This window comes from Mya arenaria, chromosome 11 (assembly GCF_026914265.1).
Source record: "Mya arenaria isolate MELC-2E11 chromosome 11, ASM2691426v1".
Taxonomy (NCBI): Eukaryota; Metazoa; Mollusca; class Bivalvia; order Myida; family Myidae; genus Mya; species Mya arenaria.
Genome location: NC_069132.1, coordinates 26189899 through 26252613, shown reverse-complemented (window position 1 = coordinate 26252613; position 62715 = coordinate 26189899). Strand labels below are relative to the sequence as shown.

Genomic DNA, 62715 nt, shown 5'->3' with positions numbered 1-62715 from the left:
ATAGTGAAGATTTAGTAATCAATAATGTAACAACTTTGTGTAACTTTGTGAAAGAAATTATACTCTATTTCTCTATGTGTAAAACTGTGTGCTTTACTTTGTGTGCATCTTAAACTATGTGAACATTCTAAGTGACTCGATTTAATTGAGCGAGCTAATAATTAGACTTCTATATTTAAGTTAAACTATTCATAATACTCTGAAAACAAAATGGCGCTGCACGTTCCTTTTTGTCGGAATAATTTGTATGTGGCAGACATACGCAATCTCGGGTTGCCGCGCACCCAAACTGCCGCATAAAATGTATATAAAGTTTCAAGTCCATTACTATACCCCCTTTCGGCGACTAATAAGGGCTTTATCTCTGATGTGACTAGGTTTGGCGACATGGCTGGTTATCGAACTTTCCAATACACATATTATTCAACTTTGGTGTTGATAGGACAAAGAATTATTGAGTAAGAATCTGGAAAACTTATATAATACAAGTGTTTAAAATAGAGAAAACTACTTCTGAAAAAAGGTCTAAAAGGTCAGAATACTTGTTTTAGGCATAGCAAGCATGTGGTCATATTTTAAAAACACAGATTAAAGTACTGTTGGTGTGCATCGGATTCCAACGGTTATATAAAAAACCAGAATCATCTGGTGTTGGCAGACATAAGATGCCTTTGGTTATTTCTGAAAAGGCTGAGTTATAGTTGATGGTAGACATATGGTGTCAGTGGTAATGTCTATTGGTTGTCAGGAATAGGGTTCCAGTGGTTTTATCTCGAGGACCAGAGCAAATATTGTTGACAGGTATTAAGTTTAAGTAATATGTAATTACAGCTTGAGAATATTCTGTATTAAAATGCTGGTTACATGTCAAACAGGGTTGTTTCCAGTCTCTAGGAGGATATGGCCTGAGACTTGCCGAATGGGGATTTACGCCAGCAAAAGGGAAATTTGAATAAATACAAATAACAGACTAATTTAAATAATATCCTATACTAATACTAATATACTACTAGTATTACAATGAAGATCAAATTCGTTATCAATTTTAGACTATTCAAACTACCAATAAAAAAAGAGATTTCATTTAAAATATTTTAATTTTATATTATTTTAGAACACTATTTCCTATAACCCAATATTTTGGGCAAAAATGATTTCAAAACCTTATTTTTAAGCACTGATGAAAGGCAGAGTTTGGCCAAATAACACCAACTTGTTATTATACTTTTGTCTAAATTAACAAAATTGGTCTACTTCATTTTCAGGTTGTATATTTGTTGAAATAGAATTTGTCAATAAATTCCTCACATACTGTTTATTACCAACGACTATCATATGTTTCTTAAGTTAATTATTTACTTCCATACATTTGATGACTCAGCCCATAGTTCATGCTGATCCAAGTGGCGTCCGTTCTCTGGTCAGTTTCATGTGATTGGCCTGGCTCATTTTGTCCGGATCATGTCCTGGTTGTGCGCACACTTGACTTAATATTGTTTTAGAGGTGTTCCATACCACATCAATAGCTTCATTATTGTTGACTTAAGATGTTATCTGTAAATGGGGATGGTTAGTGTCAGCTCATATTCTGTCCCATTTGTGCATTCTTGGAAAGAGGGTTTTTTCTCGGAATTTGCTTGTGTCAATTTCCATCAGGGTTGAGATCAGAGATTCCAGGTATTATGCAAGTGCGTAACACCTTACTAGGAAGGTAAGTGATGAGGAGATCGAGGGTGTTGTTATTTCGTGTTGGATCCTCTACAAGTAGTGTTAATCCATTGTCGTTTAAGCAATTTACTAATTTGGAATGAAGATGGGTGTGTGTGGCGAGATGTTTTCATCTACTTCAATATATTACTTTTTTGTCTAGAAATGTTTGTTTTGTCGTCATTCTCAATTCAACACATCTTTTTACTACTTTCGAATGTATGTGCTTTCGTTTAAATTGTATTTATTGAAATATTCATAAACAGCTAATTAAATGTAACAGTCATTTCGAACATGATTAAAGACGATAAACACAACATACTTTTAAACCAGTAATTTACCTTTATGCAAGAATACCTTTTAATTAAAACGATTTTGCTATCTTGTCAGTTTCTTGCCAACAGTTGCTGCCATTTTTTTTCAATTCAATTTTACTAATTGACTGTTCGTAAACGTAATCTCATAAATTTTCTTCGCGGTGATCTCCCTTAACAAAATTTACTGTACAGAAACGAGTAGTATAATAATTGGTATTTCGCGGCCATTTTGTTTGGTGGTTTGGTGGTTTTGTCGGTGGTTTCATTGTTTGCGCATGCGCAAGTTTGAAATTGACTTTCGCGGCCATTTTGTTTGGTGGTGCGGTGGTTCTGTCGGTGGTTCCATTGTTTACGCATGCGCAAGTTTGAAATTGACTTTCGCGGCCATATTTAGCGATTTCGCGCGTTAGCGGTCATATTTGGCGATTTCCCGCTTTTAGCGGTTATGTTTAACCATTGTTTAAAATCCAAGACAAAGGGTCATTGTTAACAGTGAAAGACATTCAAATTTAATGAACGGTGATATGAACTTTTCACCTTGCAAAACCATACTCATTTTTCCGTTAACATAACATTAGCCAAGATGAGTTCCGTTATCACCATCAATACAATATTTTTATATATCAATTCAACTCCCAAAAGGAGCGATAGGGAGAACAATCTTAACATGTTAACAATAACATTTATCATAGAAATGGTCACGATTGTTATAATGATTGTACTTGATACCTTTTAAAAGGGGCTCATGATCATTTTACATAAAATATTGATAAAGGTTATATTGAGCTGACCTAACAGTTGAGAGGTTATGATAACAACTATTGTTTTCTACAATCATCAAATTTTTCAAAAGTTTTTTTTCAATCCCTTTTACAAGTAATAAACAAAATTTGATCTCACTAGTTAGGAAAATTACAACGTTTTTTTCCCTTTAATGATTTTATATGATTTCTTTGTTTCAAAGAATAACGATTCATACACGAATGTTTTGGAAGAAAGTTTAAGACAAAGGTTTCAAAATGTTCATTTTAAAACTTTGAAAAGACGTTTGTTGTCCTTGTTCATCAGCAGATACAGTTTTTTCATTACCACAAAGATTTATAATGTCTCTGTTCAAAAAAATAATAATGTTTTCCATTTTTACAAAGGAAAAAACCCATAGTTATCACTAGGTTATAGGGTAAAAGAAGGTAACTCGCGGTCATCTTTGACGAATCTGGCGGGTCCCATCACAGGCAGGTCCGCGGAATGTTGACGGGTGCATTGTTTGATTGAGAGTATTCATTTCAATGTAGTTTATGGTACGACACGAAGATAGCACTATCGTCTTTATCAGATCAGGGTTATGTATGCCAAAGGACAACGCTCCAAAGTTTCTAACAATGATTAACGCATCATTTGTTTAATAGTATTGCCTTTAATTGTTATCCCCTTATCACACGATGTACTAATTATAACCCTCTCTATCTTTTTAAGTGATCAAACTTCTGATTATTTAAGGTGAAAAAGCACATGTCATTGACGCATTGTAATACCATTAAAGTGAAAAGTCGGTTAAATGATGTGTTGAAAGTCCAAAAGACGGGACTGTCACTATTATCGTTATCATACATTTAGTTTATCATCCAGGCTAACTAAATCTAGTACAATGAGGTGATCTATCACAGAAGGTCACTAATTAAACCGTTGTCCAACGCTCGATTTATTACACACTCCTTTGTGTGAGAAGATAATGATAATTTTCCTCTTTAAAAATCTCTTTTTGAGATCAATATTAGTCATTACTGTGTTGTTTTAATCTTTGGTTAGAATCAGAAAGCCCCATGCGATATTTTGTTTTGTATGTTATTAAACTAGTTTGTAATTAATCATTGTTATTGTATATAGTTTAATTAACTGTCACCAAGCAATCCTGTACATATTGATATTAAACAGATTTATAACATCATCTTTTTCACAGGTTTGATTTCATGAAACTTTTGCAGTATTATATACTTTATATTAAATGTTTACTTGTAATCATGATTGGTTGATCCAATAATTTACAAAGAGGTACCTTAATAACCTTCGTATTACTAGTACTTGATTTTGTACCCTGGTTTTGACAGATTTATGACGAATGATATATTGGCTAAAGAGGAGAAAGGGGGAAATGACTTTCCTTCAGCAGGTGTTCAAATTGTTCCATGTAATATTTGCTTCTTGAGAAAAACATTTAACAACTATGTTATTGTAATGTGAGTACCTATAGTCTTGTGCATTCAACGAACATTGAAAATTGTACTTATGCCCGTTCTAGAAAAAAAAGCAATTATTCACTTGCAAATGATTTTATCCGCGATGGCATTAATGACAAATTCTAGTCCCTGAAATAGGTATAGCAAGACATACTCTAATTTAAAACATACAGCAGATATTTGATATGAAAGCTATACTTTCAGCAATTACAAGTCAAACTCATCTAATTTAACAACATTGTTATACATTTTAGCAAGTGTGGTGATAAAATTCAGTATTGCTACTGTACATTAGGTGGATAGGACAATTGGATCCTGTCAGATGTACGCTCCAGACAGACAAGGAGGTGGAGGACGAACTGATCACACATTAATATACATCATTAAACTTATAAATTTAGCATGTGTCTTTTAATTGGATGTGCGTTTGAAATTGACTCTCGCGGCCATCTTTGGCGGTTTCCCGCGTTAGCGGCCATATTTAACCATTGTTTGAAATCCAAGACAAAGGGTCATTGTTTAACTGGGTCTCCATTGATTAACAGTATTCATTTCAATAGAAGGGATATAAACAATAGCATTGTCACACTAACCACATCAGTGTATTGTATGTCAAAGGACAACTCATCCAACGTTTCTAACATAGGGTCATCGACCTAGGATCTATTTAATGGTATTGTTTTCCCTCATCAGACGATGGACTTATCATAACCTCCACCATCTTTATATGTGATCAAACGGATTCTTTTATATGTAAGATCACAGGTCATTGACAAACAAAAGTTCATCAGAACCCAGCCATCGCGTGATCGAAAGTGATTTCAAGAAATTGAATGACTAAAACCTGACCGTTTAGTGTCAATTCGTACAACAACACCATATCTAATAGCCACTCAATTACTCTCCGACGTACCCATTGTAATAACTTAAAAGTGAAGACAGTTAAATGAGCTGCTGATGGCTCAAAAGACGAGATTGTCGTTATCATATATCTAGTTTATCATTCAGGGTGACTAAAGCTCTTCCACTGTGGTGAGCTATCACAATAAATCACTTATTAAACCATTGTCAAATGCCAGCGCTCGATTCACTGGACTCTGTTTATCATTATGAACACCTCCGTTGAACCTTACAATGACATGAAAGTTTTTCAAACAACTTACTAAATAATCTTTTATTTTGACCACCAAAAGTAGGTTTTGAAGATATAACAGTTTTGTCCTCTCTTAGCTTCTTTTGAGTTTCACTATTTTTATTAAATCGGTAAAGGATTCACACAATTTCTTTATCAAATAACCTCATACCTTAAAGGTATGATGTATCGTTTACATTTCATTAAATCAACCCTACAGAAATGTTAAAATGTGTTCGATCTTATTGTAATGAAAACGTGAATGTTTTTTATTATTTATTTTTGTGTATAACTATTTCATTCCATTAATACAATATTTTAAAATTTAACAAGACCAAATTGAGATTTATAAGTTGAGGACATGTCTGACAAGCTATTTTATACCATTCCGGTATGTTGTATCAATAAATAAAATATCAGACAAGATTTTAATATTTATTTTCTTATAAATACAATACGATGCAAATACAAATAAAGTTGATTATAATTGAATTCAAACAATTTGTTTAACAAAGATCATACATTTTTATTTATTTTTTTTTTATTTATTTTAGGTTACATTTCAACAGTAGAGCAGTAGATAACATCACATGAAATTACATGAAATTAGATGTAATTTGGTATAAAACATAGAAATTATATCTCTTGTATCTTATAATGTCCATAAGCATATGATTTAATTCCATCTTCTAATTAAAATCTTTTGTCATCAAAACTAGATAATCCTACTTTGCTGATTGTTTCCAGATAAATGTTATGGTTATGACTTAATGAATGCATTGTTGAGTGCATTTGAGAATTATTAAATAATACATGTTTATAATCATTAAGAGTCAATGATTTTTTAACAACCGCTTTTGATATCCCTTTTGCTCTTTTCTCGTCTATATCATCACACTTAAATGCATACATTTTCGATCGCAAACCGCAATATTCACTAATACATTTCTCATTTGTTTCACTTTTCATTTTTCCCATTACTTTTTTGTTGAAGTCACTATATAAAAAATGATCTTTAGGGAAATCTGAAGTGTCAAACAAATGTGAATAGGCCAACATATCTTGGAAAATGTCCGGTGTTGTACATGATACTAAAAATGAATCTGTGTCCGTTAATTCTAGCTCAACGTTGCTACCATACACATTTTTCAAATGATTATAATAAAAATCGTACATGGTATATTTTGACAAATCAAGGATACTCATTCCAACAAAAATTGGTTTATTTAATTTAATTTTTTTGCGACTTAATTCAACACCAACATGGTCTTCAGAAAAAATCCGGTGCATCTTATAAGTGGGTTTGGATGACACCTTCTGTAGTCGTTTTTCTGTATGAACAAGTTCTACGGACCGATGCTTCCGAAGATTTTCCATGTTTTTTCCTGAAAGTAAACAAAATTTTTGGTAAGTAACTTTTCATCATGTTAATCTTTACTCTGAACTGCTCAATATATGTTTTTATGATGGTATCCGTCGTTATCTTAGATACCTGTGTTTTGGATGAGGGATATGAAAATGGGACCGAAAAATACACTTTTTACTTGCCGGTAGTTAGTTTTGGTCAGTTTTACTTTAGGTTCCTAATTGTACATGAGCACTTGTAAGCGTCTGATTGAAGATGAATGAAATACCAAAAAGTGAAACTACGCCTGACAATTATTGAACAGTTGTTTTTGTAGATAAGTATTAGTGGTATGGAAGTGACAATAAATAAATTGTATAAATTACATACGGGCAGATCATACAAAAATGATAACAATGTTATAAATTAACACGAACCCCAAAAAAAACAAACAACAACAACCTTACCGAAGACCGAGTTGTTCATGAGTTTGAAGAAGTTCTTCTCGTAAGCAGTCTTGGCTTGTTGTCGCATTTTGGTGTTGAACTCAACGTAGGGTTTCATGAAAGCCTCTTGTTGGAACTCTAATACTTTATGTATTTTTTCAATTTTAGACCGAGTTGGAGATACAGTTGCAGGTTGCGATAGTGAAGTACATAATTCTGTTTGTTTTCTAAAGTGGTGAGTAATTTTTCCACCTTTGCTCTGGGTTGAAGTTCCTCACTGTTGTGTAAATGTTTCAACACATGTTGAGCATAAGGAGATAATTTTTCATTGGGTGTGAATTTACGTTCCGGAGCTAATGGGTAGTCGTTATGACTGTCATGTAAATGTTTTGGATATTCTAGATCTACTTCTAGAATATACCCCTTAGATCCATCCTCTGGTATTTTTTCAGGTTCAAAAGTATCAATTTCTTCCTTCTGTAAAAACTTAAAGAATGTTACTAACTCGGAAACTCAATAGTAAATGAACTAGTTTGTCAAATGTTTTGGTGGGAAAATATTCCACCAAAATGTGAATTTGGCGGTAAAAAAGTTCGCCAAACATTTGAATTTTAAACATTTGAATTTCAAATACTATAGGGAATCCATTTCAATTTGTTAATTATCTTTGTTTTTCCCCTTTTGTTTTGTTTTGACTTTATTTCTTTGAGATTCTCATTTTTTTTCTTATTTTTTTTAGGTTTTTCAAAAAACTTGTTTAAACGTTTCACGACTAGTCTTTTCTGTAAATTTCCGTCATTTTGAATTGATTTTTTCTGTATCTTCCCGCCATTTTGAGTCAACCTTTTCTGTGAATTCTTACCATTTTGTTGTAATACCATGTTATTGTTTTTAGAAGGTTGACTGTTTTGTAAACTTCCATCACATTTAGAGAGTAAGTATTCACACTTTGATTTAGGAATTAACACTAATTCTTGAGCCATGATTCACTGGGTTTAATTAACGCTAAAAACTGTTTGAAATATTTTAACAGAATGGCTTTCCTCCTTTTTTGAGAGAGTCTTTTGGATATTACTTTACGTATGACATGTCTATATCGTTTCAAGTTCTTTTTATCCTTTTCTGGAATGACAAGATTTCCCCTGATAGCATTGTAAATCACCTCTATAAGTGCAGCCAATTGAGATTTTGTTAAGTTTTTTATCAACATTTTTTGTTGTTTTTCATTGGTGTTGATCATAAATTTTAAAAAATGTCTCTCCTTCTGTAGTTTATCTTCCATTTTTCTCCTTTTCAGGTAGAAATACAATGGGGGTTTGATGTGGAAAGATGTCTGTACGAAGTTTATATAACGGGTTAGAATGTGGACTTACATCCACCAGAAGGTAACTATATTTCTTGTTTGTGGCTTTTCTATAGGCATCCATAAAATAATGCGTTTCACCGGGAAACATTTGTTTGGCTAATGCTTGAATTTGTAATTTATCTCTCTGATTGTTAAACAACACAAAATAATGACTGTTTAGACTAATAGTTCGAAAATATTTTCCTCCTGTAAATAAATTTTGCACTACGAAAAAGACTGAAAAATTATGGTGATGACTATAAATGGTGAATAAGTTGACAATATCTACACTTTGTGAAGCTTTTTGTGCTAAATCATCAATCACTAATATTTTGAAGTCAGTTTCCATAGTCCACATGTCCATATCGTCTTTAGTTGGTAAACCTTCAAAAAATTCAATATTTTCCACATGTTCTTTCATATCATCAAATAAGGATTGATAGGTAGAATAACAATATATAATCTTTTTCGGAATCATGGTAAACATAGAGTTTGCATTTTTAAACAACTCAAATAGAAAGGTTGACTTTCCACTTCCACTTGTTCCTGCCACAATACAAGTGGCAGGGCATTCAAATTTAATTAATGCATCCAACATGATCTACACTTGTTGATAACAGAGAACACAATAAATAGAATACAAACAAAAACCATTTAAATACACTACTTTATTAGTGATCTACATGTTTGGTTTTTGAAACAACCATTTTGCGAACAATATGGAAACATATTTCTAACGAAGTTATATACAAGTAAATCATTACAGTCATAATCATTGAAAAAACTATGTACAATGTCATAAAAAGATACACCATTTGTTCGTTGTAGTAAGAAAAACAAACAATACATCCCACAAACATCACTGTAATTACTTTGTAGCTGTCTCGAATTTGTGATAACAGTTGAAAAATAAGAAGCATATTTCAGAAAATAAGTGTTAAAATAGTCAATTGGTTTCCCATAACTGTCAAAATATTCGATAGTGGTTGAATTTGGGAAGTAAAATGTACACCAATGTCTTCCTTCCATGAAATGATTGTCTGTATTGGCAATAAAACCACATGGAAATACCAAGTCGTTTGGTAGTTGATCAGCCGCAAACACCCCCAAAATTGTTTTTTGCAACATTGGATCACAGTCTATACAACACTGAAGCTGTGATGTATTCATTCTGTTATTATGTCTCTCTGAGCGTTAATTTGAAAAAATCCAGGAGAACTATTATACACAATACAGCTTGTTGCGGTAGATAAAGCCGTTCCAAATTGAACCTCTAATCGCACATTTCCTGTTTTTATTAGAGATAGAAATGCTTCATCAGAAAACTTTGGCTCTAATTGAAATGTAAAAATACAGGATGTGCGTGCAAAGTCTTCTCTGTTTATATCAAGTCCAGCATCTTTATTCCACATTCCATTTGTTAGAAACATATTTGCGTATACTCTCATAAAACTTTCTCCATTTAAATTATTAAAATTTGTTTTTAGTGGATTACCCCACACTGGAACCCCATCAGCATAAAGGCAAATACTCCTAATGTCACAGTTTAGGAAATGAAATGGATTTGATTTATAATCTCCCGAAATTGCTGCTGATCTGACAAAGGCTACGACAATTGTATTTGGTTTTTGTCCTTGAAATAAGTTATCCCACGTAAACACCGTACTACCTGCAGCAATGGTTTGTAACCGACATTCAAGTCTATCAAATGGATACTTTGCTGTGTTGATCTTTAACATCTCAGAGTGAGCAACAATGAGAGCTGGATTGACTCTAACTTTTTTTACTAAAAGATAACTATCTGTAATGTTTACTTTATAGCTTGGGGATGTCTCGCCAGAACTTAGACAGAATGCTGGAGAACTACGATACAACTTCACATTAACATCCACTTGGTTTAACAGGTACCGTTTAATAGTAAATAAACTGTGATATATAGGCCCTTGCAACTCTAAAGTTTTTGATTTTGTTATATATTTTGCCCGTAAAAACAATCCATTGTTTGCTCCACTAGGATCACAGTCTTCTGGGTGATCATTGTCATCTTTTATGAATAGTTGAGAAGACAATTGAGAAAATGAAGCATCTTTTCCATTACATAGTAAAGTATTAAACATGGCTATATATGGATTGTAATTAGATGATATAACCGCCTTGTTTTGTAGAGTCACTTCTATAATTGAAAATAATGCCTGCAAGAACAAATTCACAGGTCCCACCTTCTCACCCGATTTTAAGTTAGATCCATCTGGATTAGTTACTTTTAGTTTCACACATAACTGTGTATCTTTCAGATCGAGATAGTCCATCGAATTCTGACCACTGATTTGAAACTCAATGGGAGTATCATCCGACACTTGGGATATTGGACGAATCTCTTGATAATGGACATCATTCACCGCAACTTGTGTAGGAGGTAAGTCAAATAGTAGTAATTCATTCGGAACACCTTCAGAAAATCCGTCTTTTGTGAAATAAGACATTTTATGAACCAAATATATCCCACGTTGTTATAGATTTCTTCGAATTATTTCTCGCTTTCTTATCAATTTTCCATTTATTGTCCACTTTTTTGCTTGCTTTTACACCTTTTCTTGATTTTTGATTGTTTTTTACAGGTTTATTTTCAGTTTGTTTATTTTTTCTTGTAGACTTCTGTCCTTTTTTCGGTTTAGTTTGTTTACTCCTGTTTCTGAACTGTTTTTTTCTCGCGCTGTTTACACGATGTGTTACTTCTGAAGGTTTGGATAATTTATGAACAAGGGTTGACATTTCTGAAGTATTTAAACCATCTCGTTTCAGCTCACTTTTCGCCTGGTTTACTGTCTGTTCCGATGGGGAAACTGTGCTGATTGTCATACCATTACTTCCCATCTTCGACTTGTGTGGAATGGCAAATCCCCTCCCAACTTGAGGTTTGTTATTTTTGAAATAGTCTATCCACATTTGTGGGTTCGGTACATACAACTTAGATTGATTCATATTTGGGGTAAAATGGATATCGCTTAAAATGAAGTGTGAGATGCACTGGTGAACTTACGAATGAAGCATACTCGTTTTCCACAGTTTTTATACTGAAATCAATCTCTTGGAATTCTGATCGGTTTAAGGGTAAATAAAAAGGAGATTCTAACACATAATTCCAACCATTTTCTTCGTTTTTCTCTATTCTTCTCAATAAGGGACGTTCACCTCCGTCAACAACGCTTTCTTTGCAAACGTTTGAGTAAATAAATAAGGTATTATCTACAGTTTTTCTTCTTGCTTTAGGATCAGTTTTTATACTTATTTCACACAAAGCAACCTTCCAGTAACCATTAAAAGATAGAGGTAATTTTAACTGCACTTTGAAGTTATAGGGTTTGTTCTCGGTGAAGATGTGATTACTTTCACTGTCTCTCACAAACACATATCGTTCCATTATTATTGTTCTTGAACTTGATCTGCATCAATCCAGCTATCAAATGATTTTGGAAATCCTTCCCATCGAACAAAATACTCTAATTTCCCTTTGACTTTTCTCTTTTTTAAAACTTTATCAACATACCAAAGACTGTCTGCATCTTTATCAACAGGAATTATTTCATTTTGATTCACATAACCTGATATTGGTTCTTTATTCAAGTCTATGATCTTATATAATGGAAAACCTTGTTTGAAAATCTTGCTCTTTATTTTAAAAACTTCTGTAGTATATTGTTGTTGATAAGCTCTTCTAAAGGGATGTTTCGTGTAACTTAATCTAACCAAATCACCAATTTTATATTTAAAGCGAGGAGGCGTTTTGGGGAATTTTTTAGGTTTTAGATACATTTTACTCCAAAGTTGTGTCTCGTTTTTCTTTGTAACATCACTTGGTGCTAATCCATCCAAACTCCGATGAGGGGAATTATTGTAACTATTTACAATATCTTGAAGGTGATCTATATATCTATAATTTCGCTGATATCTTAACATTCTAAATATCATACCACGAAGGGTACGAATGACTCGCTCTGCATAGTTTGCTTTAGCGGTGCTTTGTGTATTAAACAAGTAAACTCTCTTCTTTTGCATAAACGCTTTTAATTCACGATTGATAAATTCAGAACCTCGGTCCGTTCTTAACTTTTTAAAGTTATGAACACTAAGAATATCCTTGATTGCTAACAATACCGTGTTAGATTTTTTATTAACTAAGGGTCGAACGGATAGAAAACGTGAAAATATATCTATAACAATGAGTAGGTATTTAACTCCATCATTGTATTTAGCAATGTTATCAACTGCCATTAAATCCATATCACCCTGATCGTTCATACCCGCCACTTCAACACGTGGTCTTTTATATGTATGTCTCGCCTGACGTTGAATGGCATACGAATCTTGATTGTTGAGCCATTTCTGTATGAAATAAGTAGTAAATACTCTTGGATAGTTTTGGTTTAATATCCTGTGTAACTTTTTTGCACCCAAAAAGCTGCCTGCGTTTTTAGAATCGAAATAATATTGTGATAGGATATGTTCCTTCTGCGTTTTATCCATGATTAAACATGATCATCGTTGTTAGTAGTTTATATTATGGGACACATGGGTTGTTAATTAAACTAAAGCAAGGAAATGAAAACATGTATAGATATAAATACATTTATTTGAAACTAAACATGTATAAAATAAGTCAGCATATGATCATACAAGCATATACATACAATGACATACATGTACATAAAGTGAATTAAATATTTATTTGAAACATGCAAAAAAGGAAATTCGTGAAGTAATAAATATAACAAATCATTTTACGCCACACAATGCCAGAGTTCTTAATTTCTCATGAATTCTTTTTTTGAAGAAAAATGCAGTAAAACACATACAACATTGCATAATATGTCCATTTTGTTGTGTTGTAAATATTCTTTTGCTCAACGTGATGGACGAAACAGTCGATCTTCAATGCGATTGATTGTCAACACCATTCTTTTCATTTTTTCACACCACCGCTCGGTTTTCATTATCTGCAGATAGTCATTGCTCTCTAGCAAATGTTTGTGTAAATCAATCATTTCAGAGGAAATGTTTGAAATGCGCACAATTTCTTCCCAACTTTGTAGTATATTTTTTTCATTAACTGCGTTTAGCATGTCACTAAAGTAACGTTCTATTTTATACTCATCATCATCAGGGTCTGTATCCATGATACAATCGTGATCTTTTTGAGATGGGAGATCCATCTGGCAACCATAGCAAAGTTGTTTAGTCACCATACCCATAACCTCACACAGTGCCTTCGCATATACAAAGTCAAAGTATGAATTCATTAGCGCGACACTTGTAGAAACTGGAGTATAAATCTCTGTAGTGTCCATAACATTCGTTTTGGAGTCACAATGTTCATTTTCATAAATATCTTGAGATAGTTCACTGCAATCCATGTTAAGTTTTTCTGCTGCGATATGATCACACCAAATGTCGATGAAACACTGAATGTTTGTGCTGTGTTGTATGTCTTTTATAGTTACATATGGTAACGGAAAAATTCAAATTTGAATTTTCAGATCATCCGGGGATATCGCCATATTGAAAACCCGCCAGAGGTTCGGTCCACGTCCATGGTGCTCGGGATGAGTCATTGGAGGACGAAGATCGGGTGTCCTTATGCTGCCATGAAATGTCGTTTTTATGATGTCCAATTATGTTCAAAAATAAACAACTTGGAGAATGTGTTTTATGTTCTAACAACGACTCGTCTCCTTTCTGCCACTGATGTAATCGCAAACCGCAAGAAAAACACTCTACTGTGTCATTTCTGCCAGTATAATAAAATCCTGCTGAAGATAATTGGAACTTGTTTGGTTCTATTTGAGGTGGCCACATGTCGAACGTTTTAAGTCTGTCTTGAAAGAATAGCATGCTTGGAGAACTATATTCAAACTCTAATAGTTTTGAAGTTGTCATTTCGACTGTCCGTGTAAGAATGAAGCCAATAACTGAACACTTTCCTTCATATCACAGAGAGTTTCAAAAATATCAAATGGTAATTGAAAACTTTGGTGACCCTTTTTAAATATTATTTTAATGCGTCGCTGTCTCTCTTTTACAACTATGACAAATTTGTCACCAAGTGTGCATGTAATTTCCCTTCTTATTGGTGACCAAGAGACATTTTCAAAACCAAAACCTCTCAAATATGTCTGCAACTCGTTAGAAAAACGTATCTGAGCTTGAGCCATTTTTTGTATTTTTTAAACACTTTAGACAACTGTTAAAGCACAGACTTACAATATCCAATTTGTTCGGTTTGTTATATACCACTATTGACAATCAAAAAAAAAAAAATGTCTTGGACGTTGATTATTCTCGTACTATGGACTCGTCTTTAAGTCCTGTATATGCGGTTAAAAAGGGAATGAATTTACATCTATCCGGATATTCTTCAATCTCTTGATGGCTATTGTACTGATCAACTATGGTTTGAAAATTGTTAGTTTGTCTTAAAAGAAATACCATTTTCTGATGACTCTCCTTAACCCACAAATATATACAACGAGCTTCACTATCGTTCCAGGGTAACATATTACCATTCTCATCCCAAAAGGAATCAAACATTCTCCTGTTTGAGTCATATGGTGTCAAATTATAACTCATATTAGCCGGTAAAACACTGGCTGCCAACTTCAATCGCAAAAAGATTAATACTGATAATCAATGGAGACCCAGTTAAACAATGACCCTTTGTCTTGGATTTTAAACAATGGTTAAACATAACCGCTAAAAGCGGAAAATCGCCAAATATGACCGCTAACGCGCGAAATCGATACCATTGTCTTCCCCTCAATGTTGGTTGAGTTAAACTAACTTTGAAAATTGTCCGCCAAAACATATACGTACGCATGCGTAGACAATGGAACCACCGACAGAACCACCGCACCACCAAACAAAATGGCCGCGAAAGTCAATTTCAAACTTGCGCATGCGCAAACAATGGAACCACCGACAGAACCACCGCACCACCAAGCAAAATGGCCGCGAAATACCAATTATTATACTACTGAAACGTTACATCGGCACGTACATCTAAACCATTTATTGGAGTGGATTGGGCAGCAGCACCCTCCTTAACCCGCTAGTGCTGTTGTGTTTGCTCATATCTCTTGAAATAATATGCAATCAACTTACGTTAGTGTGTTGAATTATATTAAAGCGGTGTCATTCTTTTTATTAAACTGTCTATAACAGCAGGCCTGCTGGATCGGATTTGAGTCTGAGCATCGTTTCATGTGTGAATGCATCCACCTCAATTAGAACCAAAACCATAAAGACATGTGTTGTGCTTCTTTTCTTGTTGTGTGCGTCCCGTATGGTGGGGGTTGGGGTCTTGGGTGTTGTGTCACTGATTGAGGGGAGGGAGTATGGTGTCAGTGATGTAGGGGTGGGGGTATGGTACGTGTCACTGATGGAGGTGAGGGGGGTATGCTGTCACTTATGGAGGGGAGAGAGTATGGTGCGGCGTCACTGATGGAGGGGAGGGGTATGGTGTCACTTATGGAGGAGAGGGGAGGGGAGTGGAGTGGTGTCACTGATGGAATGGAGGGGGAGGGTGCGGGGTCATTGATGGAGGGGAGGGGGTATGGTGTCACTTATGGAGGGGAGGGGAGTGTGCGGGGTCACTGAAGGAGTGGAGGGAAAATGGTGTCATTGATGGAGGAGATAGAAGGCGGAGGGTGTTGTGTCACTGATGGGGGAGGGGGGTATGGTGTCACTGATGGAGGGGAGGGGTGTCACTTATGGAGGGGAGGGGAGAGGGTGGGAATGTGTGGTGTCACTGATGGTGGGGGAGGGTATGTTGTCACTGATGGAGGGGAGAGAAGAAGGAGGGTGTGGTGTCACTGATGGAGGGGAGCGAAGAAGGAGGGTGTGGTGTCACTGATGGAGAGGAGAAGCAGGGTATGGTCTTACTGAAATAGGGGAAGGGATATTGTGTCGTCGATGGTAGGAAGAGAAGAGGGAGGTTATGGTGCGGCGTCACTGATCAAGGGTAGGGGGTATGGTGTCACTGATGGAGGGGAGGGGAGGGCTAGGGTGTACGTGGTGTCACTAATGGAGGGGAGGGGGGTATGGTGTCCCTGATGGAGGGGGTATGTTGGGGCGTCACTGAGATACGACAAAAATGAAAATATATAAAGGTAGATAAAGTATATTATGTGAGGCTTGAAACTGTATTTTTGCCGCTTTCCCGGGCTGTGTTACATTTGGTTCTTCGTGTTACCTTTTTGACGATGATATTAAAATGCACTTTGTGGAGGGAGTGGTAATTTAATTCAATTATCATATTTTTTACCAGAAATTTCAAAATGTGTGGCTTTGATATTTGATTCAAGCATTAATAATCCGAATCAATAGTTTGTGAAGATAATAGATGAAGTTCCTCGTCGGTACACCAGAAAGTACAGTAAAAATGTTAAATATAATGTCATGATATTCAATAACCAAGTATTTGACTATATAACTTGTTTATCTTTCACTGCTTTCAACAAAATGCATTCATAGATTAATAACTGGACGGTTCCAATATAGGTACATACTGATAAACTTAATTTTCCTGAATTTTTATATTTTCTTTCCAAGCATTTATGTGCGTCCACACATGACGGTGCAAAAACATAGCTTCAACTGTAAAAGTTTAGTATTTTACAGTGCAATAACATTAATACTGGCTTCAGTAGGCTTATATAGGGACAAGAGGTTATACTATGTGTACGCAAATAATAACTTAACCCCCCAGTATGGTCCTGTTTGACTGACCGTTCCAATGCGGCCACCCCTACATGTGTTAACGAAAATAGTTCGATATATGGGTGGTCTGTGCTGTGTACGACGTCTGTCTCTTGTTATATAAAGTATTATGAACAGGGTATTCGATTACATGTTTGGCTACTCGGTGTGCCGCTGTAGTTTTCGTTATAATTAAAGATATATTTATTTCGGCAATGAGTGCATAACATTGGACAATCAAAACAGCATGTACAGTAAATATAGAAATAGTACGTCCATCGATTTACTTGTAAAAAAAATATTTTTGATAAAAAAACCCACTACACACAATATTTAAAAATGGACATATCATAATACTAAATTATCAAGCATGTGACGCTTAACAGCAACCTTAAAATTTGCTTAATGAACAATTTGGGTGATACTTGCAGGCAATTTGTTCCAAAGACTACAACTTAAGTAACTGAATTACTTTAATCCAAAACCTTTAACATTGTGAACAGCATAGGCACCTTTTTCTCTAAGTCTTGTTCTATAGGGGTCAATTTTGTCTTGAGATGTAAAATGTTAAGACCTGAGTAAGATCATGATACCATATGGAGCAAACATAATCATAATGACACTGAATAAGGAACATAACAAGAAGTTTCTTTGTATGTTGAGTCAAATAATCCAGTTTACGGAACAAGAACTTTAACCTGGAATGGCCTTCTTAATAACTGAATGTGCCCATTTCATTAAAAGACCAATTCTTTTTTCTATACAAATTATCAATTAAAAAAAAAATGAGTTGCACATTAAATAGTTTCAGCATTTATCATATTACAGGACATTTGCGCAGGTCTTAGCCCATTATATTGAATATTTTTGCACTCTGGAATCTACATATCGTATTACTGTAAAAGGAAATGAGTAGGATATATAGTTTAAGGCATTTGTCCTCAATACATGCCCATGTCATTTAAAGGTCTTTATGTCTATCATATCAGAGGTTTTCCTTCCGAAATGTCAAATTGATATCCGATTTGATAAGCATTAATTAAGGTTGAAATAAACCTAATACGAATGTCTGATAAAATGAAAATACAGTGCTTTGCGGCCACTAAATTGTTGATTTGTATTAATACAAGCCGTCATATTCACAGATTCTATTTAAGACGCAAGTACTGCTAAGAAAGAAGTTGGGTGTTAATTTCTTTCGAACCATTCCTCATCGTAGTATCATTCCATTATATTAGCTGCATACGTCAATATTATCAGAATTAAAGCACACTTCAATATAATTATGATCGACATATAGCTGTATTTAATGTTTAAGTTATGATTTCAATATTTTATTGGATCATGCATGGCGTCATTTCGCCTTAATATTTCATATTAAAGAGTTTGAAAAACACAGAGCAAACGTCGATATACTATTAATATCGTGTAAAGCTATAGCTATTCCAAACAAACGATTGAAATATACATGTTTTAACCACTAGCCTTGATATTTATGATAATTGGCTTTTTAATCAGGAGTCTTTTAATTTCCTTTGCGAAGTTTAAACCAGTAGCGAGTTAACTTTATTTCCTGTACAAGCTGCATACATGAAACCCTAACCATACTTAATACTTCACTGATTTTATTCATTACACTGATTTAGTGAATAGGTTAAGCACATTGAGAAAATATAATACTAGTTGTGCGTATAATTCATGTACGTTACATGGGGCTATAGAGAGTGATTATGAAAAGCATCAGTACCCATGAAATCACCAATACAGTAAGGTATATAGTGGTAAACGCGCACTGCAGTGAGACTATTCGTCCATATGCTATTATTCTACAACTCCAGAGAATCAATACTCTGATTCATTCTCGTTCTTGTACACTGGATTGATCAAGGCTTCACTGGATACGGTTTACGACACATGGAGGTAAGATCGGAGTGTTTGTTAGTTGTTACATATGTACTGAAGGAACTCAGTGTTAACAAAAAGTAAACAGAAAAGGAAATAGTAGCTCTATTTATTGACTGACAGGAAGTTACACAAACTTATGATTAGTTTTATGAAAGTTGAAACAAGAGAGTACGTACATGTTCTTGTTTCGATTCTTAGATACATGTATCTATTTCATTAATGTTTATGTGATTTAATAATTTGACACAAATCCGCTATTGATGTTCATTTATACGTACTACATTATTGTATTCCGAAGTTCGAAAATGAGTTGAATACTCAATATTAGTTTTTCCATTTGCTTGCATATCTGACGGTCATACATTAGACTCAATATCGGCTTTCCTAAAACAGTGTACACAATATATACATGCACAACTGTTTTGCTTATTGTTATATATATATATTGGGAGCAATCCAGCAAACATTAAGGTTACGATCAGGTCAATGTGTACCAATTAGGTCAGGAAATGTTGCTCTTAGCAGTTGTTTATCTGTCTGGTTCACACTTATTTAAAAGTCATGACATTTCACCTGTTAAACTTTATGGCGAAGTCGATAATTGTAATTTAAGGAGTCTTTCTGCATTTCATTTAAACATTGAATTTTGTTTAAGTTCAGGTTAAGCTGTAAGTAGATAGACGTACTATACCTGCATTAAGCTGCACATGACATCTCATGTAACTAGGGATGTATAATGCACCAGTCAATTGTAACCACGGCCCCCAGGTCCGGGGAATAGCGGGGACTTCGGCATTCGGTCCAGCCAATACCGACTAAATTCTCCGCCCTGCGGGGACGAACAGTTGGTAAATTAAAATCCCCGACAAATGCCCCCGCACCCCAGGGACCCTAGGTAAGACCCATTCCCCGCTATATTTAAAGCGAAGACAAAACCACCGCATTCACCCGGCACTGCGGGGCCACCTGAAAGGTAAAAACATGGCCCATTTCCCCAGCTATCCCCGGTATTCCCCCGGACATAGGGGGCCGTGGTTACAATTGATTGATGCATAACAATATATGAAAAATATCGAACTAAGTTTCATCGTTATGATTTAAACACATGCATAACAATACAAGAGCGAACAAATTAGAATACAGTTGTGGTTATTGACGAATCACGTATAATATATTCATTAGGGGTAGCTAATGCAAAACAGATACACATATATTGGATAAACGGGCGTGAAATAATTATTCAGATAATTTATTAATGTTTAATAATGCTTTTTGTAGTACATTGGTAATAATCCAGAAATATCGACTGGGACCGATAAGCCCAGTAGCCGAACTATAAACAAAGACTCGGTTTAATTAAGGTCATACGTTTTGAATGTTATTTTTGAAATGAAAGAAACACAGTCATGATATTTGAATATCGTATATGTATGTGTACCAAATATATATGTATGTTATATATATATACAAAGAACATGTCTGTACTTGTAAACTGTTATTTGTATTTTAATTTATTATAGTGCTCATTCAATTTATTTGTATAACGGATTCAAATTTCGTATTAGCTGAAAGTAGCTTTTTTATGTATACTTTATTACGTGAAACATTAAATAGCATTATATGTGTTATCAATTTCTTTACAGTACACTAAGCGTTCATCTGCGTAATCACAGAATCTGAAAAAAACACACAAAAAAAACATCATTTAAACAAGTACTCAAGTCGAGCAGATATATCTGAAACAGTCCTGTTTGAGATGTCCAGTTATTCGACTGTGTTTCTTTTCAAATAAAAACAAAACATCTAAATCACAACAAGCATAAAATTCAAAATGTTTCGTTGAACTCGTTCAACGTTTCGGCTGTGAAGTAACCCCATGTTTCACAACCATAACACATACTATAGTATTGAAGAGACACATAGAACATTCATATTTGATATAAAACAAACTTTTTCACTTTATTTCCAATAAAATCGAACTTCAAAAATCAAAAATAAATTGAATAATACTGAATATGCTATTACCTCAGATATTATATTAGTTATAGGATGCAAGAGAAAGTTGAAGACATGTATGAAATGTGTTATACATGTGTATGTTTCAATTTACAATAAAGTTATAACATAGTTATAAATGCATGCACGTTTTACAGAACATTAATTAGGACGCAGAAATGTTGCTCGAAACCTGACAAGAAACATGGCGGCTGATGACGTAATCGGTGTTGAGTCGCGTGACACAAAGAGCAGCGATGAAGAAAACGAAGACTACTTTCCGATAGCTCCCGACGGTGGATGGGGCTGGATGGTCGTGTTGGCTGTATTTGGCGGGAATCTTCTGATCGATGGATGTGCAGGAAGCTTCGGCATTCTCTACCCGGAACTTAGGGATGGCTTCCAGTCAAGTCCATCGCTTACGTCGTTGGCCGGCTCACTGATTGTGGCTGTGTTCCTGTTCTCCAGTAAGTAGGACAATGTATCTGGTATTTTTTTCCTTATTTAACTTGTACTAGTCTTTATAGGACTGTGAATTAATTTCATTTCACTCTGGTCTGACTTTAAATGCTTTAATTTAGTTACTCTTTCTAAAACCGGTTAAAAACTTATTTGGCAAATGTTATTGGCTTTAGGTATATGAAATGGTATGCGACTTCTCATACTGTTATTCAGTCTGATATATCTGATGTCAAAGTTAATCATTAGAATAAACCTAACTTTCACACTGATTGATTAACCATTGGCTACGAGATAATACCTGACGCATACCATTCAGAATCTGCTGTTAATAGTGTATTTCTATGCTTAACAATCTTTAACATTAGCACAAATGACATTCAAGTCCACATCGCAAAGACATATTTCAAGAACATACAATGGTTGTTAGTCAAGTATGTTTATAAGCGCTCATTGTATGCCTTGCATTCCGACATTTAAATGGCAAGGTTATAGAAGTCTTCATCTGGAACAACTCCATATCTAAACTCAACAAACAGCCTCGTGGGTGAAATTAGCCTCGCTTACAGTTCGAAAATATTCGAAATTAATACTTTCCAAAATGTATGGTGTGTTAATTAGATTAAGACTTCATTTTCTTATATAATTAGGTTTAATAACTGTAAATAGCTACATTTTCTTCATTTTTTTTTCAAAAAGTTTAAACTTCATATCAAAACCGACCATTTTTCGTTCATACGACATACCGAGATGGCTGTAAGGAGATTCTCACGCTCATTTTATAAGGGAGAACTAACACTTACATTCATAGGTGCGTCATTAATAAATTTTGCTTTCCTTTCCCCCTGGTAACTTTAGCATATGACACATGACGAGAATGAGGAGGCTTGGACCAGTGTAAGTTATACGGTGTTCATACAGGTAACTGGATACGTGTTTTTGAATTAAGGTAATGTTAATGATCTAGAAATATAGTTCAATGTATGATGCATTTTCAGTTTTCATTGTATTTGTCAGTCAACCTGATATACTTCGGAAAAACTGAAACTTGATCATTAATTGCAATATATAATACAGTCGAACTCCGTTGGCTCGAACTCGCTTGTCTCAATTTCATCATTGGCTCGAACTGGATCTAAAGGACCGATTTCTTAATTCAGATTGTTAAAATTCCCGCTCGAGCCAACATGGTTCGACTGTAGTTCGATCAGTATGATCAGTACGTTCAGATTAATTATGTTGCCCTATCACAACCAGCTGCATCTATCATTTATCTTTCATTTAGATATTTGATTGCCAAAGATCTTTGCCCAGCAGCAATGCAATGACTTAACAATCATCTAGGCGCGAAAGTATTAACATTGCGAATATATCACTGCTGGTTACAGCTATGACAGAATCTAAAGGCTACACCGTTGCGATTTCTACGCCACCCTTAACCATTGCATGGTTGTTTTATTCAGGTCCTCTTGTTGGGAGCCTGGTACACCGGTTTGGCTGCCGAGCTGTCTGCTTCAGCGGAGGGCTCGTTACTGCGGCTGGGTTCATTTTGGCAATGCTCGCTAAAAACATATATGTATTCATGTTTGGATTTGGAATCATTGGAGGTATGGTGATAATGAACGTCTTAGATGTGCCTTGAGTTGAGTGTATGCACCAGTCAATTGTAACCACGGACCCTCAGGTCCGGGGAATAGCGGGGACTTTGACTTTCGGACCAGCCAATTCCGGGTAAAATCCACGTTCTACGGGGACAAATTGCTGGTAAAATCCCCGCCAACTGCCTCCGCACCCTTGGGACATCCTAGGTAAGGCCAATTACCCGATAATTTCGGCACGAAAACAAAACCACCGCATTCACTCGGCACTGCGGTGCCAACTTAAAGGGTAAAAACACGGCCGATTTCCCCCAGACCTGGGGGTGGGAGTGTTTACAATTGACTGGTGCATTATTTTAAATATAACTGATCGAAACATGATATTTCCATGTTCGCGAGGTCTTAGTTATAAACATATTTTGTTATATGAAATGAACATAATCAGTGCATTTGAGTTTGTAAATAATAGTTCTTGCATGAACACTTATCTAATTTGAAATGATTTTATGTGGGTTTTCAGGAATCGGATTGGGCCTGAACTCACTCAGTGGGCATGTCATGGTCAACAGCTACTTTAATAAAAGGCGTGGTATTGCAGGCGGGATTGTTTCCTCAGGAGCGGGATTTGGTGTCTTTATTCTAGCCCCTTTGCTACAGTTTTTGGTATACAGTTATGCGTGGCGAGGAGCAGTTTTAATATTTAGTGGTGTTATGCTACACTTTAGCGTCTTTGCTTCACTCATGCGCCCGCTTGAAGACAACCGTCGTCCAAGTAGTCCATGTTCTACTGCAACAGAGAGCGATGAAGAAATCGTTGATTCCAATACGTCAGACTGTGATAAAACTCATGCTCAGGTTTTGATCAAGGGAAGCAAAGAGGATAAAACAGATCTACGCAAACAACTGTTTGCGAATGGTCATTCATATATTGAAAACAAATCGTTGCTGAAGCATTCTGATAAAAGGGTAAACGGTTACTTATCCTCGTACGATATTCATACTCCGGAATTATCACCGGAAGAAATAAAGAATCTCAATTCTCTACCCGATCTATCAAAAATCGATTCCAAACGTGCTATTTCTCAACAAAATCACAGGAACGCTGATCGGAGAAGACGGTTTATCAACCATCATCATCACGACCACCATCATCATGGCGTCCACCATTTGAATCCATTTTTACGGAAGGATGTCTTCTTCACAAGCAGTCTTCATCATCTGAAAGAATATCAAAAAGCTGACAGTATTAGTTCGTTTGTGAATTCTATGATCATTCACGATCAAAAGTCCATAGACGATCATTCCGGGAATAAAAACGGGAACACGATCATCTTGCAAAACAGTATGCCAGAGCAGGCTAATCCTTTTGATCTGTCTATTTTTAGAAACTCAGTGTATATTCCGATGCTTTTGGGCGCGGTGTTCATACAAATGGGACAGTTCATACCGAGTACTTTCATCCCAGAATATGCAAGGGAAAGTGTCGGCTTGAATAAGGATCAGATATCGATAATCATTTCAGTGTTCGGCAAGTTGTTTTTCATTGTTAAAAAATTCAACATTCTCTGAATTATTTCCTTCACCCTTTTATCTATTCTGTTTACGGAAATGTTAGATAGTCCTCACCCCAAGGGCAAATGTTAAAAAAAATACTTTAGCTTTCTATAAGCCATATAAGCACCAACACAGCAGAAAAGCAACAAAGTCATGATAATTTCTATTCCAGGTGCTGTCAACATTTTTGGCCGACTTAGTGCTGGTATATTAGTGAACATGCGTTGTTTGTCAGCCTTGTGGATCTGCAACGTGGCCATGTTTTTATGTGCTGTGTGCTGCGCGTTGTTCCCCTTCTGTACATCATTTGCAACACTTTGTGCCTTCTCAGTTTGTTTTGGATTCTTTATCGGTAAGCATTCAATAATAATAAGCATTTGCCACTTGTCATGTTTGTACTTGCACTTAGACCGCAATTCTACGAAGAATTAAAAAAAACTTGGGAATATGATGACATTTAAAGCTTCTTCAAAACATTGAGCTCTGATACAGCCATACATGTAAGTGCATTTGAAATTTCAGGGTACTTCCCACCGCTACAAATCCTCATAATGGTCGAATACCTCGGATTGGACAAACTGACCCCTTCTGTAGGTTTTCTACAGATGGCGAAGGGACCCGCAGCCCTTGTTGGTCCGCCGATGGCAGGTCTGCGCATGTATCAATTAATAACAAACGGAAACACCTCAATATTTTCATAATAATAATAAGTATTATAAACAGACGGTTGTTTCGGTAATTATCCTAATTCTGTTTCCACTACATGAATAAAAAGAATCGGCAATCTGTTAACACCATACTAAGCTTGCATACTTCATACCGTATTTTCGTATTGAAACACTGTAAAAAAAAACATTTTTAGGTCTGGTTTATGAATGGACCCAAAACTACGCCATGTCGATGGAGTTTGCGGCTCTTCTTTTCCTCCTTGCCGCCTTAGTTCAATCACTGGTGCCATTAATTGACAGGTGTTCAGCTAAGAGACAGGACAGTGGAAGTATGTTTTCACAGGTTGACTGTGAACTGGAATGTGAACGAACATACACTCATCAATGACTCGGTGAAATTGTAACGCTACATTTATCTTATATCTTATATATATATATATATATATATATATATATATATATATATATATATATGCAAATTGACATTTATTTATTTGTCATGCTTGATCGTTACACTGTTTTGTGAACGAAGAGGAACAGCTATATCGCAATCAAATTCTGTGTTGAATGTTTTAATCATGCAAATCAAAATCTGCATTTGCTTTATTTGAACTGATCACCTGACTATATAAATGGACTTTGGAATAGATTTACATCAACACAAAAACAACTTCAACATGTCCAAAGTATAGTGTATAAAAGGAAGAACAGTTCAAGTGCCACGTTTGCTTCCATACGCCAGTGAATCACACGGTGTGCGCTCATGAATCACGCGGTGTGCGCTCAAGTTGCGAGATGGTGGTTATCATGTAAATGCATGAATATGACTGTTCACGAAAGTTTTTCGTCTGCTTACGGGGCCCTATGTTTAAAGTTCAAAAAACTACTCTCGAGACTTCTACTTGCTAACGATACGCATGTGTAGTAAGACCCATAACTCGGGCTTTAGAAAGTGTTGATTCGCTCCCCTTGATCGTTTGCTAGGCTCCCCTAGTTTATTGATGTGTGATGAATCTCATTATTTTGCTTTCATTATGTGTTCTGTTAGGCCTTGTTTTTGCTAAGTCATTATATCGTCATGTCCGTTAGAAGAACGACATTGTACTTACAAATGTTTCTGTGTGATGCTTTTTTAAGCTTGTTTAACTCATATGGTACACGCGAAGGCTGTTCTATAGGAATATTAGATACAATTATTAATAAAATGAGGAAAAAACGCAAAGCTCATCTTTGTCTCCCTGTCTGCCCTACAGAACCTCTAGGAGTCGATATTTGCACATTTTACAACATGCACACTTTTTCCTTTGCCTTAAGGTTACACACCACCATTGTTATTCCCTATATAATTCAATGTAAAATTATAATTTTTAACAACATTTAAAGGCATTTCGAGCGAATGCAGGCTATGATAACCACATATATTCTTAAAGTACAAGCTTTAATTTACCTTTTAAGCCAATAAAAGGGGGGGGGGGGGGTCAAGTTATTCCTAAGAAAAGTCACTCAACTTGAAAAACAAACTCTAAAAATTGCACCTTCCGCCATGACAGTTCTTCCAAAATGACCTTTCAACTATAGGGCAGCTGTTTATGCTTTAATCTCTACCCTAAATGATAAATCAAGCAAGAATAGATACTTAAGGTATAAAAGTTTCAGGAATAATGATATTTTTGATTTACAGTGTATTGAGCATGTGAAAACATGTCTATCAATCATAAGAACATTTTTTTATATGACGTAATGGTGACGTCATTCCTTAACTAGAGAAAAAACAGTGGAATGTAAGCACAATGTTTATTCAAAACAAGCAAAAACAACATACATGAGTCGACTGTGAGCTAGCACACATAGTGTACAATAAATGTGCAATACAATCTATGTATCAGTCGAATGCTGTGTCAACAAAAGGTCCGTATACTCGAGCTGCCTGTACAACTGCATGTCTTATTATAGGAAACATTTGATCATACTGTTGATGTCATTGAAACTCGCTGCAATATGCAATAATGAACAAAGCTACGAATTCATTGAGTATATGCTATATATATATATATGCTATAACACGAATAAGCTCATGATATTAACGATTGGACGAATACTACTCCCTCTGTTAAACATTCGGACTGTGGTGAATTACTTGTTTAAATTTTTGTTCTAGCAAATTGTTAACGGCAAATACTTTTATGTAAGCATTCTAGATTTACCTTTAAATTGCAAAATATTTCACTTCTACTTTATAATATTAACAATCGTTTATCTTTTGTTCACATTTTATTATTATGCTTCTCGCTCAAGTATACCTGTTTGCACGTAAACTGTTTGTATGCTATAAGCATAATTGCTTGAATGCATTAAAAGTTGTTGTTGTTATTAAATCAAATATCCGTCCATTTTCTTATAATAAGCATCCAAGTAAAGTTATTTTTCAATAAAACGCAATAGACATCTTCCATCTTACTATGATCAGACCGATATTTTTTGAAAACAATCAGTGAAATATCATATGAACTTATGATTTACACAAAAGTGTACATTCAAACTAATCAGATCTTAAGAATAATTTCAAAATGCACAAGACATTACCACAGCCACAGACCTATAGGTCCATGCCACAGCTACATTGTTAACTACCCTTGTTATGACAGGAACTTCAGCTGCAGGAATTTCATACTGTATCGAGGGCCGGTACAGTTTTACCTTTTAAACTAGAACTCCGCGAGGCGGATGTGTCGCCTGACGAATTATTTACTGTCAACATTATAGCTGTTAGATTGGCATTTTATTCATTTATAGACAATGATGTTGCCATTTAACTTTCAAGTGTAGGTGGCATTTGAACCCTCAATCAGATATACCTACGGAATAAGTTTCAGGTTGAAACCTCCTATAGTTGACGAGATATGCCACGGACAAAACCTAAGCAAGAAAATTAACAAAGGGCAATAACTCTAAAAAATATGGCAGCAAGAGTAACGGTTCTTGTGCACTGCACTTACCCTCAATGAGATCTATCTAGCTATGAAGTTTCAAGTTGATACCTCTTATATTCTTCAAGATATGCCCCGGACAAAACTTAAAGCATGAAAATTAACAAAGGGCAATAACTTTAAAACTAAGAAAGCAAGAGTTACTGTTATTGTGCACTGCACTTGCCCTCAATGAGATATATCTAGCTATGAAGTTTCAAGTTGATACGTCTTATATTCTTCAAGATATGCCCCGGACAAAACTTAAGCATGAAAATTAACAAAGGGCAATTACTTTAAAACTAAGAAAGCAAGAGTTACTGTTATTGTGCACTGCACTTGCCCTCAATGAGATCTGTCTAGCTATGAAGTTTCAAGTTGATACCTCTTATATTCTTCAAGATATGCCCCGGACAAAACTTTAAGCATGAAAATTAACAAAGGGCAATAACTTTAAAACTAAGAAAGCAAGAGTTACTGTTATTGTGCACTGCACTTGCCCTCAATGAGATCTGTCTAGCTATGAAGTTTCAAGTTGATACCTCTTATATTCTTCAAGATATGCCCCGGACAAAACTTTAAGCATGAAAATTAACAAAGGGCAATAATTTTAAAACTAAGAAAGCAAGAGTTACTGTTATTGTGCACTGCACTTGCCCTCCATGAGATCTATCTACATATGAAGTTTCAAGTTGATAACTCTTATATTCTACATGATATGCCCCGGACAAAACTTTAAGCATGAAAAATAACAAAGGGCAAAACTCTAAAAATATGGAAGCAAGAGTAACAGTTCTTAAGCACTGCACTTGCCCTCAATTAGATCTATGTACATATGAAGTTTCAAGTTGATACCACTAATAGTTTAGGAGATATACCCCGGACAAGCGAAAATGGGACGCGGACGCCGCCGACACCGCCACCGCCGCCGCCACCGATGCCGCCGACAAAAGTAACCCCTATATGTCGTCTTTTCAGGCGACACAAAAAATGCTTCTTTGGTAATGAAAAACTAAACAAGAGGGCCAAATGGCCCTGAATCGCTCACCTGTCATATATTGCACATTCTTCCATTATATACAAATATTGAAAACCTAAGCCTATGAACACGGGGCGTGGCCAATTTTGACCCCAGGGCTAAAGTTTGAACAATCTTAATAGTGGTCCGATAAACAATGCTTCATACCAAATATCTAAGGCCTTTGCCTTTTGGTTTCGGAGAAGAAGATTTTTTAAGTTTTCATCATATACATATATAAGGAAACCCATGACCGCCTGGGTGGGGCCATTTTTTGACCCCAGGGCCAAAGATTGAACAATATTGGTACAAGTCAACTAGATGATATATCATGCCAAATATCTAAGCTCTTGTCACTACTTGATTTTACATGTGTATCTATATATGTATATTTGTTATAAATTGTTGTATGTGGCCCATATTGAAAATTGGTATTTGTACTCAATATGTTATCCAGTTTAAATTAAGACGTTACTTGTCTTTGTGAGTTCGGAGAAGATTTTTTGTTTTCACTATAACACATATAGAGAAAACCCATCAGCCCCGGGGTGTGGCCAATTTTGACCCCAGGGCCATAATTTGAACAAACTTTGTAGAGGTCCACTAGACGATGAATCATGCCAAATATCTAAGCTCTAAGCCATGTAAGTTCAGAGGAGATGATTTTTTAAGTTTTCACTATAAACATTTAGAGAAAACCCATGACCCCCCAAGGGGGCGGGGCCAATTTTGACCCCAAGGCCATAATTTGAACAATCTTTGTAGAGGTCCACTAGACGATGAATCATGCCAAATATCTAAGCTCTAGTCCAAGTAAGTTCAGAGGAGATTTTTGAAGTTTTAACTATAAACATATAGAGAATACCCTAACCCCCCGGGGCGGGGCCAATTTTGATCCCAAGGCCATAATTTTAACAATCTTTGTAGAGGTCCACTAGATGATGAATCATGCCAAATATCTAAGCTCTAAGCAACGTAAGTTCAGAGGAGATTTTTGATTTTTTTTTACTATAAACATATTGAGAAAACCCATGACCACCCAGGGGAGGGGTCAATTTTGACCCCAGGGCCATAATTTGAACAATCTTTGTAGAGGTCCACTAGATGATGAATCATGCCAAATATCTAAGCTCTTGTCCAAGTAAGTTAAGAGGAGAAGATTTTTGAAGTTTTAATTATAAACATATAAAGTATACCCATGACCCCCCGGGGCGGGGCCAATTTTGACCCCAAGGCCATAATTTGAACAATCTTTGTAGAGGTCTATAGACGATGAATCATGCCAAATATCTAAGCTCTAGTCCAAGTAAGTTCAAAGGAGAAGATTTTTGAAGTTTTCACTATAAACATATAGAGAATACCCATGACCCCCGGGGCGGGGCCAATTTTGACCCCAGAGCCATAATTTGAACAATCTTGGTAGAGGACCATTTGGTGATCCTACCTACCATATATCAACAGCCTAAGCCTTGTGGTTTGGGAGAAGAAGATTTTTAAAGTTTTTCCTTTTGGTTGCCATGGCAACCAGAGTTCTGCATGGAATTGAATTCTTTGAACAACTTTGATAGAAGACCACCCAAGGAACATCCCTATGAAGTTTTATTAATATTGGCCCAGCGGTTAAGGAGGAGATGTCTTTTAAGTAAATTGTTGACGGACGACGCATAACGCACGCCGGACGCCGGACAAAAGGCGATAACAAAAGCTCACCTTGTCACAAAGTGACAGGTGAGCTAAAAATGCATACAAAATATGAATAAAAACAAAGGCCAGCACATCTAAAACAGGCAAAAAATATCCAAAGCAAGGCACGATTAAAATACAAAGAAAACAAAAGAACAACAAATATTCAATAATATAAAGATTGTTTTAAAAAAAGGAGATGTATAAAACGCTTTTATCAAAAAAATGTACTTAACACAATGTATGTTCATACAGAATCATACTAAATAACTTGATTATCGTGTATATAACACTGCGTCAGAAATTATAAATTGCATACAGCCAAAAATAAATGTCAAAAGACATGTTGCGATTCATTCAGATGGAAAAGTTAAACACTACAAATTTGATGAATCATGTATACGCTGTACATGAAGTTAGTGGTATTTTTTTTTCAATAAATCAATACAAAAACATTCTATTATAAGACCAAAACATGATATTATAATTATGAACAAAACACACTATTATATGAACAAAACACACTATTATAATTATGAACAAAACACACTATTATAATTATGAACAAAACACACTATTATATGAACAAAACAGATCAGAATAGTGTATACAGCAACACAACAATACAGTACATGTACATAAAAAACTACATCAATAAACAGGGGTTCTAAAACAGCCGATAATTGTGAAAATAAGCCCAGATCTGTTTCAGGGATTCATAACAAAAGCAGTGTAAAGGATCTTGGACCCCTTTTAACATGGTCATTTATATCCATTTCAAAGTACTTTCTACTGTTTTTGTTTATGCAAATGTCAGAGCAAAAAAAAAACACCTTTACATTTGTCTGAAATTAAGAGCACTCAGCCCTGATACATAATAGGGATTTTGGGTTAATCCTAAACTGCAGAACCCCTGATAAAACTAATTGGCTAGATGATAAAAATACTGTTCATTTCCATGATTCAAATATCAATGAACAAGAGTATCAAATTTTCAAATTAACAGTTGCTTTTTCTTAAACAGTATGCTTTTGCCAACAATTACAGACAATTACTTTTTAAGGTGGAATGTTTTAGTATTGTAGTTCAACAGATTTAAAGAAAACAAGAGCTGTCACAGTAAGCTAATGTACGAATGCCTCCAAAGTGCCATCCAGTTTAATGCATTATTCAATTACTAGAGCCATCATTAACTGAATGACAAATTACAGACCAGACACCACCAACTATAGGCAGGTATATGAATATATGCAGCATACCATAATGATTAAACTCCAAGTGTGACCTTGTCCTTTGAAGTAGAGTTGTGGGTCATGCATGTGACACATTGTCTTTATGTAACGAAAACATGTGCTAAGCAATTTTAAAAACGCTCTCTACATGACAAAGTAACAGCCCGAAAACAACCAACTATACTGTGTATGCATATTAGCAATATTCCATAATGATAAAATAAGTGTGATCCTGACCTTTGAAGTAGGGGCGTGGGTTTTGCATGTGACACTTCGTCTTTATGTGCTTAAAAGCAGTTTCTAAGTAATATTAAAATCCCTCCCTGCACGACAAAAGTTATAGCCCTGACAAGATTAACTGGATGGACAGACCATGCGTTTTTAATATGCCCTCCTTTGGGGGCATAATAAAATAATACATTATAATATGACATCACCAATGTGTAATAATCAAATAAGTAGAAATCTAGCTGGTTATACCAATTGACATCATGCAAAATGATAGAGTGTCACAAATACTTTCACAAAGTAACATGTTATATCCATGAGCTCATGTCTTTGGGCTAAATAATACTTGTGTACTTGCTTTACTGGCCCACTCATTTGATTTGAAGTTTATTTTTTCTTTAATACACCATAAGTGTTAAAACATCACAGGCGTGTAACGCCCGGATCCGACAACGGAGCTGTGGTTTTGGTAACATGTCTTGGAGTATCATCGATATCTGGAATATTTTCTGGCAAAGCCTGCCCATGTGTTTCTGGTAACATTAGAGCAAGTAATCCACCTAGAACTGTCAAAGCGCCAAATATAACTAGTGGCATTCGCTCGAGATTCTTTGCCTGAAAAGAGAAACAATATAATAAAACGTCTCAATGTGTCATGTCAAGTTCAACAAGTTGTTCAAAGCATTTGTTGGTAATGCACCAGTCAATTGTAACTACGCCCCCCCCCAGGTCCGGGGAATAGCAAGGACTTTGACTTTCGGTCCAGCCAACCCCGTCTAAAATCCCCGCCCAGCGGGGACAAACAGATGGTAAAATCTCCGCCAAATGCCCCGCACCACAGGGACTCTAGGTAAGACCCATTCCCAGCTATATTTAAAGCGAAGACAAAACCACCGCATTCACCCGGCACTGCGGGGCCACCTAAAAGGTAAAAACACGGCTCTCCCCGGTATACCACCGGACCTGGGGGGCCGTGGTTCCAACTGACTGATGCATAAGACAATCGGCTCATCTATTTTTAACAGCTTGGGAAAAGTACGTATTAATGGAAATGTTTAAATAAAACATTATTCAGAAATAAAGGCTTAAAATTAATATAATATTCAACTTAAGTTTGAAAATGGGTACTTCCATAAAGCATCACAAACTTCCACTTAAGTCTATCTCAGGTTTTTCAAACCATCAATGAGATGAATCTTTATTTTAAAAAAAGCATAACCAAAGTGTTGTTGCAAGGGAGTTTTTTGTACGAAATTGAAGTATTTTAATTCCTATTTTACAAGTACAGTAAATAATATCAATCATGAGTCATAACTAGAAATGTGCTATTATGGACATAGATGACCCCATTTTACGCCTTGGTCACAAGAGACTTTATTGCGCACCACAAGATTGATAACAGCTTAACATTCATGTAAAGTCTAGTGAATCTAGCTCATAATCAGTTCAAGATATATGCGACACAAAATGCATACTCTTTAGGCTTTTGTCAAGGGTCATTACTCTGCACTTACTGGTTGCTACCACAAAAGAAATATCCAGGTGCACAACATAACATGCTGCTTAACATTCCTGTAAAGTTCTGTAACTTGGGCTACACAATATTTTGTGACGCCCAAGACAGACAAGGGCAAATCTATATGCCACCGTACCTTACATTGTGCGGGCAAACAAAGTGTTATCAAAAGTAAATTAATTACGTTTTGAATGAAACAACAACTGCTTCAATCTGCTCACAAAAAAAAGTTTACAGTTTCTTAAACTGCGAAAATATAAATTAGAGATAAAATCTCACCCCATAAACTATAAATGGTGCAGAGATACTGCCACAGTTCTCAAAGAAGGAAGACAACCCAACAGCCTGATTCCTGAAAGTAGAAGAGTCACGTCATACCTAGAAGCTTAAGAAAAGAACTGCCGAATGAAGCAGACAACATAAGAAGAAAACAAAACTTTCTGTAATTGAATATACACTTTGGAGGAGAAATACTTCAGAACTTGAAATAAGAGCGCCAACTATCATAAAATTAAATTGTCCTAATTTAAGGACACTGAGTTTGAAGATAAGTAATTAAAAAAAATATTATTTTTTTTCCACTTACCCGACCGACCATATTTTTTCCACCCACGACCCTACACGTTTTTGCAGTGGTGAAGATTTTTTTTATTCATAATTTCTTAAAAAACATTATTTTTTTTGAGTGAACATGTTGAAATTTGACTATTTTATATTTGAAAATTGTCTAGAATAGTGATGTTCTCTGATAAAGGTTAGTTTGGTACAGAATCCCAGTTCTCAGAGAAAAAAGAAAAAAAAAGAGTAACTACTGATTAAATTTAAGGTAATAAGCAATATGACTAGATATCAAACTTGTCCAAGATATTATGCCTATTCACATTCTGACCAAATTTGGTGATGATTGGGCTGAGGCATCAAAAGTTATTGATTGGACAAGACCAATTTTAGGTAATTTCGATAATTAAAGGGTGATAACTCTTGAGTAACTACTGACTACAGCGATATAGCTGGTTATTGATCTTGTTCAAGATATTATGCCAGTATGTATTCTGGCCAAATTTGATGATGATTGGAGAAAGGCTTCTTCAATTATTGATCCAACAAGACCAATTTTAGGTAATTTCTATGAATAAAGGGTGTTAACTCTTGAGTGACTCTAGCGATACAGCTGATTATCAAACTTGTCCAAGATATTATGCCCATACACATTCTTACCGTATTAAGTGATGATTTGACAAAGGTTCTTAAATTATTGATCAGACAAAACCAATTAAGGTAATTTCTTTTATTTATTAAAGAGTGATAACTCTCGAGAGACTAGAGCAATATAGATGGTTCTTAAACTTGTCTAAGATATAATGCTACATTCAGACCAAATTTGGTGGTGATTGGACCAAGGCTTCAAAAATTATTGATTGGACAAAACCGAATTTAGGTAATTTTGTATAAACAAGACTTTATCGAGGCAAACATTCTGATGAAGTTTCATGGAAATGAGAGCAGATGTATTGCCTCTAGAGTGTTCCCAAGGTTTTTGTAAGATATGACCTAGTGACCTAGTTTCTGACCCCATGTGACCAATTTTAAAACTCTTGTAATATTTCATTAAGGCAAACATTCTGACCAAATTTGAACATAACTGACTATTCAATACCAATGTTTGGTTCGGGACCTAATTTTTCAAAAATTTCACCTACTGACCTGGTTTCTGACCCCATGTGACCCAGTTTCAAACTATTCAACAACATTCAAGTCAAAACAGTCTGATTAGGTTTCATGAATATTAGATTGCCTCTAGTGTGTTCCCAATATTTTTTCTAAGATTTGACCTATTGACCTTGTTTTTGACCCATATGACACACTTTTAAAATGCAGTCAAAATTTAACCCAAGAGAACATTCTGACTATGTTTGAACATAATCCGACCAATCACCACCATAGAATAGTTTCGGACATGATTTTTGTAAGATTTTACCTACTGACCAAATTTTTTATCACATGTGACCCAGTTTAAAACATGTCCAAGAGTTCATCAAGGAAAACATTCAGATCAAGTTTCATGAATATTAGACAATACATAATGCCTCTAATGTGTTTCAAAGATTTTTCTAAGATTTGATGTAGTTTTTGACCCCATGTACCCCACTTTTACAAGCGGTCCATATTTCATTAAGGGGTACATCATGACCAAGTTTGAACATAATCCGACCAATCCTTACCATTACCGGACAAAAAAATCTAAGATTTGACCTAGTGACCTAATTTTCTAATCTAAGATTTGACCTAGTGACCTAATTTTCGATCATATGTGTCCCAGTTTAAAATAAGTCCAAGATTTCATCAAGGAAAACATTCTGATTAAGTTTTATGATTATTTGACCATGTATAATGCCTCTAGTATGTTCCAAAGATTTGACCTAGTGACCTAGTGTTTGACCCTATGTGACCCACTTTTACAAGTGGTCGAGATTTGATCACGGGGAACATTCTGACCAAGTTTGAACATTTTCTGATCAATGCCTACAAAGATATGGTAAGGACGGACGGACAGAATGACGGATGGACAGACAACGCCAAAACAATATCCCCCTCCCGAAACCTTCGATTCGGCGGGGGATAATAAAGAGTGATAACTATCTAGTGGCCTGAGCAATACGGCTGGTTATCAAACTTGTCCAAGATATTATGCTAATAGACATTCTGACAAAATGTGGTGATGAATGCTCAAAGCCTTCTTAAGTGATAGAGAGGACAACACACTGGACACTGTTGGACCATCCGCCCCTATACTCCGGTAAATTCATCATTCATTCTCTTCTGATCTATGAACAGGAGCATAAAAACTAAAACACATCCAAAATAATCAATGAAAACAAAATTTCTGTTTGATTGATTCTGTTCATTGCCGGCAATCACAATAAAATAATCATATTAGACATATTAAATAATCTAATAATTAAAATATCAACTTTCTCAGACTTCCATTGGTCCCTTCTGTCCACAAGTTATAATTGCCAGTTAAAGCTTGTTATAATAGCAAGTGTTGCAAATGAACACCATTTAATCTTTAAAACAAATTCTCACCGAACAGAAGTTGGAAATATCTCAGCAGACATAAGGTAAACTGTAGAATAAGCCCCTGTGATTCCAAACTTGCCGATCATTGCGAATGTGATTGTCAAGGGCTGTAAATTTACGCCAGATGCTGAAAAATAAAAATTAACAACTTTCTGGAGGAAATATTTTTACATTCAATGCACAAGAAGATGCCAGACTAACGATAAGTTTTGAGCGTGCTAGCAATGAGCCACATTTCTGATTGTGTGCATCAGATGAAGAAGTTGTGATATATCCAATATGATGTGTGTCAACAATGGCAGCGGATGTCTAAAATGGTCACCTTGCATAGCACAACTGTTCAAAGCCAGAGTTATGTACATAACTCAACAACTGTTTAGGCCAGAGTTATGTTCATACTCAACAACTGTTTAGGCTTAAGTCATGTTCATACTCAACAACTGTTTAAGCCAGAGTCATGTTCATACTTAACAACTGTTTAGGCCAGAGTCATGTTCATACTCAACAACTGTTTAAGCAAGAGTTATGTTCATACTTAACAACTGTTTAGGCCAGAGTCATGTTCATACTCAACAACTGTTTAAGCCAGAGTCATGTTCATACTCAACAACTGTTTAGGCCAGAGTTTTGTTCATACTCAACAACTGTTTAGACCAGAGTCATGTTCATACTCAACAACTGTTTAAGCCAGAGTCATGTTCATACTCAACAACTGTTTAGGCCAGAGTTTTGTTCATACTCAACAACTGTTTAGGCCAGAGTCATGTTCATACTCAACAACTGTTTAGGCCAGAGTCATGTTCATACTCAACAACTGTTTAAGCCAGAGTCATGTTCATACTCAAAAACTGTTTAGGCCAGAGTTATGTTCATACTCAACAACTGTTTAAGCCAGAGTCATGTTCATACTCAACAACTGTTTAAGCCAGAGTCATGTTCATACTCAACAACTGTTTAGGCCAGAGTCATGTTCATACTCAACAACTGTTTAGGCCAGAGTCATGTTCATACTCAACAACTGTTTAAGCCAGAGTCATGTTCATACTCAACAACTGTTTTAGCCAGAGTCATGTTCATACTCAACAACTGTTTAGGCCAGAGTTATGTTCATACTCAACAACTGTTTAAGCCAGAGTTATGTTCATACTCAACAACTGTTTAAGCCAGAGTCATGTTCATACTCAACAACTGTTTAGGCCAGAGTCATGTTCATACTCAACAACTGTTTAAGCAAGAGTCATGTTCATACTTAACAACTGTTAAGGCCAGAGTCATGTTCATACTCAACAACTGTTTAAGCCAGAGTCATGTTCATACTCAACAACTGCTCAAAGCCAGAGTTATGTACATAACTCAACAACTGTTTAGGCCAGAGTCATGTTCATACTCAACAACTGTTTAAGCCAGAGTCATGTTCATACTCAACAACTGCTCAAAGCCAGAGTTATGTTCATACTCAACAACTGTTTAAGCCAGAGTCATGTTCATACTCAAAAACTGTTTAGGCCAGAGTTATGTTCATACTCAACAACTGTTTAAGCCAGAGTCATGTTCATACTCAACAACTGTTTAAGCCAGAGTCATGTTCATACTCAACAACTGTTTAAGCCAGAGTCATGTTCATACTCAACAACTGTTTAGGCCAGAGTCATGTTCATACTCAACAACTGTTTAGGCCAGAGTCATGTTCATACTCAACAACTGTTTAGGCCAGAGTCATGTTCATACTCAACAACTGTTTAGGCCAGAGTTATGTTCATACTCAACAACTGTTTAAGCCAGAGTCATGTTCATACTCAACAACTGTTTAGGCCAGAGTCATGTTCATACTCAACAACTGTTTAAGCCAGAGTCATGTTCATACTCAACAACTGTTTTAGCCAGAGTCATGTTCATACTCAACAACTGTTTAGGCCAGAGTCATGTTCATACTCAACAACTGTTTAGGCCAGAGTTATGTTCATACTCAACAACTGTTTAAGCCAGAGTTATGTTCATACTCAACAACTGTTTAAGCCAGAGTCATGTTCATACTCAACAACTGTTTAAGCCAGAGTTATGTTCATACTCAACAACTGTTTAGGCCAGAGTTATGTTCATACTCAACAACTGTTTAGGCCAAAGTCATGTTCATACTCAACAACTGTTTAGGCCCAACAACTGTTTAAGCCAGAGATATGTTCATACTCAACAACTGTTTAGGCCCAACAACTGTTTAAGCCAGAGATATGTTCATACTCAACAACTGTTTAAGCCAGAGTCATGTTCATACTCAACAACTGTTTAAGCCAGAGTTATGTTCATACTCAACAACTGTTTAGGCCAGAGTTATGTTCATACTCAACAACTGTTTAAGCCAGAGTCATGTTCATACTCAACAACTGTTTAGGCCCAACAACTGTTTAAGCCAGAGATATGTTCATACTCAACAACTGTTTAGGCCCAACAACTGTTTAAGCCAGAGTTATGTTCATACTCAACAACTGTTTAGGCCAGAGTCATGTTCATACTCAACAACTGTTTAAGCCAGAGTTATGTTCATACTCAACAACTGTTTAGGCCAGAGTTATGTTCATACTCAACAACTGTTTAGGCCAGAGTCATGTTCAAACTCAACAACTGTTTAAAGCAACTGTGCACCAGATGATCAATTTGCAAGAAAAAAAGAAAATTGTCGAAAACTGTCATAAACTTGGTATTAATGTGTACAATGCATTGAAACTTACTAACTGAAGCACCATATAGTTTACAATTTATTTAAGTTCAGCAGATATTTCGTGTTTTTTCATTAAAAAAGATTACTTGGTATGTCTACCTAGTAGAATTCATTCCTTATGCGTGATTGGCTAGTCGGTGTTATCACGTGATATTACATAGTTAGGCGCATAGCTTAATTATGTCACCCGGTTAGCGAAAGCCGTCGTAGCTTAGTGGATTCAACGCTGGACTTCAATTTTGGCGACACAGGTTCCAACTCGGTCTCCGACACTTTTTTTTTTTTTACATTTTGGTACTCTTTTTTTAAAATTATGATATCAAAGCGTAACACATTCTATTAAATAATTGTCCTGACATTCGTTACAGAAATAAACTTTTTATGGTGCCAATCTGGTGTACAGTCCCTTTAAGTCAGAATAAAGTTCATACTCAACAACTGTTTAGGCCAAATTTATGTACTCAAAACTGTTTCAACAAGATTTATGGTAACATCGGAATGAAGTGTAATGCGTATAGTTTTAATGTTTCTCTTTTAGTGTATAATATTGCCAAAGGTTGTTGATATGAATTTATTGTCTGACGCTGCTGATGACGACAACAGCACTATCAATTGTTTTCCTACTTCTATAACAGATCTACAATCCTATTATCTATTACAAACATCCTTTTTTTACTAACCTGTTTCAGCGGGCACAAATATTGTGACAATATTCATCACACCACAAAGCAGCATAAAACATACCAACGGCTTCCGACGACCAGTTCTACAGTAATAAAACAAGTGTGTATATTTTGAATATTTTGAAATGTTACTTAGCTATATTTAGGTTATAAGAACACAATGACATACTGTATTATATTTGTAAATAACTCATGATTATTTGACAGCAAAATCACAATACACAAAAGTGGACAGTGACTATTATAACGTTACCCAAGTATAAGGCTGAACATCCTGGTACCAGTAAGGTCGGACTAACTAAGTGTAATGCAAGACTCCTGCAAGTGTTAAGGATGGACATCCCATTGGACTTTTTAAGTGTATGGTTATAAACCCTATGTGTAAGGATGGACATCCCAAGTATGAGGTTGGACTTCATAGTAATAAGGTTAGACTACTTAAGTGTGAGTTTGCGCCTAGACTTTCTTAGTGTTAGGTTGGACTTTCAAAGTATAAACATGGACTTCACAAGTGTAAAGTTATACTTCAAGGTTTGACCTTCCCATTGTAAGGCTGGACTTGCTATATGTACAGTTAGACTTCAAGGTTTGACTTTCCCATTGTAAGGCTGGACTTGCTATGTACAGTTAGACTTCAAGGTTTGACCTCCCCACTGTAAGGCTGGACTTGCTATGTGTACAGTTAGACTTCAAGGTTTGACCTTCCCATTGTAAGGCTGGACTTGCTATGTGTACAGTTAGACTTCAAGGTTTGACCTTCCCATTGTAAGGATGGACTTCCTATGTGTAAGGTTAGACTTCAAGGTTTGACCTCCCCATTGTAAGGCTGGACTTGCTATGTGTAAGGTTAGACTTCCAAGGTTTGACCTCCCCATTGTAAGGCTGGACTTGCTATATGTACAGTTAGACTTCAAGGTTTGACCTCCCCATTGTAAGGCTGGACTTGCTATGTGTACAGTTAGACTTCAAGGTTTGACCTTCCCATTGTAAGGCTGTACTTGCTATGTGTACAGTTAGACTTCAAGGTTTGACCTCCCCATTGTAAGGCTGGACTTGCTATGTGTACAGTTAGACTTCAAGGTTTGACCTTCCCATTGTAAGGCTGGACTTGCTATGTGTACAGTTAGACTTCAAGGTTTGACCTTCCCATTGTAAGGCTGGACTTCCTAAGTGTAAAGTTAGACTTCAAGGTTTGACCTTCCCATTGTAAGGCTGGACTTCCTAAGTGTACAGTTAGACTTCAAGGTTTGACTTTCCCATTGTAAGGCTGGACTTGCTATGTGTACAGTTAGACTTCAAGGTTTGACCTCCCCATTGTAAGGCTGGACTTGCTATGTGTACAGTTAGACTTCAAGGTTTGACCTTCCCATTGTAAGGATGGACTTCCTATGTGTAAGGTTAGACTTCAAGGTTTGACCTTCCCATTGTAAGGCTGGACTTGCTATGTGTAAGGTTAGACTTCAAGGTTTGACCTCCCCATTGTAAGGCTGGACTTGCTATATGTACAGTTAGACTTCAAGGTTTGACCTTCCCATTGTAAGGCTGGACTTCCTATGTGTAAGGTTAGACTTCAAGGTTTGACCTCCCCATTGTAAGGCTGGACTTCCTATGTGTAAGGTTAGACTTCAAGGTTTGACCTCCCCATTGTAAGGCTGGACTTGCTATGTGTACAGTTAGACTTCAAGGTTTGACCTTCCCATTGTAAGGCTGGACTTGCTATGTGTATAGTTAGACTTCAAGGTTTGACCTTCCCATTGTAAGGCTGGACTTGCTATGTGTACAGTTAGACTTCAAGGTTTGACCTCCCCATTGTAAGGCTGGACTTGCTATGTGTACAGTTAGACTTCAAGGTTTGACCTTCCCATTGTAAGGCTGGACTTGCTATGTGTACAGTTAGACTTCAAGGTTTGACCTTCCCACTGTAAGGCTGGACTTGCTATGTGTAAGGTTAGACTTCAAGGTTTGACCTCCCCATTGTAAGGCTGGACTTGCTATGTGTAAAGTTAGACTTCAAGGTTTGACCTTCCCATTGTAAGGATGGACTTCCTATGTGTAAGGTAAGACTTCAAGGTTTGACCTCCCCATTGTAAGGCTGGACTTGCTATGTGTAAGGTAAGACTTCAAGGTTTGACCTCCCCATTGTAAGGCTAGACTTGCTATATGTAAGGTTAGACTTCAAGGTTTGACCTCCCCATTGTAAGGATGGACTTGCTATGTGTACAGTTAGACTTCAAGGTTTGACCTTCCCATTGTAAGGCTGGACTTCCTATGTGTAAGGTTAGACTTCAAGGTTTGACCTCCCCATTGTAAGGCTGGACTTCCTATGTGTAAAGTTAGACTTCAAGGTTTGACCTTCCCATTGTAAGGCTGGACTTGCTATGTGTAAGGTTAGACTTCAAGGTTTGATCTCCCCATTGTAAGGCTGGACTTCCTATGTGTAAGGTTAGATTTCAAGGTTTGACCTTCCCATTGTAAGGCTGAACTTGCTATGTGTAAAGTTAGACTTCAAGGTTTGACCTTCCCATTGTAAGGCTGGACTTGCTATGTGTACAGTTAGACTTCAAGGTTTGACCTTCCCATTGTAAGGCTGGACTTGCTATGTGTAAAGTTAGACTTCAAGGTTTGACCTCCCCATTGTAAGGCTGGACTTCCTATGTGTACAGTTAGACTTCAAGGTTTGAGCTTCCCATTGTAAGGCTGGACTTCCTATGTGTAAAGTTAGACTTCAAGGTTTGACCTTCCCATTGTAAGGCTGGACTTGCGGTGTGTAAGGTTAGACTTCAAGGTTTGATCTCCCCATTGTAAGGCTGGACTTCCTATGTGTAAGGTTAGATTTCAAGGTTTGACCTTCCCATTGTAAGGCTGAACTTGCTATGTGTAAGGTTAGACTTCAAGGTTTGACCTTCCCATTGTAAGGCTGGACTTGCTATGTGTAAGGCTATACTAAGTTTAAGGTTGGATTTCCCGAGTGTAAGACTAGATTTCCTCAGTGTAAGGTCTGACTTCTAAGTGCAAGGTATGGTTGCCTAAGTGTAAGTGTAACCAGGTCTAAACTGTGATCATATTGTGATTATCTCCATTAGACCTTTGATGATTGAAGGTTCATGTGACCTTTAATGGTCATTATTTATTGTTCACCGGACTTCTGTGGTAGGCACAGCTGCCATATTTTCACTTATGATGCAATACTTTCAAGATAATTCAATTAAGTCATGGTATTATTTCTAAATGCTTATGATTGCAGTTGAATTGTTATTCATATTTAATTTGTAGTAATGGCTTTGTTTTCAATTCAACATGGCTGTGTATTTTGTATTCTTGGCATGAAGATACCACATTCTTCTGTGCACTTAATCACCTTCTTATTTTACAACCAGACAGACTAACATGTGCACTGAGCGAGAGATGCAGAGACTGAGAGAGCAACATAGAGATCTAGTTATAGACTTCTTAATCATCAATCGGTACATAAAATGTGTTCATGCTGTGTTAGTTGTGTGTTTTATGTGTTTTATAGTTTTTTATGTATTTTAGCAATAATCATGGCCACTAGATTGTCTCAGCTCAGGACTTATATTTTTTACTTTAACACCACTTAAGAATATTATGAACCTAGAACTGACAAGTAAGTCTGGAAATATGCGGTTAGACTTCCTTTGTGTAAAGCTAGATTTTTAAGTGTAAGTTTAGACTTCCTAAGTGAAGTTTGAGTTTTCCATTTTCTTCTTAAGCTTTCATCATATATGTCTTTAATTTTCTTTTTATTTGACAAATTTAACATTAATTTATCTTCAGCTTGTGGCCGAGTTGATCATGCTGTATTTCCCAAGTTGTCTCCAAGAACGCAGGTTTAATTGGTAGCAGCTGGTCAAGAATTCTATTTCTCATCAATGTCTATTCCATGTGGAATGCAATGACAAAATAAATTTTGTTTGTTAAATAGGAATACATGTGTAAAACAAAAAAAACAAGAACTAACCTTTCGAGGACATACATGCACGTGAGACATGCTGGCATCTCAACAGCTCCACTTATTGCAAGATTCACAAACATATTTCCATGTAATGTTGGAGTGCTAAACAGTATACCAAAGTAGGCTAAACTTATCACAAACCTGCAAAACAGAGTGCACAATAAAATGCAATTTAAAATGCTATACATATAATGAAAAGAATTTCTTTCAGCTCAAATGTGGTGAAAGCATATTGAATCATGCTGGAGTCCAATTCCAGAGTAGATACCAGTACACTGTCCACAACCTCATGAATGCGTGTCGGACACTTAAACCACTCGACCACTCCCACCCTGGTGGGGATCGGACCCACAACCTCTTGGATGCAAGGCAGACACCTATACCACTAGACCATTCTAACCCTGCTGGGGATCAAACCCACAACCTCTTGGGTGCTAGGCAGACACCTATACCACTAATACCACTCTGACCGTCGTGGGGATCAAACCCACAACCTCTTGGATGCTAGGCAGACACCTATACCACTAGACCATTCTAACCCTGCTGGGGATCAAACCCACAACCTCTTGGATGCTAGGCAGACACCTATATCACTGATACCACTCTGACCGTCGTGGGGATCAAACCCACAACCTCTTGGATGCTAGGCAGACACCTATATCACTAGACCATTCTAACCCTGCTGGGGATCAAACCCACAACCTCTTGGATGCTAGGCAGACACCTATATCACTGATACCACTCTGACCCTCGTGGGGATCAAACCCACAACCTCTTGGATGCTAGGCAGACACCTATATCACTAGACCATTCTAACCCTGCTGGGGATCAAACCCACAACCTCTTGGATGCTAGGCAGACACCTATATCACTGATACCACTCTCACCCTCGTGGGGATCAAACCCACAACCTCATGAATGCGAGTCGTACACTTAAACCACTCGACCACTCTCACCCTTGTGGGGATCAGACCCACAAGCTTTTGGTTGCAAGGCAGACACTTATGCCACTCTCACCCTTGTTGGGACGAACCCATAACCTTTTTGTTGCTAGGCAGACATGTTTACCACTAGATCACTCTCGCCCTGGAGGGGATGGAATCCATAACCTCAAGGATCAAAGCTGGACACCTATACCACTAGACCACTCTCACCCTGGCGGAGATTGAACCCACAACCTCTTGGATGCGAGGCAGACAACTAAACCAATCTCAACCTTGTGAGGATCAAACTCACAACCTCGTGGATATGAGGCAGACACCTTTTCCACTAAACCACTCTCACCCTGTTGGGGATATAACCCACAATCTCTTGAATGTGGGTCTTACACCTATTCCACTAGACCACTCTCACCCTGGTGGGGATCGAATCTACAATCTCTCGAGTGAGAGGCGTACACCTATACTACTAGACTGCTCTCACCCTGGTGGGGATGGAACCCACAACCTCTTGGATGCGAGGCATACTCCTATACCACTAGACCACTCTCACTTCTTTCAGTTTAATACTTGTGTACATGTAGTACAGTTGATATTTCTTTAATGATCTAAATGCCATCTCTTTTTTCATTTATGATCACGTTTTTGATGGTAAATATATCATTTGCTTCAATAACTTTCATGAAAAAAAAACAACTTTAAATCTGCTTAGGCCTAAAAAACAACAACATTTGGTTCAGGTTACCCGACCCTACCTACGGAATAGGAGCCGACCCTACCATTTTTATAGTCAGTTTGAACAAAAAAATGAAAAACTTTTTATTTCTTTTCAATATGTAGTTTTAAACCTTAAATGCTTATACAGAAGATAACTTTAACACCATTCTCCAATGATGAAAATGACATTCTTATATAAATCCTAAAAAAAAATAACAAGAGCTGTCACAGTATGTGACGAATGCCCCCGATTGTGACATTGACCTATGAACAAGGTCAGTACATGAAAAGTTGATCTTGCCTTTACATGTCAAATACATATGGCAAGTTATTTTAATTGCCTCTAAACATAAAAAATACCACCCATAGTTGACAACCCACACTGTTATGTCCTTATATATGCAGCATTCCATTGTGAATAAACACCCAAGTGTGACCTTGACCTTTGAGATAGGGACACGGGTCTGTCATGCGACACGTCGTCTTGGTATGTGGAACACATGTGGAAAGTTATTTTAAAATCTGTCCATACAAGGGAGAGTTACAGCCCGGACACGACAACTTATACTCTATGTCCTTATATGCAGCACTCTGTTGTGAATAAACACCTAAGTGTGACCTTGACCTTAGAGGTAGGGACACGGGCCTTGCACGCGACATGTCATCTTGGTATGTGGAACACATGTGGCAAGTTATTTTAAAATCTGTCCATACAAGGGAAAGTTACAGCCCGGACACGACAACCTATACTCTATGTCTTTATATGCAGCACTCCATTGTGAATACAGACTAAGTGTGACCTTGACCTTAGAGGTAGGGATACGGGTCGTTCACGCGACACGTTGTTTTGGTATGTGGAACACATGTGGCAAGTTGTTTTAAAATCTGTCCATACATGGGAAAGTTACAGCCCGGACACGACAACCTATACTCTATGTCCTATATGCAGCACTCCATTGTGAATAAAGACTAAGTGTGACCTTGACCTTTGAGGTAGGGCCACGGGTCTTGCACGTGACACGTCATCTTGGTATGTGGAACACATGTGGCAAATTATTTTAAAATCTGTCCGTACAAGGGAAAGTTACAGCCCGGACACGACAACCTATACTCTATGTCCTATATGCAGCACTCCATTGTGAATAAAGACTAAGTGTGACCTTGACCTTTGAGGTAGGGACACGGGTCTTGCACGCGACACATTGTCTTGGTATGTGGAACACATGTGGCAAGTTATTTTAAAATCTGTCTATACAAGGGATAGTTACAGCCCGGACACGACAACCTATACTCTTTGTCCTAAATGCAGCACTCCATTGTGAATAAAGAATAAGTGTGACCTTGACCTTTGAGGTAGGGGCACGGGTCTTGCACGCGACACGTCGTCTTGGTATGTGGAACACATGTGGCAAGTTATTTTAAAATCTGTCCATACAAGGGAAAGTTACAGCACGGACACGAGTTATTGAGCCGGACACACGGACGGACGGATGGACGGACGGACGGTGCGATTTTAATATGCCCACCTTCGGGGGCATAAAAAGCCTACCTACCCTACCTATTTTTGAAAAGGATGTAACCCTCACCAAACAATTTTATTTTTTTTAGGCCTTACCATAAATAAAACATCACAATGGTGTATCTTCTGATCTTTGGGGTCTTAAACAGGTCCAGTATAGTGACTGCTTTAGTTTGGCCATCCATTGGTTTGACATCCTTGGTTTCAACATGCTGTTCTGTGCCTTGTTTTACAAATGTATCAACTTCAACCTGTTCAATACTTCTGGACGGACAAGTTTCCGCTTAAAAAATATTTAATGACAAAATTTTAGGTTTTACATATAAAGAACAAGAGTGACACTCACAAAATACGCCCATCAATAATTTTTTGGATTCTAAGACAACTTACTGTCACATTGGCCCTTTGAGAAGCAAGCTTTTCAAGAAGCAAATGATTTGGCACAATATGGCATTAACAGTAGAAAAAATTTATTTTAATTCGAGGGTTTCGAGTCAAAAGGTGCTAAAATGTCTATAATTTTCATAGGTTCTTATCAGATGATAACTGTTCAAATTAGACAGTGGACAAAGCAAAAATGGCAAATTTTGACCAATTCAAGGGCCATAATCCTGAAGAGCCTGGCTGGTTATAGAACTTTGCCAAGAATATATACCAACAAACATTTATAGTAGCAAGTTTGGTGAAATTCGGATAAAAACTGTTCAAGTTTGAGAGTAGACAAAGCTAAAATGGCCAATTTTGATAAATTCAGGGGGCCATAACTCTGGAGTGCCTAAAGCGATTAGGCTGGTTATCGAACTTGACCTAGATATTTCACCAACAAACACTTTCATGAAGTTTGGTGGAAATTGGATGAGAAATGTTCAAGTTAGAGAGCGGACAAAGCTAAAATGGACAATTTTGACAAATTCAGGGGGCCATAACTCTTGAGTGCCTAAAGCAATTTGGCTGGTGATTGAACTTGACCGAGATATTTCACCAACAAACACTTTCATGACGTTTGGTGGAAATTGGATGAGAAATGATCAAGTTAGAGAGCGGACAAAGCTAAAATGGCCAATTTTGACAAATTCAGGGGGCCATAACTCTGGAGTGCCTAAAGCGATTAAGCTGGTTATCGAACTTGACCTAGATATTTCACCAACAAACACTTTCATGAAGTTTGGTGGAAATTGGATGAGAAATGTTCAAGTTAGAGAGCGGACAACATTGTGGAGCCGCCCGCCCGCCGCCCGCCCGCCCGCCATGGGTGTTCCCATAATACGGCCATCGTACGATGGGCGTATAAAAAGTATATTTCATAGTGTCGTCCTAAATGTTGGAGAGCGTGTTTTTTTTTTGTCTTTCACCAATATCAGTAAGGTGACAAGTAGGCAGAATTCAACCGCACAATAACTTTCATGCAGATAAATAACAACGCTTTTCATGCATTAATGTTGTCCTAAATAACATGGAAAGAAACAAACCAAACCCCCACAACCCTCTTGATTGAAGGAGTACACTTGCGTGAAACACATGTGTACAGATCTTCAATTAGTCGGGTTGTGGGTGCATTAAATATAGCTTTCTAGATCTCTACACATACATTATCAATTATATTCATGAAACTGAACCTATGTTACAATCAGCTAGTATTAACAATAAACAATGAATTACAAAGTTTTACATATATTTGATAACCTTTATAATCTTGGCTACCTTCATTCATATGTCTAAAGAAGTCCTCTGAAATGGTAATACTGTTTGTTTTTGCCGCACTTTTGACCGTTTTGCGGAGCAATTTCCATCTTTTGTTGGTCAAGAGCCAGTGTATTGACTCTGGTAAAAACCTAGAAAAATGCATGCAATAAAATGGTTTATAAAATGAACATAAAACAAAAAGCAACAGTACAAACATAATTTGGTAGCATTTGTATGTTATACATCAGCTTAATTGCATTAATGAAGTGTTTTTTATATTCGTGGAAGATACCATAATACATGTATCTCTGCTTAATTGAATCCATTAAATGATATTCTACATAAATTATGCTATTAAATTTAAACTAAATCAAGATTATGTAATTGATAATTACCAAATATAAAGCACTGTGATAAAATTTGGCACAGTAATAAGTATCTGCATGTGCCTCCAGTCCCTAATTAGGTAACCAAATAAGGCAAGAGTCATGATGCCCCATGACCAGAAGAAGTTTACACCTACAGATGGAAGGGTCCTTTTCTTGGTCGTAAACAATTCTGTTATCATCACATAAGCTATCAATGCTATAGCCTGTTAAAATGCCAAACGTTCAGTGTTTAAACATAGCAAATACGTCTACATTATTATATACATGGACATAAAAATAATGAGGTAAAGAAGAGGCAAATTTATTAAAGTGACACTCTTATTCAAAATCAATATGGAAAATTTGCACTCATGGAAAATATCAATAACTAGTATTTTATAGCTGAAAACGCAATTTTTTTTTAAATGATTGGTGAATGCTAAAAGATTTACTGTGCTCCACTATCGTCTCATAAGGTAGAAATACTGAGTTCTCTGCACCTTTCTTTCAAATTAAACTTGGTATCCTTCATATGAGCCATTGTTTTTGACTTTCATTCATCCTTTTTGGTATAATTAAACATTTTTATAAATTGTGTTAAATCTTATTTAGGAGTTAGAGTGCATCTTAATAATAATAATAATGTTTGCATATTAATATTATTTATGAATAAAATTATAAACAAGAACTGTCACAGGTACGTGACAAATATCCCCGATTGGGCCTTGTCAGACGGATAACCATTATTAGAGCACATGTATGCCCCCCCCCCCCCCACCCACTCAATGGCAAACTAAATTAGTCATTTCTCATTAAATATATTTCTCTGGGGTAATTCAAGGTTATGACCAACAAACCTACAAGTTAGATGATAGCAAGTATAGTTATTGGCTAGTTCTTAATGTTGTTTTAGGAGTTGAGGAGTTATGAATTCAAGTTAAACTTGTATTTGTCCTTCTGGCAGCAGTGCATTAGTTTAACAGATAATATTAAGTTCAGAAAATGGCCAATGCAATTTATTATTGTTTTATTGATATAAAATATGAAACAAATGGTGAAATGATTTTGTTCCGCTTTCTTATATTCTGTTTTGTTCTCTGAAGGACCTTATTACACTGTAACCCTATTATCCCCGGTCATTTGCACCTTCTCAATCACGGCCAATAGCTACTACATACCATTGCACACAGAGACAAGATGAGACCGGGACCAGGAAATAGGAAGTTCCCATTATGATAGATCCCAGGTGTATGGCGGACTTTGGTGGTCAGGATTTTCAATAATGTTTATATTTTGTCTAATTTGTTAAAGCCGTTTTGACAACTTTTTTTCTATTTTTTTTTTTTGTCTTGGAACGAGCAATTTTTTGCGCAAATATCTGCAAACCAGTGATAAAATACTGATGACAAAATATCAGATCGCAGTTTTTCATATTTCCGCTCCAAAATTGATGTTGTATCCAAAATTGATGTTGTATGCATATTTCTTAATCCGTTAATAACAGTTTAAGCCATAAAACAGTAAATTTGGAATGGAAATATGAAAATCTGCGATCTGATATTTTGTCAGCATTCTTTCAACACTGGTTTGCGGATATGTACGCAAAAATTTGCGAATTCCAATACAAAAAATAAAAAAGTTTGAAAACTGGTAAATCTGTGAGAGTGCAGCTTTAAGTTTATTACACACAAAGTTCTGAAAGTACCAAATCCTTAGAACAAACCACTGAAATATACTCGTAATTTTCAGATAAATTACACATAAGAATACGTTCATAATAACAAAAATCTTACTTACCATGTTCAAAAGGGCCACCACAAATCTTGTGATCACAAAAGCAATATAGCTTTGAACAAAGGCAACACCTATTCCGAAAACTCCCTGTATCCACAGCGACACAAGAAGCACTTTTTTTCGGCCATATTTGTCGGACAGCGGGGTTATGAGTATGGCACCAAGGGCACTGCCTATCATGTAAATTGTGGTACTGAGGTCAACCTGGTAATCATTTTTGCATACCAAGTCAAACTGAAAGAAAGATCATAATAGTTTTTTTTATTTATAATTCTATGCTTAAGTGTTATAAAGCCTTAGTTTCCTTAGCAACATTGACTAGAATATGACACTGTCATATCTAAAAAAATCTGTTTCTTAAATGATCAGAAAATGGTAAGTGTTAGTTGAAAATACAAAGCCTGTCCACAAACTTTATGAACAGCCCTCATACATGTTCATGTTGTGGTTGTGTACTTATAAACTGATAAATAAAATATTTGCTGACAAATGTCAAGGCAGAAGCTCCAACATTTAAAATAAGTTATTTTGATGCACGTTTAGCCTTTCTGCATTGTTTTGAAAAGTTGTGTGTAACTGGTTTAATGTCTATTCGGCTTAAGCCTTGTGCCTCTTAACAGGGTCTTCTTTGTTTGGCTACTGGCGTTGTCCATGGAGGATCATTGTTTGTTTCAGTGTAAGATTGTTATTTATTTCGCTGAGTGAGCACCATAAGCTATATTTCACGAGAGGCACAGCCAGGAGTGTATATTCACTTTTTGTGTTCACCAGGTGAAATATATTGCTATCATACAATGAAGTAAACAATTTTGCTTAGCATAAAAAAGGATAATAACTGTCATTGAATTGCATTTTTTCAGAAGAGTGCGCCAAATTGTATTCAAATGTAGTAATTTGGGAAACAAAGTCGTTGAATTGTGTCCCAGCCCTGTACGCCCTGAAATTTGATTTAGACGTGAAAAAGGGCTTAAATACAGTGAAAAGTATCAAATTTATACTTAACACTGTTTAAAACAGTGATATATTAAATTATATTTCACTGATTAATCTCTATAAACCACCAGAAAGCATATAATAAATTGTATTATTTCTAAACACTAACTTGTACCATCAACATATGATTTATAATAAGGCCTAAAAAAAATTATTATGTGGTTCGGGTAACATGGTCCCCAAGAATAGGTAGGGTAAGTCGGGGATTTTTTTTTTTTTTTTTTTTTTTTTTAGTTTGCTAAAGGTTTGTTTGCTTTGTTTTCGTCCTTTTTCAACAGAATTTCAGTTATATAAGGACATTGCTGAGCATCGCTGCAGTTAGGTGGTGTGTCATTGATAGTTTTGTTGTCATTCGTCACACACCTTCTTCAGGAAGAAAAACATTGATAATTAATTGTGACAATACTGACATGCTAAGTAAAGTTAGGAATAATTTATAAACTGTACAAATGGCAACAGACCCAGGTTTCAGTCCGAGTTTAAAAGAAAGTCACATTTTGTCAGGCACCAGCCTATGTCAGAACTCCCAGTAGTTTATATTTCCTTTTTATATAGATACTAGTAGTATGTTTGCCCTGCTGCTATTTTATTTAAACTATTTTTTTATGATTGCATCTGACAACATGACAGGTGAAAAGGGTCATGCCTAGTGGGGTATATTATTGGGGTCAATCTCTGATACAAATCCCGGCTCGAACAAAAACATTATCTCTACATCTTCGAAACTCATCTTCGGTGTTATGAACTTAATCTCCCAACGTTCTGGAGTGTCGCACCTAAAAAACAGTAGGGTCGGCGATATTTTCCAGGTAGGGTCGGGTGACCCGAACCACACAATTAATTTTTTTGGCCTAAGTTATAGCAAACATTAAATATTTTGCATGACAACATCAAGGCTATGACAACAGTATTACTCCACCTCTTACTCACATCAGTGGCAATAGTGGAGTCAAACTCTTTCCCATACTCATATCCATAAGAGCACTCTTCAGTGACATTTGTTCCACCTTGTTCAAAGGTTACACTACACTCTCCATCTGGGTAGTAATGGGTGGAGTTTGTGTCCTCAGGTCTTGCACACCAGTGGCTTGGAACAGCACCTAGTGGTAGGAATACAGGAGTAAATATCTAGGTCAGATATATTAGTCCTAGAGTATGTGGGGGATAATATTCAGTGTGTGTATACCATCTGATAAATTGCGTCATATATGCTACGTCAGAAGGCAACATTTTGCTTAAAATGATGACTTAAATCAAAGATAACTTTTCATTTACTACACCAATTTAAAAAAACAAAGGACAGTCTATGCCACTTCAAGAGCCCCTCCTTCATTTTATTACCTAAGTTTGATAAGGTGATAAGTTTCATCAAACTCTTCAACACGCCTGTTTCCAAACTAATGTTTTGACCGTGCTCCGTCCGACGACCGTATTGTAAAAATGTTTGTCTCAGTGTTTTAAAAAATTAAACTCTCAAGCAAACTCTGTTCCAAGACCGAAGGGCAGGCTCCGTAAGCGGTGTAGACTGCGCTATGTTTCATTTAAAATGGTGAAGAAATATTGAAGTTATCTTTGTTTAATGTCTTCATTTGAAGCAAAATATTGCCTTCAGACGTTGTATTTATGACTTAATTTATCACATGGTATACACACACTGATATTGCAAGATTGGATGTCAAATGACTTTAAATATTCCAAACCCCTGAAGAATGGCATAAATGAAAACCCATTTAAATAAGGCACATATGATATGGTTTATTTCACCTAATTATATGCTCCTACATGGTATTTTTTTATTAATAATACCTGATTTCTTCACCAAAAGCGGGCTGCTTGCAGTTGTATTCAATTCGAGTGTTTATTTTTCAACACACAAATTATCATACGGTATTGAAAAAAGATAAATTGTGTTCATGTACGGTATAAAGCAAAAAAGACGGACGGCGATTTCCTATAGTCACATGGTATGCATAAATTAAATCTCAGTATCGTTCAGTCATTACCAAAAATTGTACATGGAAATTATCGATTGATGAGGGTCAGGGAAGCAAAAGTGAAAAGGTTGTAATGTTTTCGGTTATAAATCGAACATGCATGAATTTATTTGTCACATATATGCTGGTCATTCCTAAAAGGTGTATTCTACTGGTTTTTCTACAAATAATGCCTATGATTCATTATGGCAATTTTTTTACTATATAAATTGCATGGACCTTAACATGTTTAGAGATGTGAATATATTGTTTTTATTATGTAGTAGAGGAAAGTAAAAATGGTTTGAAACATTTTGACCATGAAACAATATTCAAAAAGTAATTTCAAATGTAATTTAAAATCATTCCTTTTAAAACTTAAGAATCTTTTCAATGGACTGATAATGCAACATACCCATAAAAATGATAGCAAGGACATGCCAACATCCCCGTAAGTAGACGAATCCCAGTTTGAAAAAGGTCAGCCACTGAAAGATGTTGTGTTTTCCACTGTCTAAAACTCTCAATACATCTTCAGAATCCATGGTTGTCTAACTCACAGCAGCTGCAAAGGTAAGTTTAAAGTCTAGTAGATTCATACAAATGTGACATTGTCAACGATAATGAGTCCTGCAGAGATAAAATTTGCATGTTTATTTTTGCAATATATTGTGCCTCATTATCGGATAACAGTGATATTTTGATAAAAATAAAAAAAAGATTGAAAATTATCTCTAATTCAAATTTAACACATTGTTATTTTTTTCGTATTATTATCCAATCTCTTGTTTAAATTTTGTTTTTGATGGTAATGTGAATGCCTCCAGAGGACACTTTTTCGCAGCAAACATCATATATTATAATATTCATCATTGATTAGAACAATTTGTTGTTCAGCGTAAACTAAAGGTGTCAGTAGGACCAAAATATTCTGTAATCACCTTAGTCCTAGGCAGTCCCACTAAAAGCTATGGCTTTTTGTACACATGTGCAATTACTAATCCTTAGTATATCCTCTGTTTCGGCAATGTGGCCATAAGTGGCAATGATTGAGTGGTAAGGGTATTGGATTTAAAGGGACTAGACACAAGATGGTCCCAAAATCAGTAAAAACAGTATTTCCTCAAACAATCATAGAAATACCTTCACTAGCTAGTGTGAGGCCGATAATACATTATTTAACATGATTAAAATACTATTTATCGCTGTCTCGGCTGAGTTTACCTCTTTAAAATTAGTGCATACTGGTTTCCCAGTTTATAGTGTGTATGTTTAGCATGAGAAGGTACTGTGATTAGTACAGATACATATACCGATGCTGGGATTTAGTGGTAGGCAAACCCCGTAAATTTCGAATGGGAAAAATACGTTGTAATGTACACAATGATATCAATTTAATGTAATTTTTTGACAATTTTCTTTTTTTCTTGCAATCATGTCATTGGGTGTCTAGTCCCTTTAAGTCAGAGGGCCCGGGTCAGGGGACTCTAATCCAAGTTTCTGAAATGATTAGTCCTGGTTAACTTATCACTTAAGAGTGGTCAACGACATCTTATCTTACAGATATGAAGCTTGCATTAACAATTAAAATATGTTTGTCTCTACAAAATTGTGTTCAAAGCTTTAGTAACTTGATCATCCATGCAACATAAAAATTCTGTTAGCTTTTGAATTACATCTCAACATGGATTCAACATTCAAAATATGACATTTAATGTGCGCAAATGACTTTTAAGCCGTTAAAAGTTTGTATTACATGTATAAAAGTAAAAGTTAAATTCATCATCATCAAGTGACTTTATGGCATTTAACTTGACTTAATTTATTTAAACTTCTCATCTAACCAAATGATTGTCTGCTCTTAAAGAACATCTGACTTCTTTACTTCAGATACCAAAACTTCCTAATCGCTTAACTCCATACATGTATCAATTGAAACACTTTTATAAAAATACACGATTAACACTTAACATGAACACTCAAGTGAAAATAATTTCATCATAGATAAGAAATAAAAACAACAAAAGGAAAATGTTTTCTAGCCCTGAATGGAAGAGTCAGTGGTGAACTATGATAGTTTTGAAGAATATAACTTAGTTATTCATTGAAAATGTGCTTGGGATAAAAATAGAATACATAATACTATCAATATTACCACCAGACTAAACTGCAGATGCTCATTATCCCTTCACATGAGAAATAGTGTGTCTTTAAATCATATAACATCATGTTTGTCAAACTCTGTAAATTGAGAATGGAGCATGTGCACCCAATAAAAGCTAATTTTTTACACATGGTAAATGTCCTATTAAACCTGCCAGGGACATGTTTTTTTAAGAACCCTGCAGTCTAAATAAGAACCAGTTTTCCCCATTTCGCAAATATTAAAATCTGCTAAATTTGACGATCAGTCATGCAAAAAAATGAAATACCGAGTACTCTGACTTGTCACAATTGCCCAATCCTAGATTTTACTCACAAATTACCTATCAGCGATCAGTATTCTGTATAATGTATATAGTAGCTTTATACACATCTTGGTAACATAACCTGGTGTGTGATTCAATAAAATGGTCTACTGAACAGACTTCAATACACAACTTTTGGCATGAGTAAGGTATGTTCTCAATGCGTAGAAAATGTTGCAAATTTCAATATCAAAAGCCAGTAAAAAGTATTTAATAAACATGGATAAAATTGTCCGGAACAGTTGAGTTAGACCTTTTTATCTCTTTTAAAGCTGCACTCTCACAGATTTACCATTTTTACAACTTTTTTATTTTTTGTCTTGGAAAGGGCAAATTTTTCATAAATTATTTAAAATATCTGCAAACCCGTGATATCACGTGACATTTATCGTCTGCACCTTCCATTGTATACAACAGGATATGGGTTTACTGTGTAGTTATGCATGAAGACAGCACCCTGAGAAAGTGGTCTATAATTTGAGTGGATAGAATGCATTTCATCTCGAAAATTGCTTTTTTAGAGTTAAGATAACAAGATACAAGAATCTTTATTTAAAGTAGGGTATACGCTATTACAAGAACCATAATATGCTCAATGAGCTATTATCCGACATGAATAACGAACATACATGACAAATCAAAACATGACAAAGAGCTGGTGATCTTGAAATTAAAGCATATAGTTTTAAATAGGTACAATATTGGAACAATTATTTACAAAATAAGCATTGTTCATGCCACAGAATCAGAAAATAGACCCACAAAAGGACCTCTGGCACATGTATTGGGGCATGCATGCTCAATAGGACATTTATGGTTTGTATTTGTTATACAAATTATAACAGAATTACATAATGCCAGCAAAAAAGTAGATTTCAGATTTGTCATTTGTTTGCTTCATTGCAGGCTGAAAGACGTCAACAACCTCCAAAATGGGGCTTACTGTATGCTGTAAGCAGGGAATATTTATGATTTGACCTTGATGTCTTAATGTATACATCAAAAATCTAAAGCTTGAGTGATTCCCTTAAGAGACACAATGTTTTGGCCAATAAAGGTCAAGTACAACGGACAGAACAGCTGTAAGCAAAGTATCTGGCCAAGTCAAAATCCTGCCTGTTAGGGAAAGATCTGCTGTTTTAAGTCCATTGAAGTACTTTGGCCAGTCCCTGGGATATCGAGCAAACGGGTTTCGACTGTAATGCCAAAAATAAATGTTCACATCATAAACCTTTAGAACGGTGACCTAATTACCATGAGCAGAAGTCTTTGTCAATGTCCATTGGAATAGAATTAACAATAAAAGATCCAGTCATGTTTTACATATTTTTTTATGTACACATCTAAAATATATAGTTCATTTACAATTGCATGATAAACATACATGAATGTGAACATCATTGACATCAAGACAACCCAGGGTCATCCACGATCCGTTTTGTTTGGCTGTTTATAAAACTAAAAAAAAATATTTTCCAATCAAAGAGAAGTAATATGAAAGTGACCTATAGTCAACAAATTCCCACCGAAACTTTGTTAATTGTTTGATGCACAATTATATTAGGTCCTCATCAAGTGTGATACAACTATGATGATGGAACTTGTAATGTTACATACAGTCACTAAGATGCTCAATTTACAAAACATGTTGCAAAGAATGTATGTTTTACTTTCCTCAATTATGCTTTACTAGTAAAGGGAAAGAAAGTCTGAATGCCCAAACAGGGATTTGAACTGTGTTCATTTTGACCTGCAGTTGACACCACAACCGCATTGCTATAAAAGCTTGCCTTACAGCAAGGCTGTTGGAAATGCCAAAATACAGCTGACACAGCACTCTTCCCTTTTGTACCATTTAGGGACCAGCCTGGAACCCCATTAACCAGGATGTACCGACCAGTACAGGTTCCGGTACCGCCCATTTAATTTATACCACCCCATTACATGCATGCAATACCAAATTACTTCTGACAATATTAAAGCGAAAAAAAGAGTGTATGCCCCTGAAACCACTGTCAACATCACAACTGTGTTCAACACCGTTGTTATAAAAGCTTAGGCTCAACAGCAAGGTTGTTGGAAGTGCCCTATACGACTAACATTACAATAGTTCACTACCAACTACACGGTGTTTTTGTTTTAGTTTTTGACGCGATTTTTCCATACCATGCACATTTTATTAATCTTATTTTCCTTTTACCCTGCCATATAAGCATATTGCACACAGTGTTCATTTCTATAATTGGCCCCGTGTCTCCCACATTTTCAATTTTCCATAAGCTTTTGCTTATCCACAGGGTGACGTTATTATAAAAGCATTTATATATATATATATATATATATATATATATATATATATATATATATATATAACAGTGGGCTTTCCAAAATAAAATGTTGAATAGTTGAGAGTTTATTCGTTTTTAAATCAAATCAAATTTTATTTTTAGTCGGTATGACATAACAGAGAAATCATTAGCTATGAATAGCTATTGACCGACTACATAAAAGTTGAATGAAGGTTGGCCAAACATTTCCGACGATTAACACAATACTTCATAGCACTACCCTGGGTTTCTTATGTTATCAACTCTGCACATGTTCATACAATTTGTGTAATTGTTTCATTTAAACATACGTTTCAATGAGACCTCTACTGGTTAGCGACCTATTATTCGCCCGTACCACTTTTTCGCCCACCCAGTTAAAAGCAGTCAAAACGAAATATTTTACACAAATCAGTCTGGCGTTTCATTGCAGTATCATTTTTGACAGATATCAGCTGTTTTTTGCGTTCATGTAAGCAGTATGTGGAATTTGACCAAAATAAACATTGTTTACACTTCTGACCTTGTAAGTTGAATGCGGGGATTACGTCATCACGCGCGCGCTCATTTGCATGAGGCCCTGTAAGGATTTTTAAATTTTCATTATACCTTGCACTATCAGACGACATTATTGATTTGTCATTATAAAGTAAAAACCGGTGTTAAATTATACAAATACCATTAATTGCTGTATTTTACGTTCAGTTTTAGAAAAAGCAAATGGTAAAACCTGAAAACGGTGAGGTAATCGCTGAATTTTTCGTCTAAGGGAAGCAACTCAAATTTGAATTAATGATTACATTCTTGTACGGACATGCGTTGTCCCTCTTCGGAAGTCTATAAATAACCATACATAGTGTAGGTCATGTTTTAAGAAGGAATCCCGGTAGCTTTTTCTATTTCTGCAGAGGTGGCTTACCGAGTAGGTGCTGTATCATTTTAAACATACATAAACAGTATGTAATAGTTAACATATTATATTTATTGATCAATTGTCGTTTTAAACGGTCGCTAGACTTGTCAAATAAAATAAAAATGTTTAAAGATATAGTTTAGAGAGAAATATATCAAAACATTGTATGAACAGCGACTTTATGGGGTGGGCGAATAATTGGTACAGTAGGGTGCTTATTTTAGCGAAATTATAGGGGTGCAAGTGATTTTTAAAAACAAATTACACAGTTTTTGTCGGAAGGGCCAACCTATCTGAGTGTAAAGTTTTATCGTAATAGCTATCTTGTCTCAAAAGTAACATAGGAAAAACCTCCATTTCCGACCGAAAAGGGGTCGCTAACCAGTAAAATGACTTGCTACAAAGGCACATTTTTTGTTTTTATTTTTTTATAAAATCTGGTAGATAATTCTGACTACCAAAACATGCCAAGGGCAATAACTCTGGATTGGGTGGTCAGATTTTCAAAATTGTTTCACTTTTTTGTTTGCCTAGTTGAGACTTTTCCATAGATATATAACATAACATGCTTTCTGATGCAACCACTGGTAGTCTATCAATAGTAAATTAAAATAATAGACCTTGAACTTAATAAAACATTTCAAATTAAATTACATGTAGCTTTCCACAAAACTTGTACTTGGGAAGGCCTTTAAACATAATGCAATATGTAATATTTAAAAACTGCCATACTGTATATTTACAGTGTATTAATAATAATTTAATTAAAATAATTATAATTTATATACCACATGTACAGTATCCGAAATTATGTCCGAATTTCCAATCTAATGCAAATAGTTGTAAATGCACTGAAACTGCTCTTTTAAAAGTCAAAACTAATACTGAAAAACAAACTGAACTTAAATTTTTGATATTTTCGTTTCTTACACTTAAGTAGCAACCTACGCATTGATAAATATCATGCAATTGACCTTCAAAGTTGCAACAGACGCTGCAGCGGCAGCCAACAGTTTGAGAAAAAAAATATACTGTACTGCGCGAACGACTTTGTAAAGGTGGCGCTTCTTACAGGTAATCCGCTTGACAATGTCTTACCAAATTTAATCATAGCGTCCCGGCTATCAAAGCGATAACATACTTCGTTGTATGTTATGAATATGTTTATGAAATTATTTATGAATGGAACGGAACCGACGATTTTCGTCTCGTGTCATACAAAAAAGCACGCCGCGACGGACGCACTCTTGACAACGCATGATCACGCACACACGCACACGAACGCACGCACGCAGTCATGCCTTTATCTCGAGATCAGGTTTTAAGTGATTTATTAACATGAAACTTTTTTTCGACTGAACGGTTGCATGTAGAATGCCTGAAATTACAGTCGAACCCCGTTGGCTCGAACTCGCTTGGCTCAAATAACTTGTATGCTCGAATTGGATATAAAAGACCTATTTCTTTAAACTGGATGTAAGCAATTTTGCTGGCACGAATTTTTGGAGGCTCAAGGTACGTTTGTATTTTCGCTGGTGCTTTGGCCTGAGTTCGAGCCAACGGGGTTCGACTGTAAATCTTTCATGTCTATATTCCTCAAAATTGTTCTGAGGGAGGGGACACCGCTCACACCCCTCATTACATATTGAGAACAAAGTTCCGGAAGACCTTCACATACCGATAGCTTGCTCATGTGTACCGTGAATTCAACAAGCCCCTGCATACATACAATGTAGATAATTATTGTTAACGGCCAGAACAGATAACGTCTGTGGAATTATATACCTCTCGAAATACCATTAAACTAGAAATGCATGTTTTCAAGGTTCCAGAGATAAGAAAACATATAACAGTAAGTATAACGGCCCGTTATCGAATGTCGTAAGAAGAGCGACTGAAGACCACAATATAGTTTGATCGTTTATTATGTACTACAATAGATTACGTCGAACTGAAAGAAATAATTATTAAAATACTTAAAACAAATTTAAAAAAGATAACTTTCATTATGAATATAAGAAATAACTGAAGTACGCGTAAAAAGCGCACTAAGAATTTAGCATTTTAATTAAAATCATTTAAGAATTAACACATAGTAAAATGTACCTCTTTTAGGAATTAAACTCCGTGAATCGAAGTTTCTTCTCACAGAACCAATCGAAATGTTCTGTGAGCGCACGAAACTATAATTCTCGACAGAACTAAAAGCAATGTTCTTCGAGCGCACAGAAAACAACTGACTGCGTATTTCCCCCAAACCGCACCCAAGCTTAAACCTGCGCATGCTCAATGAAAGTATACACAGTTAAGGCAAAACAAAATATGTTAGCGGCTGCCGTCACATTAAGTACGAATCTGTATGTGTCCTTTTTTCAAACTTTATAAGATTAACCAGTTGCATTATGTACAAATGTGATTGCTATAAAACCGAAATGTTTTGCCGCCGAAAGAGCTGCGTTATGTATGG

At 36.0% G+C, this 62715-nt stretch overlaps 2 protein-coding genes and 1 long non-coding RNA gene across 16 annotated transcripts; 2 read left to right on the top strand and 1 right to left on the bottom strand.

Annotated features, from left to right (window-relative positions):
* Positions 1-6996: 6996 nt before the first annotated feature.
* LOC128208881 (uncharacterized) lies at positions 6997-14231 on the top strand. 6 transcript variants are annotated; one of them, XR_008256915.1, is made up of 8 exons: positions 7074-7088; positions 7353-7419; positions 8080-8118; positions 8482-8569; positions 10351-10433; positions 10824-10945; positions 11332-11444; positions 14064-14231. It is a non-coding gene; the product is annotated as an uncharacterized LOC128208881 (long non-coding RNA). The 6 variants fall into 6 exon arrangements; XR_008256912.1 differs by lacking the exon at positions 7074-7088 and adding an exon at positions 7231-7245; XR_008256910.1 differs by lacking the exon at positions 8080-8118 and having other exon boundaries at positions 6997-7245.
* Positions 14232-18948: 4717 nt separating this feature from the next.
* Positions 18949-27101, top strand: LOC128207746 (monocarboxylate transporter 14-like). 2 transcript variants are annotated; one of them, XM_052910862.1, is made up of 7 exons: positions 18949-19200; positions 21339-21647; positions 23103-23246; positions 23758-24765; positions 24964-25143; positions 25314-25439; positions 25654-27101. In XM_052910862.1, the coding sequence occupies exons 2-7, from the start codon at positions 21386-21388 to the stop codon at positions 25845-25847; spliced, it is 1914 nt and encodes a 637-aa protein (XP_052766822.1). In that variant the 5' UTR covers positions 18949-19200; positions 21339-21385; the 3' UTR covers positions 25848-27101. The 2 variants fall into 2 exon arrangements, with proteins under 2 accessions (XP_052766822.1, XP_052766823.1); XM_052910863.1 differs by lacking the exon at positions 18949-19200 and adding an exon at positions 19220-19353.
* Positions 27102-27239: 138 nt separating this feature from the next.
* LOC128207748 (organic cation transporter protein-like) lies at positions 27240-62494 on the bottom strand. Of its 8 annotated transcripts, none has more exons than XM_052910865.1 (12): positions 62355-62494; positions 54956-55105; positions 53498-53667; positions 51578-51808; positions 49808-50004; positions 49431-49561; positions 47826-48012; positions 44562-44696; positions 40580-40665; positions 37190-37310; positions 34382-34454; positions 27240-33201 (listed from the first exon to the last, which is right to left on the bottom strand). In XM_052910865.1, the coding sequence occupies exons 2-12, from the start codon at positions 55083-55085 to the stop codon at positions 33010-33012; spliced, it is 1653 nt and encodes a 550-aa protein (XP_052766825.1). In that variant the 5' UTR covers positions 55086-55105; positions 62355-62494; the 3' UTR covers positions 27240-33009. The 8 variants fall into 8 exon arrangements, with proteins under 8 accessions (XP_052766825.1, XP_052766829.1, XP_052766824.1 ...); XM_052910869.1 differs by lacking the exon at positions 62355-62494 and adding an exon at positions 61223-61249; XM_052910864.1 differs by lacking the exon at positions 62355-62494 and adding an exon at positions 61037-61216.
* Positions 62495-62715: the final 221 nt, after the last annotated feature.

Excerpts from the sequence above, each read along its gene's own strand:
- LOC128207748 (XM_052910865.1), bottom strand. The coding sequence starts at position 55,085 with ATGGATTCTGAAGATGTATTGAGAGTTTTAGACAGTGGAAAACACAAC. Across the intron at positions 37,311-40,579 it reads ATTTGTGCCCGCTGAAACAG|CATCTGGCGTAAATTTACAG; the intron begins GTTAGTAAAAAA and ends TTTATTTTTCAG. Across the intron at positions 33,202-34,381 it reads CACCATTTATAGTTTATGGG|GCAAAGAATCTCGAGCGAAT; the intron begins GTGAGATTTTAT and ends TTCTCTTTTCAG.
- LOC128207746 (XM_052910862.1), top strand. The coding sequence starts at position 21,386 with ATGGCGGCTGATGACGTAATCGGTGTTGAGTCGCGTGACACAAAGAGC. Across the intron at positions 23,247-23,757 it reads TGGATTTGGAATCATTGGAG|GAATCGGATTGGGCCTGAAC; the intron begins GTATGGTGATAA and ends GTGGGTTTTCAG. Across the intron at positions 25,144-25,313 it reads TTGTTTTGGATTCTTTATCG|GGTACTTCCCACCGCTACAA; the intron begins GTAAGCATTCAA and ends TTGAAATTTCAG.